Source organism: Cannabis sativa, chromosome 6, assembly GCF_029168945.1.
Source record: "Cannabis sativa cultivar Pink pepper isolate KNU-18-1 chromosome 6, ASM2916894v1, whole genome shotgun sequence".
Taxonomy (NCBI): domain Eukaryota; kingdom Viridiplantae; phylum Streptophyta; class Magnoliopsida; order Rosales; family Cannabaceae; genus Cannabis; species Cannabis sativa.
Window position 1 is genome coordinate 42,176,744 of NC_083606.1, and position 72,089 is coordinate 42,248,832.

General features: G+C 35.3%; 1 protein-coding gene and 1 long non-coding RNA gene across 7 annotated transcripts; one reads left to right on the plus strand and one right to left on the minus strand.

Moving 5' to 3' along the window:
- Positions 1–28,844: 28,844 nt before the first annotated feature.
- Positions 28,845–37,853, minus strand: LOC115724943 (OVARIAN TUMOR DOMAIN-containing deubiquitinating enzyme 2). 6 transcript variants are annotated; one of them, XM_030654321.2, is made up of 10 exons: positions 37,377–37,840; positions 37,158–37,218; positions 36,689–36,763; positions 36,533–36,578; positions 36,207–36,315; positions 30,462–30,553; positions 30,288–30,350; positions 29,846–29,964; positions 29,377–29,452; positions 28,845–29,271 (listed from the first exon to the last, which is right to left on the minus strand). In XM_030654321.2, the coding sequence occupies exons 3-10, from the start codon at positions 36,751–36,753 to the stop codon at positions 29,215–29,217; spliced, it is 627 nt and encodes a 208-aa protein (XP_030510181.1). In that variant the 5' UTR covers positions 36,754–36,763; positions 37,158–37,218; positions 37,377–37,840; the 3' UTR covers positions 28,845–29,214. The 6 variants fall into 6 exon arrangements, with proteins under 6 accessions (XP_030510181.1, XP_060973236.1, XP_030510179.1 ...); XM_061117253.1 differs by having other exon boundaries at positions 37,383–37,749; XM_030654319.2 differs by lacking the exon at positions 37,158–37,218 and having other exon boundaries at positions 37,377–37,853.
- A 15,179-nt stretch (positions 37,854–53,032) lies between these two features.
- Positions 53,033–55,456, plus strand: LOC133039473 (uncharacterized). Its single transcript, XR_009688626.1, has 3 exons — positions 53,033–53,157; positions 54,007–54,069; positions 55,227–55,456. It is a non-coding gene; the product is annotated as an uncharacterized LOC133039473 (long non-coding RNA).
- The last annotated feature ends 16,633 nt before the right edge of the window (positions 55,457–72,089 follow it).

A 72,089-nucleotide genomic window follows, 5' to 3' on the forward strand; every position in this document is an offset into this window, starting at 1 on the left:
ACTAACTTATTAATTCTTCGTTGAATCCACGCATAGAACTTAGAATTGCACTCTCAGTATATAGAATGCTCTATATGTTCCACCATATAGACGCATCATTAGTTATCCATTGTTATAATCCTAATTTGATCAATGATCCTCTATATGAATGATCTACACTGTAAAGGGATTAGATTACCGTAACACCCTACTATGTATTTTATCCTTAAAACACTTGACCCCGTATAAATGATATTTCAGCTTATGTGAAATGAGTACTCCACCATTTATGTTCGTTTGGTCAAGCTCGAAGGAGATCATCCTTTGCTTACTATTCGCCAGATAGAAGCTATAGATTCCATGTTTATGCTAGCGCTCCCACTCAATTGCACTACCGTGTTCCCAAAATATACGTATCACCCTGACCTAAAAGTAGGCTTAACAAATCAAAAAACATGAATAGCCTTTCAAGATTGAGCCTAATCATAACAGGATTAAGAACATTTAATCTAGGATCAACTTGGCGATATTGACTTGAATGGATTTTACGGTAAGTTTAATTGAATCTAAGTCAAAGTTCAATATTGGTCCCTTCCGATGCATACTCCATGCATCCAACCTGAGCTTTACTTTAACCAATGTTCTGGAAAGAACATAGCATTTCTCCAAATGCAAGTAAACTCTTGTTGTAGATTATCATATCAGTAAAACCCTGTGTCTGATAAATCTAGGAAACTTTATTCACATAGTCATGTTTACTTTCCAATGTGATGACAGCACAATAAACATGATCAAGTATGTGAAAAGGGTTTAAGATGAATTTATTAATCAAATAGACAAGCAATTGATAAAGTGAACCAAAACATACACAAATGAATGAAAAATACTTCTGTTTCTTTATTGATGTTGAATAAAATAGATTACATTGAAATGGAGTTTTATTTAGGGCATAAAACCCAACATGAAATATATATGCATGGTTGTTGTGATTCATACACTACCAATATTTATATGGTAGTGGTGCATAGTGCATTGGTAAAGTGTACGATGTTTGAAGACTACATCATAGTGTTACCAGCACTAGTACGAGAAGGTACACTGTGTATGTGGTACAACACTTAACAGTACTCGGGGTACGGTTCATACCTACCTACACTAGTATGATGGTGGTACTAAGTGCATGTGGTACAGTGGTACATGGTCGTGTCTTAGTTAGAACGTTCCTACTCATTTGTTAAGCCTTGTAAATAGGTGTATGGGCGCCTAGATACAAGTCGTTATTATGTTATATGGTATATGCTTTTCTTACTGAGTCTGTCGACTCACAGTTCAACTTTCATGTGTAGGTAAAGGAAAGGCGAAGGCTGAACAGGAGTGAGCTTGAGCTAGGATGAGGTTGTACATGTCATGGCGGTGCGACTTGGAGTGTTCAGTCTCAGGACATCTGGAATCATCATTTTGTAGTCGTTGTGCGACCAAATTAATGTATTTTGGAATATTTTGTAAAAAAGTTTAGAAACGAGATCCCGACTTTTATAAATAATTATGTAAAGTTTATAAAGTTTCATGGTTAATACTAAAGTTTTAATTTGACATGATTTTCAGGAAAATTCTTTGATTAGCAAAGATAGTACTGCAATTGAAAAATCACTGTAGCGTGCCTTAGCAATAGGGCGTTACAATTTTTGGCATCAGAGCTGCCAGGTTCGTCTACTAAAGATCGCCAAGATATGTACAACAATCATCATCAGAGAAAGCTCGGCTCACGGTTCTGTAAGCCCGTACTTGTTTAGTATTATATGTGATTATTAAAGCATGTTAGGAAGCATATTAGTTTATAGTTTATTTTAATGCGTTGCCTTAAAATCTATAAGAGCAGTATTAAGTTTGTTTGATCATTGTCTGACATGTCTGGCTTATGGGTTCGTAGGCTAAGTCTTATTAAATGGATGCCTAGCGAAATACAAGGAGTCAGGATAACAGGGTTGAGACCGGAAGCGATCAAGGAAATTAAATTTCCTAGAATCCTCGTGGTCGCGGCAGAGGCCATGGCAGGTTTCAGGTTGGTCAACATGTGAACCAACCTCAAGCTCCTCCAGATTGGGAGCAGAGATTCATAGAAATGCAAGATTGTATCCGCCAGCAAGATGAAGAAATTTGAGATTAAGGCAGTAGGGTCCTCCTGCAGTGCCTCCACCGTAAGCTCAGACCGTTGTAGTTCCTGCGGTGCCAGTAGAACAACATGTTGCTGGCAACCGTATAGAGTTGTTATATGAGAGGTTTCGTAAGCACGCACCTCCAGTGGTTTTGCAAGGTCCAGATGTGATGAAGGCTGAGCAGTGGCTCACAGTGATAGAAAGAATTTTGAATTTCATGGGTGTAGTTGGAAATGATCGGGTGTTTGGCGCTACTTTTCAGTTCTAGGAAGACACCCTCGTGTGGTGAAAATTGGTGTCCCTCACCCAAGATGTCACTGTAATGACCTGGGAAGAGTTTTGAGATTTATTCAATGCCAAATATTATAATGAGAAAGTCTGCAGTGCTAAGCGGAAAGAATTTACAGAATTGGTGGAGAGTGAGGGTATATCGGTAACTGAATACAGAAAAAGTTTGATCGTCTGGCCAAGCTAGCTTCGGGTATTGTGCCTATGGACTTCAGCAAGAAGGAAAAATACCTAGCAGGTCTGAATTTGAAAATTAGACATGACCTAGTAATTACTACAAATGAGGCGACAACTTATGCGGAGATGGTTGAAAAGGCTCTTCGAGCCGAAGGTGCAGTTAAGTTTCTTCAAGAGCCCCGAGTGACTCTGAGTGTTGGTAAGACCCCCACTCTTCGTACTCCTATTTATGGTAGGGATGGTAGTGATTTCACCACTAAACAAAAAAGAAAGGTTATCCCGGCATCTAGTGGTTGGACAGAGCAAGCTGTTCTGTGGGAGCCAAGGCAGAGGTGGACGCCAGGGTTACTCTTACCCTGAGTGCCCACATTGTAAGAAACATCATCAAGGTGAGTGCAACCGGAAGACATGCTTTCAGTGTAGCATGGTGGGGCAATTCAAGAAAGATTGCCCTCAGACAAAGAAAGAAGCACAGAAGCTAGAGGCAAACCCGTACCTGCTTGGGTGTTTGCTATCACTCAAGCTGGTGCTGCAGCCAGTCCTTTCGTGGTGACAGGTCAGCTTCTTGTTAACAACTCCATTTATACTGTGTGATTTGACTCAGGAGCTACACACTCATATGTGGCAACACGGGTAATTGATCTTTTGGGTAGGCCATGTGATTTTATCGAAAGAGGGTTTGGAACCCTATTGCCTAGCGGGGAGTTGGTTATCTCCACTAGGTGAATTAGGTCTATGCTAGTTAGGATCGAAGATAGGGAGTTGAGTGCTGACCTAATAGAGCTAGATTTAACAGAATTTGACATTATACTTGGGATAGATTTTCTATCCAAGTATCCGGCCAACATTGATTGTAAGCGGAAAATGGTAACTTTTCAACCAGAGGGTGAGGATCCATTTGTTTATGTAGGATCAATTCAGGGGTCTTGAAGCCCGATTATTTCATTTTTAAGGGCTAGACATTTACTACACAGTGGATGTGTAGGATTTTTAGCGGTTGTGATTGACTCCAGTAGACCCGAAACATTTGGGCCTAAAGTAGTCAGGGTTGTTAAAGAATTTCTCGACGTTTTTCCTGAGAAGTTATCGAGATTACCGCCACAACAAGAAATAGATTTTTTGATTGACTTTGCACCTGGAATTGAACATGTTTCAAAAGCACCATATAGAATGGCTCCAGTGGCACTGAAGGAGTTAAAAATACAACTTCAGGGGATGCTTGATTTAGGGTTTATCCAACCCAGTGTATCGCCTTGGGGAGCTCTGGTTCTGTTTGTGAAAATGAAAGATGGTTCCCTCAAAATGTGTATTGATTATCGAAAACTAAATAAGCTAACAATTAAGAACAAGTATCCATTGCCCAGAATTGATGATTTGTTTAATCAACTTCAGGGAAAGACTGTGTTATCAAAGATTGACCTGCGATCTGGTTATCAACAGCTCAGAATTCGGGAAGAAGATATACCAAAGACTGTATTTCGAACCAGATATGGGCACTATGAGTTTCTGGTAATGTCATTCAGATTGACAAATGCTCCAGCGGCCTTTATGGATCATGAATATAGTATTCAAGGATTTTCTCGATAATTGTGTTATTGTGTTTATAGATAACATCCTCGTATACTCTGAGTCAGAAGAGGAGCATGAGCATCATCTTCGAATGGTATTACAGCGACTCAGGGATGCTAAGTTGTATGCAAAGTTCAAAAAGTGTGAATTCTAGTTGTCAGAGATATCTTTTCTAGGGCATATTGTCGGAAGATGGAATTATGGTTGACCTGGGAAAGATTGAATCAGTGAAGAATTGGTCGAGGCCAGAATCTGTGACAGAAGTTCAAAGTTTTCTCTGTTTAGCAGGGTATTATCGACGCTTTGTCGAAGGATTCTCTAAGATCTCTATGCCACTAACCGAGTTAAATAAGAAGAATCAACAGTTCATATGGTCAGACAAATGTGAAGCAAGTTTTCAAGAGTTGAAACAGGGATTGATAATAGCACCAGTGTTATCTTTGCCATCGAATCAAGAAAAGTTTGTTGTTTACTGTGATGCATCCAGACAGGGTTTGGGATGTGTTTTGATACAAGCTCACAAAGTTATAGCCTATGCCTCCCGGCAACTGAAAGATTATGAGTAGCGCTACCCAACGCATGATTTAGAGCTTGATACTGTAGTATTTGCTCTAAAAAATGGCGACACTATCTTAATGGTAAAAAATGCGAGATTTACACTGATCATAAGAGTCTCAAATACTTTTTCACCCAGAAAGATTTAAATATGAGGCAGAGAAGGTGGCTGGAATTGGTTAAAGATTAGGACTACAAGATTTTGTATCACCCCGGGGAATCCAATGTTGCGGCAGATGCACTGAGTAGAAGAGGTCTCGGGCAGGTTTTCACCACTGTAATGATAGCTCCTCAACTGGCCTCAGAGATGGTTAATGCAAAGATCGAGTTTGTAGTTGGAAAGTTGCATAACTTGACACTCCAATCTAATTTGCTTGATACAATCAGAAAGGCGCAGTTAGAAGATCCAGAGCTAATCAAGATTCGAGATGAGGTGAATGCTGGTCGGCCTAAGGATTTTTCAATCTCGAATAACGAAATGTTACTGTATAAGGCTCGGGTTTGTGTTCCTAATATTGATGAGCTCTAGAAAGAAATCCTTGATGAAGCCCACACCACACCTCATTCATTTCATCTGGGAACCACCAAGATGTACCAGGATCTAAAACCCTACTTTTGGTGGTATGAGATGAAAAGGGATGTGGTAGAGTACGTGTCAAAGTGTTTAACCTACCAGCAAATCAAAGCTGAACATGAGAGGCTGGCAGGGTTATTACAACCATTAGCCCTTCCTAAGTGGAAGTGGAAGACATTGCAATGGATTTCGTGGTTAGTACAACTTTTTACCCTCAGACTGATGGGCAAATAGAGAGAACTATTCAGATACTAGAAGATCTACTACGATCCTATGTCATGGACTCTGAGGGTACATGGAGTAATTACTTGCCTTTGATTGAATTCTCCTACAACAACAGCTGCCAAAGTATGATAGGGATGGCTACTTATGACATGCTGCATGGTAGGAAATGTCGTTCCCCAATTCATTGGGACAAAACTGGAGAAAGGAAGTACCTAGGTTTGGAATTGGTTCAAAAGACCAATGAAGCTATAGACAATATCAAGGCTCGAATGCTTGCTTCCGCTAGCAGGCAGAAAAGTTATGATGATCCGAAGCGCAAAGATGTTACATTTCAGGTAGGGGAACATGTTTTCCTGCGGGTTTCTCCAGTGAAGGGTATTAGACGCTTCATGAAGAGGGGTAAGATAAGTCCTAAGTTCATTGGGCCATTTCAGATACTCAAGAAGGTCATGCAGGTACGGCTAGCCTTACCACCAACGTTATCAGCTGACCATAACATATTTCATATTTCAATGTTGAGGAAATATGTATCAGACCCGACTCATGTCTTGAGTTACGAAGCCCTTGAACTACAGTCAGACTTATCCGACGAAGAACAGCCAGTATATATCCTTGATAGAAATGAAAAGGTTCTTCGAAACAAGACCATAGCCTTGGTCAAGGTACTCAGGAAGAACAACAAGGTGGAGGAAGCCACCTTGGAATTAGAGTCTGACATAAGAACTCAATATCCAGAGCTATTCAAGTTAGATTTCGAGGACGAAATCCTTTAAACGGGAGAATAATTGTAATGACCGCATTTTATTATATGGATTAGTAAAGTCAATTAGGATTGATTATTGATATTTTTATAGTTATTTGTGAATTTATTTAATGGTGGGTCCCATTATCAAAAGTGGGCATTAGAGTTATAATTTCTCAATTCCGGAGATTTTATTAAACTCTAGGTGTAATATTTGAGTTATACTTGAATTATGTTATTTTTGTAATTTTTGTTTGGCGACAACGGAAAATGCGATGGATGACTATATTAATCACATGGGTAAGTCTAGAACCTTATTTTTTAGTGTAAATTATATTGGAGAAAATATAATACCGAGTTTAAGCGGGGTTATGGTTTTTGACCATTTTACCCCTAAGCTTAAGTTAGCCTAAGTTTAAGCTAAAAAGCATTTCGATCATTTTGTCAAGGGGCTTAGGTGTTTGCTTAGGAGAATGGCAGTTGGCTATTAAGTATGTTTTCAGCTAAAAAAAAGGGTTTAATTAATTAATGACTTATTTGAGAAATAAGAAAAAGACCAAAAATTAAAGAAACTCATCCTTTTTGTCTCTCTCTATTCGACCACCACCAAACCCAGGGGAATCAGCCATTCTTCATCTTATTTTCCGAAAATTCAGCAAGGGATTCAAGTGATCTAAAAGCTAAGGTAACCCCAGGATCCATAGACTTGTGTTTTTGAAGCTTTACTTTTGGTTAATGGAGATTTAGGGGCTGTTAAGGTTTGATTTATGTGTGGTTCGAATTATAAGCCTAATTTGAGTTGATTTGGTTGTTTTATTGTTGTTTGGAGGCTTGGTAGCATGGATGCACGAGTTTGAGTTTGAAAACTCAAGCTTGGTTCATCTATGGTATATTTTGAGTTTGTGTGTTTTTCTGGTATCTATTGATTGGAAATGGTTGTGTAAGCTCATTTTAGGTATTCTGGAAAGTTTGGTGGCATTTTGGGCATGTTTAGAGCAGGTTGTGAAATTTTTGGGGAAACCTGGTGCAAACCGGTTCCATTTCAATGCCTTGGTTGGGCGATTCCCTATTTCGTAGGATATTGTAGTTCCAATTAGTAATAGCAGAACCTTAAGTTGTAAGTTTGGGTTTCCCAGATTAAGGTTTTGACTTGTGATTTACCCGATAATGTTATGTGATTAGGGCATCCATCTAACACGAGACCTTCCATTCAGATCGGCCAACTCACTTGAATTCAGAAAAGAGGTAAGAACAGCGTATAATATGTGATATATATGCGAATGTATGTATGTGTGAAATATATATATGCATACTTGTTGTGATTCATACACTACCAACACTTGTACGGTAATGGTGCAAAGTGCATTGGTAAAGTGTATGATGTCTGAAGAGTACATCATGGTGTTACCAACACTAGTACGAGAAGGTACACAGTGTATGTGATACAACACTTAACAGTTGTCGGGGTACGGTTCATACCCTACCTACACTAGTATGATGGTGGTACTAAGTGCATGTGGTACAGTGGTACATGGTCGTATCTTAGTTAGAACGTTCCTACTCATCTATTAAGCCTTGTAAATAGGTATATGGGCGCCTAGACACAAGTCGTTATTATGTGATATGCTATATGCTTTTCTAACTGAGTCTGTCGACTCAAAGTTCTACTTTCATGTGTAGGTAAAGGAAAGGCAAAGGCTGAGCAGGAGTGAGCTTGAGCTAGGATGAGGTTGTACATGTCATGGCGGTGCGACCTGGAGTGTTCGGTCTCGGGACATCTGGGGTTATCATTTTGTAGTCGTTGTGCTACCAGATTAATGTATTTTGGAATATTTTAAAAAAAAGTTTAGAAACGGGATCCCGGCTTTTGTAAATAATTATGTAAAGTTTATAAAGTTTCATAGTTAATACTAGAGTTTTACTTTGATACGATTTTCGAGAAAATTCTTTGATTAGCAAAGATAGTACTGCAATTAAAAACTCATTGTAGTGTGTCTTAGCATTAGGGCGTTATAGGTTGTGTCAAGACAACAGAGGCAGTGAGACCATCTTATATAGAATAAGATGATAGAGCACTTATGGAATCAAGAAAAATATCTCATCTACTTTGCTACTTTCAGATTTAGTCATATCTTAGAAAAGCAGTATTTGTTGAAACAAACACTTTCTTATCTTAATGACCATAAGATAGTCCACCCCTAATCACTTTAGAATAGCTAACAAATGTGCAAACCTTAGTTAACAGTTCTAGCTTTTCTTAAGTTAACAATCAGGACATCCATGAATCTAGTAATGGTGTACACTAAGTACATAACCATTCCATCATTCTGAAATTTTCTTATCACTAGGGTATTCCCCTAGAAGGACTTGGGCAACTGCTAGTAACTACTCATAAACCTTTTACTTTCATCAATATGCAATCTGAATTTTTGGAGAGATAAGTTTGCATACAATTTGAAGTTCAACTAATGATCTTTGAACTGTATATCCCAATATTTTTCCACCCCTATCAGTTCGCAAGATCTTTAACCACTTATCTTAATGTTTTTCAATATTGCTAGAAATTCATGAAATTTCTCAAACATTTCAAATTTCTTTGCATAAGGTAAAGTCTAGAGTGATCTTCTTAAGAATATAACGATAACTTATATCCACCCCTGAATGTACATCCATATGTTCGAATATAGATGATCTTACTTTCAAGCGGATATAGGCATAATGACTCTTTGCAAAGAATGATCTTGTCAAAACCACTATGAACAAGATTCAAATGCCATAGAAATATTATGTGGTTGTGGTCTTTTGATGACTTATGTCTAGTTACAATAAAGAGTTCTTAGAATAGTCCAAGTGGATCCTGGTCACAGAATATAAAACTCATATTCCATACATACACATATAGTTTGGGTTCATTGACAGAAAATGGATATTAACAGCTTGTAAAGGTCATACTGTATTGATCAATGTATTCTAGAAACAAAAATTAAAAAATTTATATTTAGAATCTAAAATTCATAGTCAAAGACCTAAATTTATACAAAATAACTTGAGTAATGATTCTAGCTTGGACCACCACTGCTATTCTAACTCTAAGTCTAAGTTACCTAAAGTAAACATATACAAGTAGGAGATAATCTAAGATCAAGGATTTATATCATTTCAGGATAGAATGTCGAGAATATAGTCATTTGCGCCATTCAATTTTATAGAAGAAAATAATATGACATCATAAGCATATGATTTATAAACATTCATCCAATGACATACTATCTAAGAAAAATCTAAATAAAAAAGCTAAGAGGAAATAACTAAAGGATAATTTCGATTAAAATAAGAATATAACGATGTCACGTTTAGGGGAGAGTCAAAGTTATTCTTATTTTATTATTTCTTCATTGTTTCATATTGTAAACACTAGTCTAAGTTGTCATCTTTGGATGTACAACTAGATGTTGCATCTACAAATACTTATCTGTCGAGATCTAACACTATTATGTTTGTCTAACGGATGAAAATCTTTTGGGATTTATCCCATTAAAAACAAACTAAGTTAGACCAACAATGAAGATTTGAAATTGGTACTACAACATTAATAACAGAAAATAACATGATTCAATATAAATTCATACACATTCAGAAATTATCATACATTTAGCAAGTAAGAAAGACATGTGAAAATATAAAACAAACACGTCTTAAATAATTTCCACGGTTTCCAACAAACTAATACAGTGCTTCATTTTTAGTCGAGAGTCAAAGATATCATTCACTGAATAGAGCAATCAGCTCATCTAAAATGGAAACCAGAATAGCAACCTTTTATTCGATCGAAAAGAGAATCTGGCGTTGCTTCATTTTATTCGAGAGTCAAGGTCATTCTTATTTCATGAGCTTTTACCATTGTTTCATACTTTGTAAGTCCTACTCTTAGCAGCCACTATTCGGATGGACGTTAGTAAGAATAAAACACTTACAATAATACTTATCTTTCGAGATTCTACGGCGTTAAATTGCTAATGAACATCCATCTATTAGGGATGAATCTCACTAAAACAAGAACTTTGTAGAACCAACAATGGAGATCGAATGTCCTTATAACTAAACCTCATTATTTTAAGGGTTGTATTTTCATTTTATATATATTTTAATCTATTTAGTTTAATATATATTTATTTAATTAAAATTACTAATTTAGATAACTCTAAATATAAATTTTAATTTAATATTTATAAAATTATACCCTAGGAAGATTTGAAAAATAAAATTTATTTTCCATCCTTAGTATTAATTTTTCAATAAATATTATGAAAACTAATTAATTTAAGTTGGTCATAAATTAATTAAATAATTAATTTTCAACTCAAATGTTATTTTTTTATAAATATATATAATTGAATTCGAAATCCAATATATTTAAAAATAATACACTTTTTGAAATTCATCATTAAAATAAAACAAAATAAAACTAGAAAAATCATTTTAATTTATGTTGCTCTAAAATTAAATAAATTAATTTTCAACATAAATATAATTTTCCTATTTAATTAAATTTCTTAAGAAAAATATCAAACATTTAAGTTTCTTGAATAAAATCAACTTAAATATTAATTTTCTATTTAATTAAATATATCCAAAAAAATACCAAAAAGTGTACCTAGAAAATATTTATCTAGATAATTCATAAACTAATTACTAATTTTCTAGTAAAAATATAATATATTTTAGTCTATTTATTTTAATTAATCATTAATGAAAATATAACTTGACTTAAGTTGATCTAAAATAAATTAACAAATTAATTTTCAACTTAATCTAAGTTTTAAAATTGAAAGATTTAAAAATATCTACATTCAAAATACATTTCGAAATTTATGTGATAAATGATTATTAAAATAAAATAAAATATATTCTGAAAATTATTCTAATTTAAGTTGATCTGAAATTGAAAAATTTCTGACTTAAATATAATTTTCTATTTAATTGAATTCATTAAAATAGAAATAATTAAGTATCTACAATAAAATCAACTTAATTATAAATTCTAATTAAATATCTAAGAAAAATATTCTAATTTAAGTTGGTCTAAAATTAATTCATAAATTAATTTTCAACTTAAATATATTTTTCTTATTTAATTAAATTTCTTGAAATAGAAACAAATAATTAAGTATCTTGATTAAAATAAACTTACTTATTAATTCTATTTAAGTTCTAAGAAAAATATCCTAATTTATGTTGTTCTAAAATTAAACAAAAGAATTAATTTTCAACTTAAATATATTTTTCTACTTAAGTAAATATTAGAAAATATAAATTAGTTACTAAAAATCACTATCTAGAATCTTTTCTTTAAACTAAGTGTGTTTTTCTAAATTAATTTTAAAATAATCTAATGAAAAATTAATTTCATTTATTTCAAAATTAATTATGTTGCTAATTCAATTTTAATTAGGTTAAACTAGTATAATTAGCCTAATACAATTATTTAAATGAGGCATATGGGTCTTTACAGTTGGGGTTCTTCAAGTGAGGGAGGGCTGGGTCCAGTATATTGTACCCACTACTAATGGCTCCCTAACTCTCACACAAGGCCAAAAACAGAGGAATTTAACCTTAATTAAATAATTATTAGGGCTGAGATGCGAAATGACCCTAAATTTGGAAACTAAGTTAGTTTATGTCCCCTTTTTAAAAAATTAAGAAAATGGCCAAATATAATAAATTAATTAATAAGAATTATAAAAATACATTTATCACATATATTTTTTAAAAAATATATATATAATAATAAAATTAAGTTATATAATTTTTTTAGTATTGCATATTATTATATTGTAACAAAAAATAAATAAATATATTAGATCATTAATTATATACAGCAGTATTTGATATATCGTAGTACTGAAAATTAATATAGCGTAGTAATAAAATTATATACCACAAAGAAATTATAACAATACCAAATTAATACTCAATATATATATATATATCTTGCTAACAAAATTATACATACCACCATTAAAATATGAATACATACCAAAAAATTTATATATAATAAAATAGAAACTAAATATCATCTTAAATAAATGATATACTATAGACAACAAAAATTATATACCATTGAAGAAAACGTATATACCTACAAGAAAAAACTAAAATAATATAATATAATATTATTAAAAAAAATTGTATATATCATATTAACAAAATTATATATCACCTTTATGTATAATAAAATAAAAACTGAACATGCATTATCTAAAATAAAATGATATACTATACAATAAAATTTATATACCATATAACAAAAAATATATACCTTACAATAGAAATATATATAACAATAATAATAAATAAAAATAAAAATATATAGGATACTAATAAAATTTTATATCATGTCAACAAAAGTACAATAGAAAATAGAACTTAAAAATTATTTAAAAAAAATTATAAACCGTATAACAAAAAATACATATACCATTCACCAAAACATATATACAAAAAATAATAATAATAAAAATATATATTACTAATATATATATATATATGTATACTATACTAACCAAATTATATACCACAATTAAAATATATATACCATGATAACAAAATTATATACTGTCATTATTGTATATAATCAAATAAAAACTAATTAAATATTATTTAACATAAATAATCATACAATCAAAAAATATAAAAATAATAATTAAATATCATCTAATAAAAATAATATACTCTACAACAAAATAGAAATATTATACCGTACAACAAAATCTATATACCAACAACCACAACAACTCATAAAAAATTAAAAAAAAAAAATCGACATAACTTTTAGATAAAAAGATTTTAACAAAACTAATATAGATATAGCATAATTTTTAAATAATTTACTTCTAATTCTAAAAAAAAAAAAAAAAAAAAAAAATTGAAATGAGGACATTTACTAACATAGGCCTGTGATTTATGATCATTTACTATAATTTTTTAAAATGAGGACATATACTAACATAGTCCTATGATTTGGGGTCATTTACTATAATTTCTCTAATTGTTATTCATTGAATAGTATTGGGCCTAAATAAAACTATCATGAGTGTTGTTTTATTCTAGCAACCTAGTCCATTTAAATATCAAGAAATAAATAGACTTCCTATATGCATCTAAGCCCAAAAGCAAACATATATATAGGCTCACACAGGTCAAATTGATTTGGATGACCCCTATCATGTTTCTAGGTTTATACAGATGAAAGAAATACAAAATTTACGTGTTATAAATTATTTATAAGATTTATTGACAATTGGACTATGATTAAAATCAGATCATTGAATTTGTCAACAAGTTAATCATAGCAATTTAGATCAAATAAGTAATAGGTTTGTTAAAAAAAAATTGAAAAAATAATTTAAAAACAACAAACAATGTGAATGTAACAAATGTGAAGTAAGATATTTATTATATAATTAAATTATTATTTTAATCAAACCAACTATTTTGAAAATTTAGGATTGCTTAAAAAAAAACAACCTAAAATATATTATCAAAAAAAATCAAATTAATTTTAAAATATCTAGGTTTATTTGAATTATTTTATCAAATTAAATTAAGTATCTTATAAGATAAATGATTTGGAAATAACCAAATAGATATTTTCAATATCATTTTCTAATCTTGTAATTTAATAAAACTAAAATAACAAAATAAACTAATTTTAAAATAGATATGGTTAGGGAAATATTATTTTAAGAATAAAATAATAAACAAATAACAATTATCCAAATTGTATGTCAAAATATCTCAAATTAAGCATTTTTTAAATTTCTACAAAAATATGTAGGTTATTTAAATATTTAAAATATTATTTATAAATTTCTAATAAGTAAAACGATATAAAATATTATTTTTCTAATTAGAATTTATAAATAATTAAATATTTCACAAAATAAACTATTTTTGAATTTGAAATATTATGGTTAAAATGTCTATTAAAATATCTAGGTTAATTTCAAATTTATTAATTATTTAATTTATCATAAAAGATAATTTTAATATAATATTTCAAATTAAAAGATAAGGCTATCATTTAATTTAAAATATGTCTAATACCAAAATATCTAATATTATAATTAAATAATATATAAATATTAAAAAAATTAACAAATTTTTTAAAATTTGACCATATTTTAAAATAAAATAATCAATTTTTAAATTTAAACCTCAAAATATGATAAATTAATACTAATCTAAATAAATAAATATTATTAATTTGTAAATTTGATATTTAATTTAAATATATTAAAAATAATATTTTATTTTTATTTTAGAATTTGAAAATTGGAAAAACTCGAAAAAAAAAATAGAAAAAATCCAAAAATCTCGAAATTTTGGGTTAAAACACCCATGCTGTGCACAAAGAGGCTCCACGCAGCCTCATCCGTGCGCAAAATGGGTGTGCAACAGTGTGTTTGACTGAGCAATCTCAGTCACTTGCAGCATCAACGTGCGGCCCATTGTGTCTGAAGGCTGGGTGTGACACAGCTTCAGACTAAAGTTGTCTGCCTCATGCGCGTGCACGTCACCTTGTCTGAGTGACTAGTGCGTGCGATTGAGGCATGTGCACCCAAATTTTTAAACATTCACAGCTTTTTCAATTTTTATCAGAATCGAGTTCCGTAAGAACCAAAATTGCTTAATTTTTCACAAGGAAACCCAATAAAATATTTTCAAAAAGAAAATAAAATTATTTTCATGAAAAAATTTCGTAATTCACATACATTCATCAAATAACATGTAAACCAACATGAACACATCCTAATCAACACAATAAAAACTATTCATCGTTTTAAATCCATATTACATGAAAGTAAATCATTACCATTGCTCTGAGGCCAGTTGTTGGAAATATTTTACCAGGATCTAGATTTACTAACAAGTAGGGGTGCACACGGGTCGGGTTTTTGGGTTTTCGGGGTTTCAGGTTCGGGTATTCGAGTTTTGGGTATTGGAAATGTACAACCGAACGCGGTGTTCAGGTGTGCGGGTATAGTCAGGTTCGGGTCGGTTATGTTCGGGTTGATGTGATCGGGTTCGGGCCCTATTGGGCTGAGCCCGAATTTTTAATATATGGGCCGAAATACAATTTAATTTTTAAAAATACCATTTTTTTTTTAATTTTTAACATTGGTTGGACCTTACAATTTAATTTTTTAATAATGTCCCTTTTTACAAAAGCAGCATAAAAAAACAAAGAAGAGAAACTGACATTACAAAAGCTTTGTAGTTTTGATATAGTATAGTATAGTTGTGTAGCAATACAACATGATCTACTTGTCTAATATTCAAAGGAAAAGCCCGCCATATACACTCATCACGTTTTCTTCCATTACTATTAGTACACACACAGTTATTAACACACACAGTTAATACATACACTGTAATATCCCAGAAAATAAATAATATTTAAATGGACATATTTTATTAAATATGTAATTACTTGGGAAATGAAGTAGGATTATGATCTTACTTAGGTAAATTGTTGAGAAATTATTTAATGAAATATGTTATTTTTGGACCCGGCAATTGTGGAAATTTAGCTATGTGGTTAGTAATGTCACGACATTAAATGAAAGAATTATTTTGAGAATATCTCGGATTAAGTTAGAATTTTATTAGAATGTCGGATCGGGGAACTAGCAAAATTACCAAAATGCCCCTAGGGTTTTTTTTTAAAAAAAAATTATGTGAGAGGGGTAGATTAGCAAATTCAATGGAACCTTTTATTTTGACTTTTCTTTCATTTTTTTTTAAGCTGCCTATTAGAAAGAAAAAACAAAAAAAAACCCTTATTTAAGAGCTTCCTTCCAAGACAAGAAACCATCTTTTTCAAAAAAAAAAAAACCAACACCAAGCTTCTCTTCTTCTTCTCCTTCTGCCGAGCCCTAGGAGCAGCTGGGAACTAGGTGGAATTCATTTTATTTCAGCAACTCTTGAGCTAATCTAAGCCCTAGAAGTTAGCTAAGTGAAGGTATGATTTTCTACTCTTCTCTTGATTGTTTTTTTTTTAGTTTAGTTTAGGTTTTGGTGAAGGTTTTCATTTAATCCTGAGCTGGGGTATAAACTGAGGTTAGGGTAGGTTCTTAGGGTTGATTTGAAACTTGTTTGAATGAAGATTAAGTTAGATTAATGGCTGTTTAGTTTGAATGCATTTGTTTAAGCAATTTGAGCTTGATTTTCATGTGAGATGGTGATTTTGAGTTAAGTGGTGAATTGAGATTGAATGATGTGTTGAATATGTTGTATTTGGTATATTGAACTGTTCTGGAAATGCAATTTAGGTCTGAAATGGTTTTGGTTCGAGCGGGGGGAGAAAAACCGAAATTTTTACGGTACGGCGACAACCGGTCGGCCAGGTTGGTTCTGTATCGAAGCCGGTCGGACCGATTACAGCAGGGGAAAAATTCTCGGGTTTTTCTCTGAACTGTGTTTAGCTCGGGGTTGAACCTAGTACCTGCCTTTGAATAATTTTGAGTTATTTGAATTATTATATAGATGGTGAAGGCTAAGTCTAATCGGTTATAAATTAGGGTTTTAATCCGGAATATTATGTTAAGGTATTTATTGAGTTTCAATTGTCGTGACATAGGACCGGGATTGCCTAGCTTGTTTTTCCACCCAGGTCGGCCATATTCTTGACTCCTGAATTAAGGTAAGAAAAGTGGTAAGCACCGTATGTGGTTAAAAATCAATGAATGAATGGAGGTGACCTTAATTATTATCATGATGTTGATTAAAGCTTATTAAGCCTAGGTTATGACCTAGGGTTGGAAACGGTTATTACCGTTATGAGTAATTACTCTTGAAACCGCGGTTAGGTTTCTTACTTATCGTTTGCATTATCGGGCAACGATAGTGACATATTCAGCTCGTATGTAACGAGTGGTAAAAAGTGGTACTTTATTAAGTACCAGGAATGTGAGATGTTTAAGGGGATGCTTATTATTATCAAATAGTGAGTAAGCATAATGGCATGAGATTAAGTTGATAATCATTTTCTTTCAATTATTGTTTTGATCACTTTCTTGCTGAGGGTCTGTGACTCACTGGTGCTTTATGGTGCAGGTAAAGGAAAGGCTAAAGTCGAGCAACCATGAGTTTATGGTCGCGACGGCAATGTACATACCGGTAGTAGGCGACCCGGTTACAGGATGCTCTATTTTGATTGTATTTTTGAAAATATAAAGCTTATGTTGTAAAATACTTTGAAACCAGTTTGTAAATATTTTGAAAACAGGGGGACCCCATAATCATGTTACTTATCTTTTGTTAAACAATTTAAAGGTTGAGTTTTAACTATCAAAAATTTAATTACCCACACTTTTAGTATAATTACATCTTATATAATTATTGGTATTTTAAATAAAGTGCACACACGTGGCGTCCCTGTTGGACAGGGCGTTACAACATGGTATCAGAGCGCCAAGGTTTTTAGATCCTGAAGACTGGTTTGATATGTACATTGGCTGCAGGGACCTGATCGACTCATGGTTTAGTAAGCTTTAAGTTAAAAGATAGCTTGTTAATTTTCTGATTACCTGATTATTTGAATTATGTGGATATCAGAATGTTGTGGAAAGAATTATAATATATGGAAATACTTATCAGCATTGTTATTACTTGGAATGTGATCGCAGGTGTATAGTTATGCACCCAAGGCGGACTGGTAGGGGTACCCGCGAGCTAGCTGGGCTCGGGGCTGCGGTGAGGGTGAGAACCCTTTACCACCACCTAATTGGGAACGATTATATCTTTCTATGCAAGAAACTATTCGGCGACGGGGTGAGCAAATCGGAGAATTAAGAGAGCGGCGAGCTCGGCTGCTCTAAATCTTAATCTGATCCTCGGCACCTCTTGTAGTGCCACGGATGCGAGGAATCGTTTGGAACCATTGTATGAACGGTTCAGGAAGCAGAATCCGCCAGTGTTTGAGGGTGGTGCTGATCCACTCAAAGCGGAGCAATGGATGAGTATGATAACATCCATTTTCGATTTTATGCGAGTTGAAGATAATGACCGGGTCAGGTGTGCTACCTATATGCTACGAGATGATGCCCGTATTTGGTGGGAGATTGTATCTCAGGGCCATGATTTGAATAAGATGACCTGGGAAACTTTTCGGGCCTTATTTTTTGAGAAGTATTATAATGAGTCTATTAAGGCAGCAAAGGCAGAAGAGTTTATACGGTTAACTCAGGATAGTATGACTGTGACAGAGTATGCTACTAAGTTTGATCGACTGGCAAAGTTTGCCTCAGATGAGGTGGCTACTGAAGCTGCTAGAAAAGCAAAGTTTATTCGGGGGTTGGATGAACACATCGCCCGGGATGTGATTGTTGCTTCTAAACAACGGGGTTGCCCGAACTTATGCTCGGATAGTTGAGTTGGCTTTAGTTTACGAGGGTGCGAGAGGCTCGGATACGAAAGAAAAATATTGCCGAAGAGATTCATGGAAGCAAACGGCGGAGTCTTTGGTTCGGGTAGGGGTGCGATTTTGGTGACCGCGGGAAAAGACCTAGTGAATCATCGGCGGCGAGGCCCAAACAAAAGATTCCAGGGTAACCAAGGTTTCCGTCGTAGTGGGAATGAAAACTGGCGGACTTTTCCTGAATGTCCGAGGTGTAAAAAGCATCACCTGGGCGAGTGTCAGGCTAGGGCCTGTTTCCACTGTGGAATGGTGGGTCATATGAAGAGAAATTGTCCACAATTGCTACGGTTAGAGCAAAAGAAGGATGATACACCCGCTCCTGCCCGAGTGTTTGCCCTGACTCAAGCTGAGGCTGATGCTGGTCCTTCTACTGTGACAGGTCAGCTTTATTCTTTGGTACTTTATTGATTGTGTTAATTGATTACGGTGCGACGCATTCTTATATTTCAAGTAGAATAATTGAGCGGTGAATAAACCTAGTGATGTGCTTTCTAGAGGTTTTGGAACCTTGTTGCCCTCTTGGGGAGTTGGTTATCTCCGGCGGAGTGGGTTCGATCCCTTCCGGTGTTTGTGGAAGGAAGAGAGTTATCGATTGATACGATAGAATTAAATGCAAGGATTTTGATGTTATTTTGGGGATGGATTGGCTTGCTAAATACAACGCCACCATTGATTGTAAAAGAAAGATGGTAACTTTTCAGCCTGAGGGCGAGGATCCCTTTGTATTTGTGGGTAAGATGCAAGGATCTCGGATTCCCTTAATTTTAGCCCTTAAGGCAAGGGATTTGTTGTGTGAGGGGTGCATTGGTTTCTTGGCAAGTGTGGTGGATATTTCCAGGGGACCACTAGCGGGACCGGAGCATGTCCCAGTGGTTCGAGAATTTCTGGATGTGTTCCCAGAAGAGTTACCAGGGTTGCCACCAAAACGTGAAATTGATTTTGAGATTGATTTAATACCGGGGAGCCGAGCTCGTATCGAAAGCTCCCTACGGGATGGCACTGCGGAAGTGAAAGAGTTAAAAGTTCAATTACAGGGGATGATGGATTTAAAATTTACTAGACCTAGTACTTCACCTTGGGGTGCACCAGTTTTGTTTGTGAAAAAGAAAGATGAAACATTACGAATGTGTATAGATTATCGGGAGTTAAACAAATTAACAGTGAAGAACAAGTACCCTCTGCCAAGAATAGATGATTTATTTGATCAGTTGCGGGGGTAAAAGCTTGTCTTTTCTAAAATTGATCTTCGATCCGGTTATCACCAACCGAGGATTCGAGAGGAGGATATTCCCAAGACGGCTTTTCGGACCGGTATGGTCATTATGAATTCTGGTAATGTCCTTCGGATTAACAAATGCCCGGCGACATTTATGGACTTGATGAACCGAGTGTTCAAAGATTTTCTGGATGATTTTGTTATTGTCTTTATCGATGATATTCTAATTTATTCAGACTCGGAAGAGACTCACGAAAGACATCTTCGAATGGTATTACAACGTCTGAGGGAGCATAAGTTGTATGCCAAGTTTAAGAAATGTGAATTCTGGTTACCTCAGGTGAGTTTCTTGGGGCATGTGGTGAGTAAAGATGGTATTTTAGTGGATCCAGTAAAGATTGAAGCAGTGCGTGACTGGCCTCGACCTAAGTCAGCAACTGAAGTTAGAAGTTTCCTGGGGTTAGCAGGGTATTACCGAAGATTTGTTGAGGGCTTTGCAAAGATTTCTACGCCTTTAAGCGAGTTGACCCGAAAGAATTGTAAGTTTGTTTGGACGACAAGTGTGAAGGTAGTTTCCGAAATTGAAGCAAAGGTTGATTACCGCTCCGTGCTAACCTTACCAAAAGGTGATGAAAAGTTTGTAATTTATTGTGATGCATCCAAACAAGGGTTAGGTTGTGTTCTTATGCGATCGGGGAAAGTGATTGCTTATGCATCCGAGCAATTGAAGGAGTATGAACAACGATATCCTACCCATGATATTGAATTAGCAGCGGTTGTCTTTGCACTAAAAGTTTGGCGTCACTATCTATACGGTGAGAAGTGTGAAATTTATACAGATCACAAAAGCCTCAAGTACTTTTTCACTCAGAAGGATTTAAATATGAGGCAACGACGATGGTTAGAACTGGTCAAAGATTATGATTGCGAGATTCTCTACCACCCTGGTAAAGCAAATGTGGTAGCGGATGCTCTAAGTCGGAAAGGACCAGGGCACGTTTGTGAACTAAAGGAAATCTCAGCCAAGTTGGCTGAGGATATGACGAGAGCGGGAATTGAATTTGTAATTGGAAAACTTGCTAATATCACCATACAATCTAATCTATTGGAAAGAATTAGAGTAGCCCAACAAGGTGACCTTGAGCTACAGGGACATAAGGAGAAGTTAGAGGCTGGATTGGCAAGAGACTTTTCGTGCTTATCTGATGGGTTGTTGCGATACAAAAACGAATACGTACCGGTTGATAAAGAAATCGGACAAGAGATTCTTGATGAATCTCATACTACACCGTACTCCTTGCACCCGGAACAACCAAGATGTATCATGATGTGAAAGCTTTATGGGTAGGCGGGTATGAAGAGGGATATTGTTGAATATGTGTCAAAATGTTTAACTCGTCAACAAATTAAAGCGAACATCAAAGGCGGCGGGGTTTGCTTCAACCTCTAAAGATTCCTGAATGGAAATGGGAAGACATCACCATGGATTTTGTGGTAGGATTGCCCAGAACAGTAGGGTATTATGATTCTATTTGGGTGATAGTGGATCGATATACGAAGTCCGCTCACTTTCTCCCGGTGAGGACAACGTATACAGTGGATCAATATGCTGATTTGTATATCAAGGAGATAGTTCGACTTCATGGTGCCCCAAAGTCGATAGTTTCAGATAGAGATCCAAAATTTACATCCAAATTCTGGGAAAGTTTACAGCAAGCAATGGGTACTAAGTTGAAATTCAGTACAGCTTTTCATCCTCAAACCGATGGTCAATCTGAAAGGACTATCCAGATACTTGAGGATATGTTGAGGGCATGTGTAATGGACTTTGAAGGTTCTTGGAACAAGTACCTACCTCTGATTGAGTTCTCTTATAACAATAGTTATCAGAGTACCATTGGCATGGCTCCGTATGAGATGCTTTATGGAAGGAAATGTCGATCACCTATTCACTGGGATGAGGCTGGTGAACGTAGGTATCTTGGACCAGAAGCTGTCCAAAGAACGAGCGAGGCTATTGAAAAGATTCGAGCTCGTATGCTTGCTTCCCAAAGTAGACAGAAAAGCTACGCAGATCCAAAGCGTAGAGATGTTGAATTCCAAGTTGGGGATTTTGTTTTTCTTCGGGTGTCCCCAATGAAGGGAATTCGAAGGTTCGGGAAGAAGGGAAAGTTGAGTCCCAGATTTATTGGTCCATTTGAGATTCTTGAGAAAGTAGGTTAGGTAGCTTATCGGTTGGCTCTACCTCCTGCTTTATCTGGAGTTCATAACGTGTTTCATGTCTCGATGCTTCGGAAATATGTATCTGATACAACTCATATCTTAAGTTATGAAGACATTGAGCTTCAAACCGACCTGTCGTATGAAGAACAACCAGTACAGATCCTAGACAGGAAAGAAAAGGTGTTGCGAAACAAGACTATTCCACTAGTCAAAGTGTTGTGGCGGAACAGCAAAGTTGAAGAAGCGACTTGGGAATTAGAGTCGCAGATGCGGGAGCTATATCCCGAGCTTTTCAGGTAAATTTCGAGGACGAAATTCCTATAAGTGGGGGATAGTTGTAATATCCCAGAAAATAAATAATATTTAAATGGACATATTTTATTAAATATGTAATTACTTGGGAAATGAAGTAGGATTATGATCTTACTTAGGTAAATTGTTGAGAAATTATTTAATGAAATATGTTATTTTTGGACCCGGCAATTGTGGAAATTTAGCTATGTGGTTAGTAATGTCACAACATTAAATGAAAGAATTATTTTGAGAATATCCCGGATTAAGTTAGAATTTTATTAGAATGTCGGATCGGGGAACTAGCAAAATTACCAAAATGCCCCTAGGGTTTTTTTTTTAAAAAAAAAATTATGTGAGAGGGGTAGATTAGCAAATTCAATGGAACCTTTTATTTTGACTTTTCTTTCATTTTTTTTTAAGCTGCCTATTAGAAAGAAAAAAAAAAAAGAAAACCCTTATTTAAGAGCTTCCTTCCAAGACAAGAAACCATCTTTTTCAAAAAAAAAAAAACCAACACCAAGCTTCTCTTCTTCTTCTCCTTCTGCCGAGCCCTAGGAGCAGCTGGGAACTAGGTGGAATTCATTTTATTTCAGCAACTCTTGAGCTAATCTAAGCCCTAGAAGTTAGCTAAGTGAAGGTATGATTTTCTACTCTTCTCTTGATTGTTTTTTTTTTTTTGAGTTTAGTTTAGGTTTTGGTGAAGGTTTTCATTTAATCCTGAGCTGGGGTATAAACTGAGGTTAGGGTAGGTTCTTAGGGTTGATTTGAAACTTGTTTGAATGAAGATTAAGTTAGATTAATGGCTGTTTAGTTTGAATGCATTTGTTTAAGCAATTTGAGCTTGATTTTCATGTGAGATGGTGATTTTGAGTTAAGTGGTGAATTGAGATTGAATGATGTGTTGAATATGTTGTATTTGGTATATTGAACTGTTCTGGAAATGCAATTTAGGTCTGAAATGGTTTTGGTTCGAGCTGGGGGAGAAAAACCAGAAATTTTACGGTACGGCGACACGTCGGCCAGGTTGGTTCTGTTGTATCGAACGGTCGGCCGATTACGGCGGGGAAAAATTCTCGGGTTTTTCTCTGAACCGTGTTTAGCTCGGGGTTGAACCTAGTACCTGCCTTTGAATAATTTTGAGTTATTTGAATTATTATATAGATGGTGAAGGCTAAGTCTAATCGGTTATAAATTAGGGTTTTAATCCGGAATATTATGTTAAGGTATTTATTGAGTTTCAATTGTCGTGACATAGGACCGGGATTGCCTAGCTTGTTTTTCCACCCAGGTCGGCCATATTCTTGACTCCTGAATTAAGGTAAGAAAAGTGGTAAGCACCGTATGTGGTTAAAAATCAATGAATGAATGGAGGTGACCTTAATTATTATCATGATGTTGATTAAAGCTTATTAAGCCTAGGTTATGACCTAGGGTTGGAAACGGTTATTACCGTTATGAGTAATTACTCTTGAAACCGCGGTTAAGTTTCTTACTTATCGTTTGCTTTATCGGGCAACGATAGTGACATATTCAGCTCGTATGTAACGAGTGGTAAAAAGTGGTACTTTATTAAGTACCAGGAATGTGAGATGTTTAAGGGAATGCTTATTATTATCAAATAGTGAGTAAGCATAATGGCATGAGATTAAGTTGATAATCATTTTCTTTCAATTATTGTTTTGATCACTTTCTTGCTGAGTCTCTGTGACTCACTGGTGCTTTATGGTGCAGGTAAAGGAAAGGCTAAAGTCGAGCAACCATGAGTTTATGGTCGCAGCAGCAATGTACATACCGTAGGCGGCCCGGTTACGGGATGCTCTATTTTGATTGTATTTTGGAAAATATAAAGCTTATGTTGTAAAATACTTTGAAACCAGTTTGTAAATATTTTGAAAACAGGGGGACCCCATAAATCATGTTACTTATCTTTTGTTAAACAATTTAAAGGTTGAGTTTTAACTATCAAAAATTTAATTACCCACACTTTTAGTATAATTACATCTTATATAATTATTGGTATTTTAAATAAAGTGCACACACGTGGCGTCCCTGTTGGACAGGGCGTTACATACACAGTACACAATGTGCAAACACAAATAACACAACTACACACAGTACACACAGACATTTAATACCTGGTATGGATGCGACTGAGCCAGCCGACTGCCGAGGCGATGCCACTGCTTTGGGATGAGACTCCGCCGGGGAGGAGAACCAGTCACCGACTGGTGTGGGTGAGTCGGACGAGTCGAGTGGGACGGTGATATTGGTGGGTGTGTGGGAGGGTGAGTCGTGACTCGTGTGGGTGTGGTCGTGGGACGGTGGGTGACTGGGTGTGGCCGCCGTGGTGTGTGGGTGTGGCCGTGTGGGATTGTGGGTGACTGACTGTGTTACTGTTACTTATTGAATATTATTATTAATATTAACTGAAGAATGATGAAGATTGAACTAAAGAAGAAAAGAATTGTAGAAAACTAGAAATAGAATACAAATAGCCTAAGCCTATTCAATATTGAATATTCATTGATTGATTCATTGAAATTTGAATAGTATTTACATTTTAGTTGTACAGAATACGAATAGGCAAGTTGGTAAATGTAATTAGTAATTACTTTAATTATTTAATGTATTGATTTTTTAATAAAAAAATAGTTTTTAATTTTTGATATTTTCGGGTTACGGTTTCTAACTCGACCACCGAAAATAACTAATATGTGACCTGAACCCAAAACCCGTTACAGTCATTTTCGGGTTCAACCCGACCCGACTATACGGGTTTTCAGTTAGCTGGGTTTTTTGGCATCGGTTCGGGTTGGGTCTTCGGGTTTTTTGGGTTGGCGGATCTAAATGTGCAGCCCTACTAACAAGTATGTTGATTAACATCTTAAATATGAATATCTCTAAAACAATGAAATTAAACACATTAGAGTTTAGATAATCTTACATTGATTGCAGCAGAATATAATGACTCCTTCCGCTCAGATCTCTAACCCTTGTTCCTTTCCGTCGCAGAGTATTATCAAGATCCTAGCCTGGATCTCTTTCTCTCCTTCGGGTTTGGTTACCACCGTCTTACTCACTATGATTGAGTACTTGACTTGCTATGTGTGGGCATGGCACTCTATCACTATAGGCTCGAATATGGTGAAGAACAATGAAGGAGGCTTGAAATCACTATCGAAGGTGTCTCTCATCTACTAGTTGTCTGATAGAGAAAATTAGGTTTGATTTGGTTGAAGGAAATATTTGAATTGTCAATTGGATGAGATGAGAACATCATGTTCCATATATAGTGTTTCAACTAGAGCTTAGGGTTAAATTATATGGATTAAGAAAGAATAAAATATTGGGCAAAAATTACTTCTAAGGTCGGCCATATAAAGAACCACTTTCTAGTTACAATTTTGCCACTTTATTTCAACAAGTTATTCCTCTTTCAATAATACCACATTTTCCAATTCAATCCTATAAATGTCAAAACTATTTATTTAATAATTATAATTAATTATCAAATAAAATTGTCATTTATATTATTTATTAATTAGACCATACAAAGTCTCTTAATTAATAAATAGCACCCAAAACCTCTTTTCTTCACAATTAAGCCATTTCTTAATGAAAATTCATAAATAAGACATAGTCTAAAAATTGATTAATTAAAATCAGTTAACTAAGTCTGCAAGCAGTATTATCTCAACTAGTGAGGGGACCATGGGCCTATATAACTCAGTTTTCAATATGTAGATCTAGAATTCACCAAGTAAATTCTCTAAATTATTAATTCCGGCTTGTGCCACTATAGATTTGGAATTGAATAGCAATCTCAATTACATAGAATGCTCTATGTGTACCACGATATAGATACGTTATGATTATCCATTATTACAATCTTAATAGTCAAGGATCCTCTATAGATGATCTACATTAAATAGAGATAAATTTATCGTTCTACCCTTCAATGTATTTTATCTTTAAAACACTTAGTTACCTATAAATGATATTTCAGTAAACTAATATAATTACTGAAATGAGATCTCAATCATTTATTTTTATTCAGCCAAGCTCAAAGGAAATCATCGTTTCACTTTTAAATACTTATAGAAGCTATAGATTCCATATCTATGATTAGCGCTCCCACTCAATTGAACTACCATGTTCCCAAGATGTAAATATCCGCCAGAACCATTAGTTAGCATCCACGAACAACTTGAAGAACATAAATAATACAACTAAGTTGAACCTAACCATATCAGGATTAAGATCCATAAACCTATGATCAACCATTGATATTGACTTAGAAAGATATAATGGTAAGTTTATGATATCTTATCCAAGATCAATATCGGTCTCTTCCAATGTGTACTCCGTACATCCGACACTGGTAAACTATGCCAATGCCCTGGAAAGGACATAACACTTATCCAAGATGTAAGTATACCTTATCGCCGATTATCATGTCAGTATAAATCCAGTGAACTGACAAATCATGAGAATTCCACTGTGCTGACGATACTATAATCATGAACAAATATATGTATATATGTCCTGAACTTAATAGAATTTATACATTAAATATAATTATGAAATAAATCATGCGAACTACGCAACATAGAATGAATTATGATCGTTATTAATTAGTAAATTTAATTATATTGAAATGGATTTTATTTAGGGCACAAAATCCAACACCATTACCACCACCACAAATATTTTCTTTAAAAAAAAAAAAAAAAAAAAAAAAAACACCAATCTGAAAAATAGTATGCCTTTGCTCTTCAAAAACCCCCAATTTGAAAGTTGAAAAATCCAATTCAAACCCGTTAAGGTTCCACCATTATTAAATATAGAAGGAAAATCTTGCGAGAAGTTTCCAAAGGCTAAGATCTAAGAAATCAAAGGAAAATCATTGAGGTGCCCACTATTGCTATCGACCTGGTGGAGATCGAGGTCAACTCTTCTGATCGTTGATCGTTTTTTATGCCCACTAATTCTTCTTCTCTTCTCTATTTTGAGAAAGCTTATTAAAATAAGGGTTAAATAAATCCCCAAAGTTTTTATCTTTAAGCTTTTTTTTCGTTTTCTCTTCTCATTCCCAATATAAAATTCTCTTATTTATTTGTTTAGAGAAATAATGTGCTGTTGTCAAAGCAAAAAGAGAACTCCAAAATCAGGTGCTACTACTGCTACATCCGCCTCCTGTGGATTTGCACCTGGCTCAGTGGGTTGTACCATTGCTCATCAAACTTATCAACACCATCACCAACAAACCTCACTTATCGTTCAAACCCAAAAAATTTAAGCTAACCCTAAAACTCATTTACCACCAGTACCCAAACTCCAGCAAGAACCAATGCCACAACCCAAGCAGCCTCTCCCTCTTCCACATCCAAGCCCAATTTCTTCTAACCTAATTCCACCAAATGCTATCCAAGGTACTTGGGTCTTGCAAAAAGTTTCAAAATAGCATATTATAAATGAAGAAGATCGCCTGGATCTAGGTCTCGCAGAAGAAAGGAGGAAGAAGTTACAGGGTTGGGGAGGTTATGATCGTTCTAGAAGAAAAAGAAAAAGAAAAAGAAAGATAAAGAAGAAAAAATAATATCCTCTATTTTTTTAAAAAAATTAAAATTATGTAAGTCACTTACAATTTACCACGTATACACTTACTTACACGTAAGTAAGTAGTCTAACTGAGACTTTGACAAAAGTAAAAATACCAAAACAAATAAATTTATAAAGTGTTACATTCTATAAAGTTCAAGTAATTTTACCGCTAATATCTCGTAAACTAGCTTTTCTTTTACCTTATTTATGTAAATAGGGCACAACATCAAATACAACAATTGAATGAACATCTTTGTTCCTGGTTAAACATATAACCAAACAATTAATTTTTAAATAACACGGTATAAAAATTGAAAAGTCTATAAGGGTAGTCACTTAAAATTTACTACGTATACACTTATGTACACATAGGCAGTCTAACTTAGGGGTGTTCATAAAATAGCCGATCCAATTCAATCCGCAAAGTGCGGATTGAATTGAAAAATTCAAAATTCGCACTTGTGCGAATTGAATGTTGATTGACATGTAAAAATAACTGATCCAATCCAATCTACACATATTTATAACAAAATTAAAAAAAATTATATATACAAATAACATTTTAATGTAAAGAAAATAGTAATTTAAAAGTCTTAATACATATAATACAATTATACTGCAAAACTTAATAGATAAAATGTATATTCTATTCTTATATATTTTTTTTTACATACAATTTAAAATAAAATTAAATATAAAAAAATGCGGATTGAATCGGATGAACAGTCCTAGTCTAACTAAGACTTTTAGACAAAAGTATAAATACCAAAACAAAATAGAAGTTCAATAAATTTTGCCTTCAAAAAATAAATTTATAAAGTGTTACAATCCATTAATTTCAAGTAATTTTACCGCTGCTAATATCTCTTATGTAAACTAGCTTTTCTTCTACCTTATTTATGTAAGTAGGGCACAACATCAAATACAACAATTGAATGGACATCTGTAGTTTCTTTATTCCTGGTTAAACATATAACCAAAAAATTGATTTTTAAATAACACGGTATAAAAATTGAAAAGTCTGTAAGGGGTAGTGAAGAACACAACGACTGAATAATCCCCATTGAAGAGCGCATTGATCTGTCATTGTCCTACTCTCTTGATTCTGGTTCTTTTATTTTCTACAGTTTGTTATCTGTATTCTTGAAAGTTGGCATGGCCTGTAGCCCTCGCATGATCAACAGCCTCCTGAAAAATTACGTATATAAAACATCAAGAAAACTTGTGATAACAAAGGCCATTGAGAATGATGGAAGTTACATAATCAAAATTTGATGGATGGGAGATAATGACCTTTTGGCCCTTCACTCCGATTTGGCATACCCCACAGCGCAACGTGAAGTTAGAGGTGTCTGTGAAACTCCTTTTCCTGAGAAAAATTCACGTAACAATTAACATAATGAATTCTGGTTGTAAACTACTAACAAGAAACTGACTGAAAAACACTGCAAACCAACAACCTCAGCCACAAAGTACCCAACTAGTCACTCGCTGTACACCTCACATAAGCCTTAGGGAAAGGTCTATCAAACAATGATCTAAAGCTAAGAAGCCAAAAGAACGATTGCACTGAATTTAACAGAATAGTTAGACAATATGATGGAAATTTTTTGGTTGACAACATGTTCTGAAACTTGAAGACTAGTGTGGTATGTACATCTATTACCAGAAAGCAATTGTGCGGTATGTACATCTATAATAAAACCTAAATAATAGTTTACTCGCCTATTCAATGGTAAGTGAGGTGTAGACAAGTATTTACCTTTGTTGCTCCTTTATAAAGTTAAGAGCAATTCCTTCAACTGAGCCAATAGTTCTGTCCGGCTGCACGGAAAATATAGTCTGATCGAACTCCTCTGGTGCTCCTTCAAAGGGAGAACTCTGATGAATTAAGATATATAAAGTCAGAAGACAACTGACCCTTTAAGTGGTTAACTCACATGTAAAACCATTACCACAGATCATCGAAAGAAGAATGAACAAAATACTAAAATTAGAAAAACCAAATTTCTCGTGTCCTGAAAACTGCACTGGAGTAATTGAAACAACAGAGGTGGGGAGAGAGTAAGCCATAAGAAGCTTGGCAGAAGGCAAAATATAGAAGTGACCTAAGGATCATGCAAAAATCTTCTTTGTAATCCCTCTAAAATTCGGTGACAGACAGATATAAGAATATTATAAAATAAACTGAATTCTATACGTACAGCTAAAGCATCATAGTGAAGTCCATCATAGATCAGCATGACCCGCTCAGAGTACCTCATTTCCTGTCAAATAGATTATTCCACATGAACTAAGTAAGAAACGCTCCAGTAATAGCATGGCAAGCTGACAAGGTTTCGATATATGTAAAAGTAAAATCCTATTCAAATGCTCACCTGTCCGTACAAATCACATCGTGTGTTTTGGATATCATAAGCCGCGATCTCACGTCCATAGTGTTCAGCTAATATTGACAGCTCAATGGCACCTTGATGGTAGATCAAGATATAAGTAAGCCAATTAAATATTGTAATGCTTAGTTGTGACGAAAGTCACCATAAAAGGAGAGAGAATCTTCAATTTAATATTTCGATAAATATGAACTGTGACATCGATATGATAAGCCTTCCTTGAGTAGGCACTCAAGGAGAGTCAAAAAGAACGGAAATACTGCCAGGTCAGCAGCTGAGAAGAGTGAAGCAGCAGGTTAGTTATTAGAGTTAGGCTATAGTAGCTTTAGGGTGTACTGAGTTGTGATACACCAGCAACAATAGAATAAAGTTAGTGCCCGAAACTACTATCTGTCTACCATCTCGGTACATTTGCAGGGACATTCTTATCAAATTGGTATCAATGCACTGATCTTCCATGTATCCAAAGAGAAATGCTAACAATGAAGCTTGGGACAAAAGATTTGAGATGTTACGACAACACTTCAGTCGGAGCTCGAGGTTATGAAATTTGATTTACAGAGGGTGTCCGCAAAAGGGAATATTAGATCCTTTTAGAATATTAGTTGTAAAAATTAGGGCAACTTGTATTTAGTAGTTTCCTATTTGTATTTAGTAGTTTCCCATTTAGTCTTTTAGTTTTGTATATAAATATATACTATTTCACAAAATATAACACACAATTCGATTCACCATTCTCTGCATAGTACCAGAGTCATACTTAAAATTGTGATTCGAAATTCGAAATTCAAAGTTAAGGTTCATTAAAAAAAAAAAAAACAAGATTAGGGTTTGAGTTTAGGGTTCTTTTCGAAAAAACCCTATTTGGAGTGCGAGTTTATTCTCACCGCCCACTCAAGAGGGTTGCCCAGCCGTCGATCTACCAAACCCCAAAGTTCGGTCGCCGAATTCCTCACGCGTGGGGCTCACGCGCCGCCTGAAGTTTTTGTGCACATTCCCATGCGCCAGCTCGTGAAGGCACGTGTGATGACGTCTTCGACGGCGTTCTTTTACCGGTTCTTTACTCGATTCTTCTAAGCCCACCTGCATCTGTCTAAAGTTGTAATTTGGTATTTTCTGCCTTCTTCGTGTTTGGATGTTCATTCTTTGGCGTTCTTTTTCTTCCTTTTATCTTTCAATTGTTTTTGCTTTTGAGATTATGGCAGAGATAAAATCAGATTCGAAATTTGTCATTGTTTCTGATGTGGTTCCCGTGATGTCTAAAATCACAAACCATAAATTGATTAGCTCGAATTATTTTGAGTAGAGTAAGACGATTCGACTGTATCTAAGGAGTGTTGACAAAGATGACCACTTGACTGACAATCCTCCCAAGGAAAAGACGATTCAAGGAAAATATGGCTCCATGAGGATGCTCGCTAGTTCCTTCAAATTCGAAATTTTAATGCATGCCTTCTTTCCAAATCCTCAAAATGGGTCATTGATTATGGTGCCACAAATCATATGACAGGAAATTCCAATCTCTTTTTCACTTTTCAGCCTCATAGTCCAACTTCTATTGTTACCTTAGCTGATGGATCAACATTTTCTGTTCTTGGATCTAGCATTTTTGTTCCTACACCTATGCTCACTTTGTCATTAGTCTTACATTTACCTAATTTGTCCTTTAATTTGCTTTTCGTTAGTCAACTCACTCGTAATCTAAATTGTTGCATCTCATTCATCCCTTCCTTTGCTCAAAAAACTTTGTCCCCAATATAGTACGCTGTCTTCATTAAATTGTGAGTCATGTAGTTTGCCAAACATCATCGAGTTAGTTTGAGTCCTCGAGTCAATAAACGTGCTAGTGTCCCTTTTAAGTTAGTTCATTCTGGTGTTTGGGGTCCTTCTCCTTTTTTGTCTCAATCTGGATTCAGATATTTTGTTACTTTATGGATAATTATTCTCGTGTAACTTAGTTATGTTTAATGAAAAACGTCCTGACTTGTTTTCTATATTCTATGATTTTTGAGCTGAGATTCAAAATCAATGCTTCAACCACTACCCATTCCCAAGCAGGTTTGGGCGGACGTATCGATGGATTTTAGTGTGTTGTTATCAATTGGGTTTGATTCTTTTTGTGGTGTCGATCCTTTGAGCAAGTATGACCTCTTTATCCCTCTCTGTCATCCTTTCTTTTGGTTTGGGAGGACATATCGATGGATTTTATTGAGTTTCGTTAAAAAAATGGGTTTGATTCTTTTTGTGGTAGTCGATCCTTTGAGCAAGTATGACCACTTTATCCCTCTCCCCCATCCTTTCTTTTCTTTGTCACTACACTACACTAGCCACAGTGTTCGTCTGCAAGATTGCAAGACTCAATTGTTTTTCATGTTCCATTGTCTCGGATCGTGATAGAAATTTTCTTAATTTGTTTTGGAAGGAACTCTTTCGCTTAAAAGGGTGCAATATTTAAGCATAGCATAGCCCGACATATAACCCTTAGTCAGATGGTCAAACAGAGGTCGTCAATCGTTGCCTCAAGACATATTTTCGTTGTTTTGTGAGCTCTCAGCCGCATCATGGATGACATGGTTGCCTAGGGCTGAGTATTAGTATAACATATCCAACCACACTTAGCCAAAATGACCCCATTCAAGGCTTTCTACCATCACGATCCACCACCACTACTTTGTTTTGAAATAGGCAACACCATCTTAGACATAAAGATTAGTAGTGAGAGGAGAAGTGAATAAAAGGGGTACATGGGTCATTGTAATGGGGCTTGTGGATATAATATACATAGGACAATATTAAGAGGGTGAAGGCTATGGAGAATCATTTTGTACTAAGTAGTAGCTCTTGGCTCTTAGGAGAGTGATTGTCTCTCAAATACCCAGTAGTTCAATTTTTCTTACCATTTTATCATCTAATATCATTATATGACGGTTTGTTCCTTCTAAGCTACTGTTGGATTTCCTTCTACAACAATACCCTATCAATTGGTATTAGAGACTTACGATCCTAATGGCAAAGAAATTGGAAGTAGTTGTGGAAGGTTTAGAGAGTCGATTCAATGTATTCCAGCAAGTTAAAGACAGAGTTGGCATCTAATATATCTGATATAATTGTGGGTCCAACATTTACTTTAGGTCACAATTGGGTTATATGGGATTCGGATAAGAATAATAGCCCATTAACCATTACTAAATTCGTAGGTCCCGAGTTGAAAAATGGGAATATGACTTCATCCTCTTGGTGTCTTTAAGGAGGTGTGACTTGTCTATTTCAACTCAGGGTTGGCAACGAAAAAGGAGGTGAGAGTAGCTGAAGGACAACCTTCACCTTAAGATTTTGGGTATGACAAGGGAAAGACACCAACTGCTCGTTGGATTTTTGACAGAGGGAGAAAAGTTTGCTCTCAAGAGTTTCTTCCATGGCGAAACTTGCACAACACTATTTGGGTCACCATACATTTTGAATGATATAGAACCGACCTTGTTGCTGAATTCATATTTTTCATTGGGCTTGGAAAATTGGTGGGAGATATATGGGGTTGTCTATTCGTGGGCACTACTAGACAAATGGGGCAGAAAAAGCACTTAATTTTAATTAATGGTGCCTTTTGTGCTTTGACTACAATGATTCAACACAAGGAAATTACTAAAAAAATATGAGCCTTCTTGGGTAAGAGAATTTGTTTTTGGACTTAGTCACTATTACTGATATGTGCCATTCTCTAGTTCTCAAATGGTGAATCAACACATTTTACTTGCGTTAAATCGACTATATTGGACTATCTGGACCGTTGGGGGATGGCAAACCATGCTCATCCTCGCCAGATTCAGTGATGACGTGGAACCAAAAATTCAATTACGGTTTGGTCGGTTTGATGATCGGTTTCGGTTTTTATGAACACTCCTACATTAAGATTAGCAGTGTGAGGTGGAGTTTAGTGAATAAGAAGGGTATATGGGTCATTGTAATGGGGTTATGGATATATTATATATGGGACAGTTGTAAGGAGTGAAGGGTGTGGAGAATCATTTTGTAGGCTCTTAGGAAAGTGATGGGTCTCTTGAATACCAAATAGTTCCATTGTTCTTACCATTTTATCATCTAATATCACTATATACTGGTTTGTTCCTTCTATTAGGCTATTATTAGCTCTCTTTCTACAACAATACCCTATCACACATTTAGCGATGGAACCAACCCTCCAAGCACAAGATGACATCATTAAGGAACTCGAGGTAAATATTCACCGTGCACAACAAAAAATAAAAGTGCAACCGGATCGACAAGCACGACGTGCAGTTTCAAGTGGGTGATTTGGTGTACGTCAAACTTTGACCTTATCGATAACGTTCTACTGCCAAGCGTCGCAATGAGAAGCTCACTTCTTCACTCTTTTGGCCTTTCCAAGTGTTGGCTTGAATTGGCTCAGATCCATTCGATGTTTCGTGTATCACTCTTGAGGGCATATTTAGGTGCACATCAACAAGCTACTACCTCTCGAAAGGGCTGACTGCAAAATTGCAGTGGACCTTGGAACCATATCGAGTGTTAGATGTCCGCCTGGGCACCCAAAAGGTTTCACCATAAGCTTTATTTGATGGACAAACCTCACTACATTTCAAGCGACTTGGGAAAGCGTCCCTTCACCTATGTGCAATCAAGGAGAGTAAAAGAGAATGGAAATACTACAAAGTAAGAAGCTAAGGAGACTAAAGCAGCAGATTAGTTATTGGAGTTAGGCTATAGTGGTTTTCATGTTAGTTAATGAATTAACCATGAATTTGAGAACTTGGTTTTTGGGTTTATTGGGGTTAGGCTATAGTGGTTTTTGAAGAAATGGAGTGGGTTGAAAACCCAATGGGAGAGAAACAAGTTCTCGAATTCATGGTTAATTCAATACAAACCTATTTCTTTTTTTCTTTTTTTTTTTTGATAAATTTAATTACACCGAACACAACATTTACCAAAATACAAACCTTATTTCTATCACTACTATCTGTCTACCATATCTGTACTTTACCATTTTGCACGGATTTTCTTATCACGATAATCTAGAGATCACTTAAGTTGGCAATTTTAATGCTTATTAGAGCTACTTCAGAATCTTATCACTTAAAAAAATTGCTTTTATATATTTAGAAAAATATAAGAATTTTTTAAATTACATTTAAATCCAAAACAACTTTTTTTGGTCTGTTTGGCATGACTTTGAAAGTATTTTCAAACACTAAATGTTACTTTACAGATTCGTATGAATTTTCAAAAATAACTGTGTTTGGAAATTCTTTCTTAAAAAATAAATAAGGAAAGTTTCAATGAAATTTTACAAGATTTCTCATTTTATTCTTAATTTTTTATTTTTTAAAAAAAAAAACGAAAAAACATTGAAACATACTTTTGTGATTGGAAAACTCTTTTAAAGTAGAATGTAAAAGCAATAACTAAAAAAGATTAAACTTTTACATCATAGCAGGAACAAGTCCTTTAGTTATTTAAAAACCTTATTGAGAAGCTAGCAGATACCTACTTTTAAAACAAAAGTTTCCAAACACATCAAAATATTTTTAAGAGTCCACAAAACAATCTCAAAAGTATCTTTTAGACTACAAAAGTGATTTAGAAAACAATCATAAGAGTAGCAAAACAAGAAGTAGCAAGTCCCAAAGGCAAGGAGCAGTCGTGATTGTTGACACCATAATTCATGTTCAATTTAAATCATGAAATTCATCTTACCACCCCACTTATCCGAGTCGAGAATCCACGCACAATACTCTTCATTTGGCTTTCCAAGAAATGCTTCCGAATACTTTGCTGGATCACTTGCCACAGTTGCAGCTATAACCTTCAAAAAGACGAATGAAACAACAAGTATAAGAAATATAAAAGGCCATAAATAGGTCATTTCAAGTAAGAGGCTTTCTAGAATTTTAAATTATTAAGCATTAATTTTTATTTATGCAAAAATTATGTTTATTTATAGAAGGAACAAAAGACAATAGTATAAAAAATATCTAGAAATAAATGTGTCTGTCTCGGTTGGTGTATTTATAGCCAACAACCTGTCTCAGTTGTGGAGCTTTTAGTTTGTCATGGTCCATGACATACCTGAAAATGAAAATGATGATAGATTAATATTCAATTGTTTTGTGTTTTCAGCCATTCACAACGATAAAATAGTGGATGGCCAGAATCTGTAATATGGTTCTAAAGCTTACCCAACTGCATTGAAAAGACAACTATTGTCTGATGGAATCACCCTTCTAACGACAATACCTTCCATTTTTATGCACCTGAGAGGTTTAACAACTCAACAGTCAGATGCCTTATATTGATTTATATTTTATAACAGGCTGACAAACTCAATCAAAGAATAGTAAAAAGTGATGAAATAAAGGAATAAAACTCATGAAGTAACAATCCATTCAAATGGTTAAAGAAGAATGTATCACTTTATGACTAGAAAGAACAGACAGTTATTTTGAAAAACCAACTAGAATAAGGCAAAGTTTATGATAGTTTAATATATATGCGTACAAAGTTTATGTAACTGAGAATGCCAACTATTGGTGTGTACATGATATGATTAAACATGGAAACTTTGAGTTTCTATGCTCATTTGTGGCACTATAATTAGAAAAAATCTCTCACATTATTTACCTATGCTTTATTGATTTCCAAAATTACCTATTTTTTTCACTTTCCCAATATCACGTATTCTCTTGTTCTCTCTCTCTCTCAACCTCACCTAAAAAAAAATAAAAAACCCAGCATCCAAATCTCTCAATATCAAAACCCATAAAAAGATCATTCAAAATATTACATTCAATCACAAATACTGCAAAAAATTGTTTGTGCTGACATTAAAAAGCAGAAACACCTACAAATCTTAAGAAAAAATTGAACCTTAACTTTTGAAATAGAGAAAGAAGATGGAATCTTGGGATTGATAGAGATGGCTCCGGTCTCGTGGATATTGGCGGCGACGGGTGCGGTTGGACTCCGTATGCGGCGAAGGAGGCTATCGGACTCGGTAGGCGACGACAAGGCTCGGTCTTATGGGTGCGGCTTGGGGTGCAGCTCGTGGGTATGACTCAATTGGATCCGACCGTCACTTATGATGGAGGAATATCGCCGGAGCTACAAAGTTGGTGGTAAGAGAGGGTATGGAGGCTAGTTAAGAGAGAGAACATAAAAATTCGTGCGATTGGGAGAGGAAAAGAAAATGGTATGGGTGATTTTAGAAATCTGAAAAATAACGTTGACAAATGTATCAAACCACAGTCACAACAACTTCTCCAAGTTAAGCCAAATAAGAATTGTAAAATTTTTTCTTTTTTTTTTAATAATAAAAAAAAAAGAATGGTAAAATTTTATTTTGAAACTGTATTTAAAAAATGATTGATTCTCCTTTTATTTTATTGACAAAATAAATTCTGTATTTTTTATATGTTAATTAGAATTTTTGCTTCCTGAACTTTGATATATATTAAATATGCGCTTTGAACTTTTAAGGTCGTTAAAAATATCCCTCAACTATTGAGATTGTTCGACTTGAGAATTTTTGTCTAATTTCATTCAATTTTACTATTTCAGTGATTGTTTATGTACTAAATCATACTCCAGACTTTGATATCTACCAAATCATGCCTCTGACATGTACTAAATTATGCCCTTTGAATTTTCATTTAGACTTTAGACTTTTTTACTAAAATTGGAAAAAAAGTCATTAAATCTAACAATCTAAATAGTTCAGTAGGCATTTTTAATGACTTTTAAAGTTCAAGGGGCATGATTTGGTACATGTAAAAATTCAAGGGGCAAAAATCCTAATTAGCCTTTTTTTAAATGGTAAAAATAGGACATGAGTTTAATTTTTGACAATTTATTTTTGTAATATAACCAATTTGAAGATATTTTCTGGTACGAACACATGTAAAAATGAAATCAATTTTGTTGTAACATTTCTAGATCGAGTTATTATTAAGTTTTATTTTGATAAAAAATAAATTTAAGGTCTTATTTGTACCATTTTAGAAAATACAGAGTTTATTTTGTCATTTAACAAAAACAAAATATCAAATCAATAACTTTTACAAAATACATAGTTCAAAATGGTATTTACACAAAAAGATATGGCAAATTTCTTTACCAAACTATTACACATGAAAAGATAAAAATAAAAATAAAAATGAGAATGAGAATGAAAATAGGAATATGAAGGGAAGGGAATGGGATGGAATAAAATTTATTTATTTTTTAATCAAGAAAGAAAAACCTTCATTAATCATAGCAAAAATACAACCAAACAAAACTAAAATTGATCTAACTGCCAACCCTTACATAGAGCAAATCCTCATCAAAAAGCTCATTTCACTCTCCTTCATTTTTCTATGTATAAGACTATAGGCTTTATAATATATATCTATTTTTATCATATCTACCTTTACATGAGAATAAAATTCGAAAATACAAGTATTTTTATTGTGCTAAACATAGTAAGCCATTGTTGCAAACACAACCGCAACAGTCACAACCTTTATCCCTTTTTTCATTCCTTTTATCCACTTGATTCAGTCCGAAAACTTCTCAGACCAACCACAACCAATCTAGGCCTGAATTTGTTTAATGACTTGTTGAGAAAACATACTATTAACTCAGATTTTAGTTAACATAAATGAGATTTGGTAATTAATGAATTTGTAATAAAAATTTAAGGGGAATTAAATGTTGGGATTTTATGCCCTAAATAAAACTCAATTTTATTGTAATCTTATTACTTTCAATAAAGATCAGAAATTATATATTGACTTTGTCATATGCTTTGTTCACTTGTTTTATACATGATTATATGTTTAATGTATAAGTTCTATTAAATCCCAAACATATAGTTATTCATAGTTACAGTGATGTCATCACAGTGAAAAGTAATTTTGATTACATGCTTCAAATTATTTAGTCTCATGATTTATCAGTAAACTGGGTTTACACTGACATTATAATCAGCGATAAGGTTTACTTACACTTGGATAAGTGGAATCTCTTTTTTGGGGCATTAGTAAAGTAAACTAGTATCGTATGTATCAGCTATACATTGACTGGACCGATAGTGACTGTGGAAAAGATTTCATAAACTTACTGTTATATCTTTTCTAAGTCAATGTCACTTAGTTCATCATAGATTATTTGATCTCAATCTTGAGATGGTGCTCTAACTTAAATGTATTACACAAGTTCTTTGACTTGTTCGTTACAGCTTACACGTAGGCATAATACTTACATCTTGGGAACTCAGTAGTGCAATTGAGTGGAGTGTTAATCATAGATATGGACATCTATAGCTTCTAAAACTGTTTACCGAGATTTTTGGAAACTAAGTATTTAAGAGCTTAAGAAATAATTAAATGCATAAATATATGAGATGGAGATTTTTACGTGGTTCAAGTGTTAATTAACCTTAGTCTACGAGTCAGCCTATTAGCCTCTAAGGGCGTATTTGATGTTTTTACAATGTTTCTACAAGAAACCCTAACTCTGTATTCTAAGTTTCTCATGAAGAAAGGGAAAGCTTAGAATAATATTAGCAGAGCTTCGACTATTTAGTTTGTGATTCCCCCCCCCCCCCCTTTGTATAGTAATCAAAGGATATTTATAGGCTAAGGGTGGGTATGGATGTTGGGTTTTATGCCCTAAATAAAACTCTTTACAATCTGATTAGTTATCAATATAAGAAATTTGAAGTGATTGATGTTTGCATGAATTTTACATGCTAATGGTTTAATATGTTTAATATGTTTATTACATTCATACACACAAAATCAGTTAAATCCAGATCATATGTTTATTCACAATTACAGTATCGTCAACACAGTGGAATGTGATTGTGATCATATGAATCAAAAGTTTTGGTCCCTGTTTCATCAGTGTTATTGGATTTACACTAATGTGATAATCAGCGATGATGTGTACTTACACTTGGAGTAAGTGTTATGTTCTTTCCAGGACATTAGTAAAGTATACTAGTTTCGAATGTATGGAGTATACATTGGATTGGACCGATATTGCAACTAAGTTAAGATATTACAAACTTACCGTTATACATATCTTTTCAAGTCAATATCAGTAGTTGATCTTAAGATTAAAAGAATCTAAATCCTGATATGCTTAGGCTCAACTCAGGAGTGCTATTCATGTTCTTAGATTTATTAGTTAAGCCCACTTTTGGGTCAGGGTGATACGTATATTTTGGGAACATGATAGTATGATTGAGTGGGAGTGCTGAACATAAATATGGAATCTATAGCTTCTACTAGTGTATAGAAGTAAAGTGATGATTCCCTTCGAGCTTAGCAAATAGAAGTAAATGGATGAGCTCTTGTTTAACTGACTAATTATTAGATCACTAAACACCATTTACAGGTAGCTAAGTGTTTTAAGGGGCAAAATACATTGAGGGGTGAGAACGGTAAAGAAATCCCATCTCGATGTAGATCATCTATATAGAGGATCTTTAAATCACAACAAGATTATAACAATGGTTAAATGAGATATTATATTGATATCGTGGAACATACAATATGCTCTATATAAGTCTGAGAGTGCAATTCTAAGTTCTAAGAGTGGATTCAACGAAGAATTAATAAGTAGGAATTTACTTGGTAAATTTGGTTCACTTATTGGAAGCTCAGCATATAGATCCATGGTCCCCATTCTAGTTGAGAATATTCTGCTTGTAAGACTCATTAATTGATTCGTGATTGATCAATTATAATTCTAAAGTTAGACTATGTCTAATTTTATGAATTTTCACTAAGCAGGGGTGAAATTGTAAAGAAAAGAGTTTCCTAGGTTTATTTATTTATTAATGGACTTTATATGTCTAATTAATAATTAAATTAAATGACAATATTATTTAATAATCTATTTTAGTTATTAAATAATTAGTTTTGGCATTTAAAAGGTTAGAATTGGAAAATTGGCATTTTTGAGAAAATAGAGATAAAATTTGATAAAACTGCAAAATCAAGTGAGGCCCAATACTACACCATGGCCGGCCACTTAAGTTAGTTTTTCAAATTAATATTTTCATTATTTTAATGCCAAATAATTCCTAACCTAAACCTAGTAGTTGCCTATAAATAGAAAGTGATGGCTTAGTCACATAACATGCTTTAACAAGTTTTCAACAAGCCTTTCTGACAGAAATTTCTCTCTTCAGAAAACTGAGCCTTCCCCACTTTCTATACCTGGCCGAAATCCCTCTCTCTTTTCCCTTCATCTTTTTCGTGACCCTAGTGAAAGAGTAAGTGCCCACACACAGCAAGCAGTAACTCAATCATAGATTGGAAGACTGTGAAGGATCAAACTTGAAGAAGAAGGACATTCGAGCTCAGATCTTGATTATACTCTGCTACAGAAAGGAATCAAGGGTTAGAGATCTGAGTGGAAGGAGACATTAATTCCGCTGCATCAATGTAAGGTTTTCTTAACTTTATATGTGTTTATTTTATCGTTTTAGAAAGTTAATATTTAGGGTGTTTAAACAACATACTTGTGAGTAGATCTAAGATCCTGGTAAAATAATTCCCAACAATGGACATGTCCATGACCGCCTAGAGTTTTTCGCAAAAGGCCCACTAATAGGGTAAAATACATGCAAAAAAGACTGTTGGGCCCCTTGGAAGGAATTGTGCTCGTGCGTTGAAGTAGCTGGACAATAGGGGACCACTGTACGTAGTGAATGTAGTCGCCAAAAGGTTTAACCTTTAAAAGTAAATGCTTGGAATAATCGTATGGCAAAAAGGTGTATGAGGTGCATGCACTACCATGCCTGGACATAGGGCAAGATTTGATTATGTGTCAAAAAAAGCATAACCGTCGCTGGGCGATCCAGGTTTGTATCCAAGGTAGATGTTTGTACTCTTTTGGGTGGTCAACATCCGCGATAAGCACTTCGAGCACCCGCCTGGGTATCACTTGGGCAGTCTGTGAGCTTGGACCACTCTAGGCTTCAGAGTAGTAATATGTCACCCGTATCCGAGAAGTTGAAGTAAGGTGAGGTAAGCCTCTGCGTACCTTTTAGTATTGAGATGTTCCCAAATTAGTGAAGCTTCTCTGTGACTGGGTTTTATTAAGGGGTTTTAATTAGTGAGTTCAAAAAAATTATCTCTTCCCTTTTATGCCACATGTCACCTACTCAAAAACACAGATAATATTTACCCCCAAGCTTTCAGGACTTATGGAGTTACGGGAGCTTGTAGTCTTTTATTTTTGGATATCGTAGACATCCTTATGACACGTGGTGATTGCTGGGAACACGGATGTATTCCTTAAGTTTTCATCAATTAAGGGACCAAGAACTGATGGTGCCACGTCGTGGCACGCATGCTGCACATGTAATGCGTTCGTTGATAACATACCCGTGCAGGGGCATGTCTTTCAGAAAAATTTGTAATGATGGCAGGTTGATTGAAGTGACCCATCTTTAAGCGTGCGGTACCTAAAGTGGGCAATGATGAAAAATGAATGCCTTGAATAAGTTTTAAATGCCATCTTTTCAACTTCCCATCTGTCGGATCAAATCGTGCTTTTTGGAGAGAGGATCTAGACCAATCATTTCAAATTGTAAGGATTTGGCCGAAGTATATATAGGTTTATCAAACCCATTTTTACTTTTTTCACAACTTTGGACTTTTCGAATCCTTTTCCTTCATACTTCAAACCAGAGCCCTATTTTCTAAAAAAAAACTTCAACCTTGCAATCATTTATAGTGATGAATGCAAGAAGTTATTGATTGTCTGATTCAATATTTCTTAAACTTCTGTTTAACCTGATTTCCAGACGCAGAGTCGTTAAACCCTGAGCTATTGGGATTTTATGCCCTAAAAAAACTCATTTCAATATAATTAGATTTACTAATTAATAAGAGATCAGAAATCATTTTATGTTACATGATCACTTTAATGATTATATGTTTAATGTATAAATTCTATTAAATTTAGAACATATAGTTATTCACAATTACAGTGCCCCTCTCGAACAAGCAAAGAAGGGGCATCCTAATCTGAAGAATCCCCCTCTTCCAACTCTATTACAATGGCTTTTCCCTTTCCAACCACTGGGGCAGAAGATTGAGCAACCTTCTTGAGACCATCTCTAATCCTAATGGCTCGCTCAATAGGTACTTGGTCACTTGGAGGAGCCTTTTCTTCTTCTTCTTCTTGCTCGGAGCCTCTCATTCGATTACAACCCCCTACTGTCTACTCGGTCCTTTGTACATAGTCAAACAGATAAAGCTTGTAATTGATAAAATTGGCTTCAGTGGCCCGAAGAGAGATATTTCAATCATTTAAAGGAAGTTAAAGAATTTCTTGAGCCCTCTTCCTGAGTTCCAGCGTGAACGGAGGTCGACAGGTAAGAGGGAATATGTTGGAAACTGGTATAATTGGTGTCCACTCCCTTGACAAAGTAGTAGTCCTCTACAAAGCCACAGATCTTGGTCACCTCGGTGTTTGTGGTACCAGTGAGCCACGACTCCTCTATCTAAGAGAAGTAGAAATACACAAACATGTTTTGCTTAGGGCTCGACTTCAGGTCGAACAACTAGTTAGTGTCATGGACAGATAGCTGACCCTATCCTTAAGAGGCGTACAACACGAACAAGGCAGATAGGTACTTAAGGCCCTTGGGTGTGAATTGGGTCGGACTGATGTGGTAAGAGTTGGCCATCTCCTTGAAGTACGGATGTAAAGGCATCATTGCCCCTGTTTGGCATAAGGCCCCAACCAAGCACAATAACCCTCTCCAGGGTTGGTAGCCAGTTGACTGGGAAAGGGAAGGAAGCATTCGACCTTCCCCAGGAGACCATCTTTGAAAAAGATCAGTCAATCTCTTCATGGTCAAGAGGGATGGTAGAGAAATCCATCGAGCTCCCCTTGGACCCCCTCTGCCTCATCACCTTTGACCTCGGAAAAGTTTGTGGGATGAACCTCGCCCTGGTCCTCCACCTCCTGGACTTCAACATCTCCAGTAGTCTCCTCCTCCTCAATTACAGGACAGGCGATATGAGGGTCAGCAGATAAAGGTTTTTTGAAAATCTGCTTAGTTCGTGCCATCATTTTAGGACTGGACGAAGTTTTATCAGAAGAGTGCCTTGCAATAGTCACAATAAATTCAACAATAGAATTTTCTATAGTAGCTAGGATTGGGCAGCCCTTGGGCAAAGTGTCAACTATGCTCGGATGGACCCTATACGTCTAGCTGGCAGGAAGATAGCGTCTCCAACCATTCTTAAGTTCCCAGATGAAACAACTGTATCCTTCGCCACAGATTTGGTCGGGATTACGAATGATGTTGCACCTCGGGTTCTAGGGAAGATGTGTGTTCACTGGTTACTTTCCAATCATCGAAACTAGAATTTGAAAGATTGTCACTGGACGAAGATGGACTAGCACGAGGATGATCTTCATACAGAATTTGGAGCAAGTCTTGGTCAATATGATGCTTGCCTCCTTAGAAATCACTAGGGTTCATCTACAAAAGGTGGGAGACAAGAGAATAAGAGTTGGTCAGGATAACGAATGAAAACAAATTGTATGTGCCAACTAGGCCTGATTGGAACTTCTAGAAATGGAATTTCTAGAAATGGAATTTCTAGAAGTTCAAAACTTTGATTGGAACCTGATTTTTGTCAGAACCTTATGGACGAATGGGAATGAACGATTTAAGGTTAAAATCGAAGCTTAGTCAGATAATTAGGTGTTATGGTTAAACATCAGTTAAATTTCCAAACCCTAAACCTAGTTATTCTACGGTTAACCTAGAACAGTTCAAGAACAAAAAAAATCCACAGCAAAGAATTCAGAAATAATGCATGCATTTCATTGAAATTATATAAAAGAAAGGAATGAAAGACTCACTCACTGATTCAAAGCTTTCTTGCTCTGCTCGGATGGTATTGTCAGGAGTTTTCTTGTAATTTCTTCAAGGAAATTGAGAGCAAACTTGTGTAGGAATTTTTGCTTTAATTCTTTAAGAGTTGAAATGGCTAAAAGGATCACCAAAGGTTTCAATCTCTATTTATAAGCAATCAGAAAAGGAAATTAATCATTTCAAAATTTGAATATTTGGGTTTCCCTTCAAAAGCAGACGTTAAGTACTCATTGCCAAAAGTATAATCGTCAAAGTGTGCTCAAACATCGAACTGTGATTCAAGCTATAGCTTTCAATAGGCATTAAATGGTAAGATATCGAAGAGACCTCTAGTTAGGGTCACATCAGATCAGCATCCATCATCAAAGACACACGTCACTCATATTGACAAGACTATTGACCGAGTGAAGTCCACGTGCGACTAGGAAGGTCCCGCACAAACTTGAGGGGAAAATGCTATCCTATTTTTTGCACCTTGATGTGGCAATGAGAATGGATGACACGTGTTGTAATACCCGGAATTAAGAAATGGATTAGCAAAAACCCTAACTAGATAATTATGTATAATTGAGAAAATTATATTATTATATAATTTAATATATGAGAATTTATATGAGTTATGCTATGTTAAGACCCCGTTGGTGAGCCAGGGGCATTTTAGTAATTTTGACCCGAGAAGGGTAAAATAGTGAACTTATTTTATTAACGTGCTTGTGGAACTATATTATTATATAGTATGCATGTGTTGTCTTTTTCAGGTGTGTTCTGACAGGTTGGCGCGGTACAGTCACAACCGGGTATTTCGGGCCGAACGGGGTTCGGGCCCGAAATGCAATTTGGATTGAAATATTTGCCATTTTTATTTATTAAGTGATAATCTGAAAATTATGTTGGGTTTATATGTGAATGAAATGACATTGTTACCCTTGTTTCATGTATATGCTTCATTTAAGCCCTAGGGGCAATTTGGTAATTTTGACCATTTGACTCACTTTTGCAACAAAATGAATTTTTGGTAAAATAGAAAATTCATTTTCTGGATTCCTAGCCCTAACCGAACACCTCTCTCTCTCTCTTTCAAATTCTCATTTTGTTAATATTTTTCAATTGGATTTTTGGGAATTTGGCTTGGATTTTGGAGTTCATTTTTGGTGTTAGAAGCTTGGGATTGTGGTAAGCTTCTATGTTGTTCTTCCTCTGAATTTCTATTCTATTATTTGAGATTGATAAAGTATGTTTTTTTTGATTGAATATGCTCTTGAATACATGCTTGTGAAAGTTTGATGAATTATGTGTTTTATGCATGGTTGTGTTGGTAAAAGAATGGATGCTCTTGGTATATTGTGGCTGAGATTTTAGGGGATTTTTCTAGGTTGAAAATTCATGTTCTTTTGGTATTGATCAGCTGGAAAAGAAAATTACTTGAATCAAGTTGGTTTGAAGCTCAAGTTATGAGCTTGATGAGTTGTTAGTTTAAAGCATGATTTTGGGTTGAATTGTGGGTTTTGTTTTTGGTAAATTCAGAGGCATTTTTAAGGTTTTATTGAGTTTAAATCTGATTGTAAGCTCTGATTTTGGTTGTGTAAAGCAAGCTTGAGTTCATGGAACTCAAGCTTGGTGCTTTAATGGCACTTTTTGATTTTTAGTGCAATTGTTGGGTTTAAGTTGTGGAATATGTTTATTATGACATATATTGATGCTCTGGAAAGTTTGGGAATGTTTGGGGATGATTTGAGTGAGTTTTGGGGGTTTAAAGATTGAGAAATTTCGTGTTCTTGCTGCGGACAACCGGAATTCCGGTTGGTTCATCCGGAATTCCGGTTGGAGTTCATCGGGAAATGCTGAATTTTGTTTCGGCCATAACTTTTGACTCGGGACTCCGTTTGGGACGTTCTTTATACCGTTGGAAAGCTCTTTTCGAGCTCTATGTGATTATCTGTATTTGAAATGCCATGAATTTATTTTATGAATATGAAATCAGGGGTTAACCCTATTTGTGAAAATCCCGGATTGTGTGACTAGGATTACCGGCACCTGGTCAGGAGCACCCGGGGATTCGGAATCTCTGCCTTTGCGGGACAACAGGTAAGACAGTAGTTGCACGTAGAGATATGCACGGTGGTGCTTATATTGAATATTATATTGGTGATAATTAGAAACCGAGATTAGGGTTATTACCCTAAAGTGAGCGGTTTAATGGCCTGTGGTTATTACCCTAGTAATTATTAATGTGTAAATGCTATGCCATGCTAAATATATTGTAATAAAAAATTATGCGCACAAGGCATAATTAAGTTAGACTCGGTAAATTAGTACCTTGAGTTTGATAGTAATGCGGTCTAGGGTTATTACCCTAGAAGTTATGTGAAGGTAAGAAAGTCATGATGTACAATAATATTGCTAATCAAGTGAAAGCATGAATTAGAGTTATTAATCTCTATAAGTGTTATTTTGAGCATGCAATGATATGTTATATGAGAGACTATTTGGTATGTAATTTAGGGTTATTACCCTAAGATTCTATATGTTTTGTTATCTATTGAATACATACATATATTTCAAGAGTTATGTGTATAAGACATAACTTGGTTAGACCTAGTATATTATTAGGATAAACCTTTGAAAGAACGTAATGTATGGATTACGTAAATATATATGAATAGGGTTATGTGAGCAAGGCATAGCCAGGTTAGACTCGGTAATTATAATCGAGATAAACCTTACTAAGGCCTTATTGTAAATAGACGTGTGAGCGTAACACGTAGGTCTATGCTACATAGACATATATAGGCGTGTGGGAGCAACACGTAGGTCTATGCTACATAGACATATATAGGCGTGTGAGCGTAACACGCAGGTCTATAGCAAATAGACAAATAGTGCAGTGGCACCAATAATTATATGATAAATATATATATGTTGAGACTGAGGGTTATGCACTCAAGGCATAACCAGGTTGGACTCGGTAACAAGAACCGAGATGAACTGATCTAAGGCTTTATTGTAAATAGACGTGTGAGAGCAACACGTGGGTCTACGCCACGTAGACATAAATAGACGTGTGAGCGCAACACGTAGGTCTACACCACGTAGGCATAAATAGGCATGTGAGCGTAACATGCAGGTCTGTGTCACACAGACAAATTTGAATAGCATTGTTGTTTATATTGTATGATGAGCATATTATTGATATGTTTTATCTTGTCTTCTTGGGCTTGGCTCACGGGTGCTCTTGTGCGGGGAAAGGGTAAGTCAGTGGCTGATCAACCATGAGTTTGAGGAGCAAGATGAAGAATGTACATGTTCAAGCCATATCAGACCAAGCGGGTTAAGGGTCTATCAGTGATGAACTTTTGAATTCTATTTTGCCGTTTAGGTCGGCTAGAAATAAATGACTTGTAATAGCGTTTGTAAATATTTTTGGGATCCCAACTATTTTAAAAGTTTTAAATATATTACAAGTTTATTTTCTTTCTGTTTAATATAAAAGTTTAAATTCTGCGCTATTTTGATTAGTAATCCCGTTTACGAGTTAGGGTTTCATAAGTATTTTGGGTAGCGTGCCTAATTATTTAGGGCGTTACAATTTGGTATCAGAGCGCCAAGGTTTTTAAACTTCCTGTAGACCGGCCGAACATGTACATTCATCGTCAGAGATAAGCTCGACTCATGGTGCAGTAAGTATTGAGAGTAAATACTTGACTGTATGTGTGATAATCTGTTTACTGCTTTCCATTTTAGGCAGTATGCAAGCATCTAGAGTATGTATGTGTTATGTGATGCCATGCTATAAATGCTAATTGTTTATGTAAATATGTATGAGGTAAATAGATGAGTTAGGGTTTAAGGCATTAAGTGCGTAAGTGTGGTATTGGTGCTTAATTCGCTGGGGTTGTTGATTACACGGGTACTAGTAGTGGACCCTCTTTAATCATCTAGACCACAGGGCGAGTTAGTAGAGCTTGGTGTAGACCAAACCAATTCCCCGCACTGCCCCCACCTCCGCGGAATCTGGGGAAATAATGCGGAGGTTAGCAATGCTAATCCTCCTGCTGAATGGCAGCAGATGTTTCAAGAAATGCAAAGTGTCATACTTCGTCAAGAAGAAGAGTTGCGACGATTAAGGTAACCGGCTGCCCCTGTTGATCAAGTGTTACCTCCAGCACCTGTGCCAGTGGTGGGTAACCAGGGGTTTGTTATGCCGCATTGAGACTCGGTGTTTGAGCGGTTCGTGAAGCTGCAACCTCCGACTTTTCTAGGAGGTATTGACATAATTAAGGCCAAGCAGTGGATGAAGAGAAGACTGAATGCCACAATCAGTCGGGACTTGAAGGTTACCACTTCATATGACACTTTGTACAAGAAAGTGATAGAGCTAGCCTTAATTGTTGAGGAGGCTGAATAATCTGTAATAAATGAGCAGACCGCAAAGGATGTCGTCATGACATCGAATCCGCCTGCTAGTGGTAACGTCAGTAAGGGGACCGACAGTGGCAACCCTGATTACAAACGGAAGGCTGAGGCTTTCGAAGTATCAGGGAGTAATAGAAAGTATCGGGGAAATTGAGGTGACCGTCAAGGTCACGAATCCTCTTTCAAGTCATATCTTGAATGTCCGAAATTTAAGAATCACCATCAGGGTGAAAGATGGGCCAAAGCTACGCAGTATACTTGATATAGATTATATGAATCGGACGTTCCAAGATTACCTGATTAGATGTGTGATCGTGTTTATCGATGACATCTTGGTGTAATCTGAAACAGATAAAGAACATGAGTTGCATCTCAGATCAGTTTCACAATGATTATGGGACAATAAGCTGTATGCTAAATTCAAGAAGTGTGAGTTTTGGTTATCTCGTGTCTCATTTCTGGGGCACATAGTGGATAAAGATGGGATCATAGTGGATCCGACAATAATTGAAGCTGTTCGGGATTGGCCAGTACCGAAGTCAGCTACAGAGGTCAGAAGTTTTCTGGGTTTGGCTGGTTATTATCGTCGGTTCGTTGAGGGATTTTCAAAGATTGCTGTACCCTTAACGGAGCTGACCCGAAAGAACCAGAAGTTTGTTTGGACTGATCGGTGTGAGAAAAGTTTTCTGTAGTTAAAGCAACGCTTGATTACCGCTCCTGTACTAACTCTTCCTTCAGATAAGGAAAAGTTTGTGGTATATTGTGATGCCTCGAGACAGGGTCTCGGCTGTGTGCTTATGCAGGCTGGGAGGGTAATAGCTTATGCTTCTCGGCAGTGAAAGGAGTACGAGCAGAGGTACCCTACTCACGATCTAGAACTCGCAGCAGTGGTATTTGCGCTAAAGATTTGGCGGCATTACCTTTATGGCGAGAAATGTGAGATATACACTGATCATAAAAGTCTGAAATACTTCTTTACCCAGAAAGACTTGAATATGAGACAGAGGCGTTGGCTAGAGTTGGTGAAGGATTATGATTGTGAGATCCTTTATCACCCTGGTAAGGCCAACGTGGTTTCTGATGTCTTAAGTAGAAAGGGTCAGAGTCAGTTAAATAAGGTGAAGCAAATCTCCCAGCAGCTAGCAAATGAGATGACTCGAGCTAAGATTGAGTTGGTTGTAGGGTAATTAGCTAATATTACCCTGCAATCTACTCTTTTGGAGCGAATCAAAGAAGCACAAGTGCAAGATTCAGAATTAGTAAAAACTCGAGCTAGGGTTTCGGCTGGGAAGGCTAGTGACTTCTCAATAGATGAAACGGGAATGTTGAGATTTGGGAATTGAGTTTGTGTGCCCATGGATGAGAACATCAAGATAGAGATCATGGATGAGTCTCACACGACTCCTTATTCAATTCATCCAGGGTCAACAAAGATGTATCAAGACCTGAAAGCCATGTTCTGGTGGCCAGGCATGAAAAACGACATCGCTGAGTATGTTGCAAAGTGCCTTACGTGTCAGCAAGTGAAAGCTGAGCACCAGCGACCTGTAGGGTTGCTGCAACCACTGAAAATACCAGAGTGGAGATGGGAAGACATTGCTATGGACTTGGTGGTAGGTATGCCCAGAACAACGGGACAATTTGACTCTGTGTGGGTCATAGTGGACAGGTTTACAAAGTCTGCTCACTTTTTACCTGTTTGGACGAATTTCTCCATTGACCAGTATGCTGAGTGGTATGTTAGAGAAATTGTTCGTCTGCATGGTGTCCCAAAGTCCATTGTGTCGGATAGAGATCCGAAGTTTACATCAAGATTCTGGAAAAGTCTGCATCGAGCTATGGGAACTCAGTTAAAGTTTAGCACAACTTTTCATCCTCAGACGGATGGGCAATCCGAGAGGACCATTCAGATTTTAGAGGACATGCTACGGTCATGTGTGCTTGACTTTGAGGGATCATGGGTAAAGTACCTTCCCCTGATCGAGTTTTCTTATAATAACAGCTATCAGGCAACAATCAGGATGGCTCCTTATGAACTTTTATATGGAAGAAAGTGTAGATCGCCCATTTACTGGGATGAAGTGGGGTGAAAGAAAGTTCTTGGGTCCCGAAGCTGTTAAAAAAAACAAGTGAGGCAGTTGATAAGATTAGAGCACGAATGTTCGCGGCTCAGAGTAGGCAGAAGAGTTATGCCGATCCAAAGCGCAGAGATGTTGATTTTCAGGTCGGGGACATGGTATTTTTCCGAATATCTCCGATGAAAGGCATAAAACGCTTTGGGAAGAAAGGAAAGCTTAGCCCGAGGTTCATTGGACCTTTTGAAATCCTTGAGAGGATAGGGCAAGTAGCGTACAGGTTGGCTATGCCCCCAGCGCTGGCAGCTGTACATAATGTGTTTCATGTTTCAATGCTTCGGAAATATGTCTCAGACTCGTCCCATGTTTTGAGTTATGAAGCATTGGAACCTCAGCCGGACTTGTCATACGAGGAACAACCAGTGCAGATACTTGATAGAAGAGAAAAAGTCTTGAGAAGCAAGACAGTGGCACTGGTGAAAGTACTGTGGAAGAACAGTAAAGTAGAAGAAGCAACCTGGGAACTCGAGACGGATATGCAACAGAAATATCCGGAGTTGTTCAGGTAAATTTCGGGACGAAATTTCTATAAGGAGGGGGTAATTGTAATACCCGGAATTAAGAAATGGATTAGCAAAAACCCTAACTAGATAATTATGTATAATTGAGAAAATTATATTATTATATAATTTAATATATGAGAATTTATATGAGTTATGCTATGTTAAGACCCCGTTGGTGAGCCAGGGGCATTTTAGTAATTTTGACCCGAGAAGGGTAAAATAGTGAACTTATTTTATTAACGTGCTTGTGGAACTATATTATTATATAGTATGCATGTGTTGTCTTTTTCAGGTGTGTTACGACGGAGTTGGCGCGGTACGATATTAATCGTATTTGGCCGAACGGGGTTCGGGCCCGAAATGCAATTTGGATTGAAATATTTGCCATTTTTATTTATTAAGTGATAATCTGAAAATTATGTTGGGTTTATATGTGAATGAAATGACATTGTTACCCTTGTTTCATGTATATGCTTCATTTAAGCCCTAGGGGCAATTTGGTAATTTTGACCATTTGACTCACTTTTGCAACAAAATGAATTTTTGGTAAAATAGAAAATTCATTTTCTGGATTCCTAGCCCTAACCGAACACCTCTCTCTCTCTCTTTCAAATTCTCATTTTGTTAATATTTTTCAATTGGATTTTTGGGAATTTGGCTTGGATTTTGGAGTTCATTTTTGGTGTTAGAAGCTTGGGATTGTGGTAAGCTTCTATGTTGTTCTTCCTCTGAATTTCTATTCTATTATTTGAGATTGATAAAGTATGTTTTTTTTGATTGAATATGCTCTTGAATACATGCTTGTGAAAGTTTGATGAATTATGTGTTTTATGCATGGTTGTGTTGGTAAAAGAATGGATGCTCTTGGTATATTGTGGCTGAGATTTTAGGGGATTTTTCTAGGTTGAAAATTCATGTTCTTTTGGTATTGATCAGCTGGAAAAGAAAATTACTTGAATCAAGTTGGTTTGAAGCTCAAGTTATGAGCTTGATGAGTTGTTAGTTTAAAGCATGATTTTGGGTTGAATTGTGGGTTTTGTTTTTGGTAAATTCAGAGGCATTTTTAAGGTTTTATTGAGTTTAAATCTGATTGTAAGCTCTGATTTTGGTTGTGTAAAGCAAGCTTGAGTTCATGGAACTCAAGCTTGGTGCTTTAATGGCACTTTTTGATTTTTAGTGCAATTGTTGGGTTTAAGTTGTGGAATATGTTTATTATGACATATATTGATGCTCTGGAAAGTTTGGGAATGTTTGGGGATGATTTGAGTGAGTTTTGGGGGTTTAAAGATTGAGAAATTTCGTGTTCTCTGCCCAGACAACCGGAATTCCGGTTGGTTCATCCGGAATTCCGGTTGGAGTTCATCGGGAAATGCTGAATTTTGTTTCGGCCATAACTTTTGACTCGGGACTCCGTTTGGGACGTTCTTTATACCGTTGGAAAGCTCTTTTCGAGCTCTATGTGATTATCTGTATTTGAAATGCCATGAATTTATTTTATGAATATGAAATCAGGGGTTAACCCTATTTGTGAAAATCCCGGATTGTGTGACTAGGATTACCGGCACCTGGTCAGGAGCACCCGGGGATTCGGAATCTCTGCCTTTGCGGGACAACAGGTAAGACAGTAGTTGCACGTAGAGATATGCACGGTGGTGCTTATATTGAATATTATATTGGTGATAATTAGAAACCGAGATTAGGGTTATTACCCTAAAGTGAGCGGTTTAATGGCCTAGGGTTATTACCCTAGTAATTATTAATGTGTAAATGCTATGCCATGCTAAATATATTGTAATAAAGAATTATGCGCACAAGGCATAATTAAGTTAGACTCGGTAAATTAGTACCTTGAGTTTGATAGTAATGCGGTCTAGGGTTATTACCCTAGAAGTTATGTGAAGGTAAGAAAGTCATGATGTACAATAATATTGCTAATCAAGTGAAAGCATGAATTAGAGTTATTAATCTCTATAAGTGTTATTTTGAGCATGCAATGATATGTTATATGAGAGACTATTTGGTATGTAATTTAGGGTTATTACCCTAAGATTCTATATGTTTTGTTATCTATTGAATACATACATATATTTCAAGAGTTATGTGTATAAGACATAACTTGGTTAGACCTAGTATATTATTAGGATAAACCACTGAAAGAACGTAATGTATGGATTACGTAAATATATATGAATAGGGTTATGTGAGCAAGGCATAGCCAGGTTAGACTCGGTAATTATAATCGAGATAAACCTTACTAAGGCCTTATTGTAAATAGACGTGTGAGCGTAACACGTAGGTCTATGCTACATAGACATATATAGGCGTGTGGGAGCAACACGTAGGTCTATGCTACATAGACATATATAGGCGTGTGAGCGTAACACGCAGGTCTATAGCAAATAGACAAATAGTGCAGTGGCACCAATAATTATATGATAAATATATATATGTTGAGACTGAGGGTTATGCACTCAAGGCATAACCAGGTTGGACTCGGTAACAAGAACCGAGATGAACTGATCTAAGGCTTTATTGTAAATAGACGTGTGAGAGCAACACGTGGGTCTACGCCACGTAGACATAAATAGACGTGTGAGCGCAACACGTAGGTCTACACCACGTAGGCATAAATAGGCATGTGAGCGTAACATGCAGGTCTGTGTCACACAGACAAATTTGAATAGCATTGTTGTTTATATTGTATGATGAGCATATTATTGATATGTTTTATACTGTCTTGCTGGGCTTGGCTCACGGGTGCTCTACTGTGCAGGAAAGGGTAAGTCAGTGGCTGATCAACCATGAGTTTGAGGAGCAAGATGAAGAATGTACATGTTCAAGCCATATCAGACCAAGCGGGTTAAGGGTCTATCAGTGATGAACTTTTGAATTCTATTTTGCCGTTTAGGTCGGCTAGAAATAAATGACTTGTAATAGCGTTTGTAAATATTTTTGGGATCCCAACTATTTTAAAAGTTTTAAATATATTACAAGTTTATTTTCTTTCTGTTTAATATAAAAGTTTAAATTCTACGCTATTTTGATTAGTAATCCCGTTTACGAGTTAGGGTTTCATAAGTATTTTGGGTAGCGTGCCTAATTATTTAGGGCGTTACACGTGTCCCATATTTTTGCTACTTGGTCAGAGGGAAGTTATAATGCCCTAAATAATTAGGCACGTTACCCAATACACTTAAGAAACCCTAATCCCCTAAACGGGATTACTAGTACAATTAGCGCAAAAAATAAACTTTAATAATAAACAAAATGAAAATAAACTTGTAATAATTTAAACTTTATAAACTAAAAGTTACAAAAGTCGGGATCCCAAAAATATTTACAAAACACTATTACAAGTCCTTTTCCATTGGCCGACCTAAGTGGCAAAATAGAGTCACAAAATACATCTCTGGTAGACCCCAACCCGCTTGGTCTAGTGTGGCCCGAACATGTACATTTTTTGTCCAGCTCCTATACCCATGGCTGGTCAGAAATAGCTTTACCCTTTCCTGCACAGTAGAGCACCCGTGAGCCAAACCCAGCAAGATAATATAAAATATCAATAACATGATTATCACACTATATAAATAGTAATGACATTCTCATATGCCTGTATGACACAGACCTGCATGTTACACTCACATGCCTATTTATGTCTACATAACGTAGACCTATGTGTTGCGCTCACACGTCTAAATACAATAAAGCCTTAGAACGATTCATCTCAGTTCTAGTTACCGAGTCCAACCCAGTTATGCCTTGCACGCATAACCCTAAATCTTAACATACTCAAATATATATCATGGCATAGCATTCATTCAACATATATCACTAGGGTAATAACCCTAGGCAATTAAATCGCTCATGTTAGGGTAATAACCCTAATCTCGGTTACTAATTACTCACACATATCATTTCCAATACAACTGCCACCGCGCATAACTCTACGTGCTAAATATTTTCTTACCTGATGTCCCACAATAGTAGAGATTCCAAATCCCCAGGTGCTCCTGACCAGGTGCCGGTAATCCTAGTCACAAATACCGGATTTCACAAATAGGGTTAGCCCCCGATTACACATTCATAATATATAAACATGGCATTAAAAATTCAGATAATCACATCGAGCTCGAAACGAGCTTTCCAACAGTATATGGAACTCCCAAAACGGAGCTCGGATCACGAAGTTATGCAATTTCAAAGTTGGAACTCAAAACTGCCCAGAAATTCGAGGGCAGGCCGTGGCATGAAAAAGCCATGCCACGGCACCTGGGACCAGCTCCCAGGTTCCAATCAGAGGGGCGGGCTGGGGCATGCTAATACCATGCCGCGTCACCTAGGTTCCAAACCCAGAAAACCAGCAACAAACATACGAATTTCAGCAACAAAATTCATCTAATTCATCCCCAAATTATAACCAAACTCTCAAATCACAGAGTAGAGTTGCTAGCAAGTATTAGAGAGTTAAAATTCATATTTCACGCATCAATTTCTAGCAATAACCTCATAATTTCAGATTGCACAATAAACACAAAATCATGCCTTAAACTAACAAAATTCCAAATTTAAGAGCTTGAGCTTAAACCTTCTCATCTTTATTCATTTTCCAGCAGCATAACACTAATTGAAATATAATTTCCAACCTAGGAAACTGTTAGGTTTTATGCCCTAAATAAAACTCCATTTCAATGTAATCTATTTTATTCAACATCAATAAAGAAACAGAAGTATTTCTCATTCATTTGTGTATGTTTTGGTTCACTTTATCAATTGCTTGTCTATTTGATTTATAAATTCATCTTAAACCCTTTTCACATACTTGATCATGTTTATTGTGCTGTCATCACATTGGAAAGTGAACATGACTATGTGAATAAAGTTTCCTAGATTTATCAGACACTGGGTTTTACTGATATGATAATCTACAACAAGAGTTTACTTGTGTTTGGAGAAATACTATGTTCTTTCCAGAACATTGGTTAAAGTAAAGCTCAGGTTGGATGCATGGAGTATGCATCGGAAGGGACCGATATTGAACTTTGACTTAGATTTAATTAAACTTACCGTAAAATCTATTCAAGTCAATATCGCCAAGTTGATCGTAGATCAAATGATCTTAATCCTGTTATGATTAGGCTCAATCTTGAAAGGCTATTCGTGTTCTTTGATTTGTTAGTTAAGCCTACTTTTAGGTCAGGGTGATACGTACATTTTGGGAACACGGTAGTGCAATTGAGTGGGAGCGCTAGCATAAACATGGAATCTATAGCTTCTATCTGGCGAATAGTAAGCAAAGGATGATCTCCTTCGAGCTTGACCAAACGAAAATAAATGGTGGAGATCTCATTTCACATAAGTTGAAATATCATTTATACGGGGTCAAGTGTTTTAAGGATAAAATACATAGTAGGGTGTTACGGTAATCTAATCCCTTTACAGTGTAGATCATTCATATAGATGATCATTGATCAAATTAGGATTATAACAATGGATAACTAATGATGTGTCTATATGGTGGAACATATAGAGCATTCTATATACTGAGAGTGCAATTCTAAGTTCTATGCGTGGATTCAACGAAGAATTAATAAGTTAGTGAATTTTAGTGCTAAATTCTTGATCTACTTATTGGAAGCTCGGTTATATAGACCCATGGTCCCCCCACTAGTTGAGATAATATTGTTTGTAAGACTCATGTAATTGGTTTTGATTAATCAATTATAATTCACAAATTAGACTATGTCTATTTGTGAAATTTTCACTAAGTAAGGGCGAAATTGTAAAGAAAGAGTTAATAGGGGCATATTTGTTAATTATGATACTTTGTATGGTTCAATTAATAAATATGATAAATGACAATATTATTTAATAATTATTTATAGTTATTAAATAGTTAGAATTGACATTTAAATGGTTGAATTAGGAAATTGACATTTTTGAGAAAATCAGATACAAAAGGTGTTAAAATTGCAAAATTGCAAAAAGCAAGCCCAATCCACTAAGCCATGGCCGGCAACCTTTGTAGGCTTTTTAAGTTGATATTTTCATTATTTTAATGCCAAATAATTCAAACCTAACCCTAGTGGAATGCTATAAATAGATAGTGAAGGCTTCAGGAAAATTACACTTCACACTTTCTGAATCAGAAAAACCTCAGCCTCCTATCTCTCTTCTCTAGCCGCCACTCTCTCTCTCTCTTCTTCCTTCATATTTCGAACCTACCTTAGTGATTAGAGTAGTGCCCACACACAGCAAGCAATACCTCAATCATAGTGAGGAAGATCGTGAAGAAAGATCATCAGCAAAGGAGATTCAGCATCAAGGATTCAGAGAAAGAGATCCAGGTTCAGATCTTGATAATACTCTGCTACAGAAAGGATACAAGGGTTAGAGATCTGAGTGGAAGGAGTCATTTAATTCCGCTGCACCCAATGTAAGGTTTCTTAAACTTTATATGTGTTTAATTTATCGTTTTAGAAAGTTCTTATTTAGGATGTTAACAAACATACTTGTGAGTAGATCTAAGATCCTGGTAAAATAATTTCCAACAACTGGCCTCAAAGCCATGGTAATTGATTTACTTGCAAGAAATTTGGACTTTAAAACGATTGTTTGTTTGTTTTTGGATGGTATCATGTTGTATTGAGTGTTATTTGATGATTGATTGATGTTTGTGAATTTTCGTGAAAAATAATTGCGATTCTGTTTCTGGAATTATTTTTATTGGATAGTATGGAAAAAATTAAGCAAGTTACTTTTTTACAGAACTCAATTTCGATTTAATTTGAATTAGTTATGATTTTTTGAAGATTCGAAAAAATCGGGGCTGTGCTGAAATTTTCTTGCGATCGCGAAAACTGTCCGTACATCTCACAATTTTTTCGTTTTTCTTCGTTTTTTCATGCTTTTTCATGGAATTAACTTCCGATTTTTTGTGTAGTTCTGTATTTATACTATTACTATTCCTAATTCAATTCTAATTATTATTTTGAATTAATTTAATATTTTTTTAAATTTAATTCAAGATATTAGTGTAATTTGAATTTGAATATAATTAGTATCTATCTTTTTGCTTAAAAATCTATCTTATTTTAAAATTTGATTATATCTTATCTTATTTTAAATTTAAAATAAGATAACTATAATCATGTAATTTTTAAATGATATAAGATATTTTGCTAATTTTTAAATTTTGTTATTTTATTTATTTAAATTACATTTAAAATTTGAAAAAGATATTCATTTATCTTTTCTAATTTTTTATTTAATTTTTATTTATAAAATAACATTTAAAATTTAAAAAGTGGTTAGCAAATTTTTTTTTGAAAAGATATTTAGGTTGGTTGAAACCTAATTTTTCAAAATTGTAGGTTTAATTTTAAATTTAAATATTTAATTAAATTTTGAAATTTTTTTTATTTTTCAATTTTTTTTTAAATTTTCGAAAAATTTATTTTATTTAATTAATAATTTTCGAAATTAATTATTTAATTTAAAATTAAATAAATCCTACATCCAACTATCCAACTAACCTTGTTGCAGGAGTATGTGTTTTAGCTTGTGTGTAAGTTTTCAAAACCTATTATTACCTGATTGCAAATAGCCATGGTTACTTTTTGCCAGATCTAATGATTTGATGGCTCCCTTGGTCAAGATAATAATTTGTAACAGGTATATTTACAATCTTCTTTCATCTGTGTATGACCTAGCAACATGATAGGACCCATCCAAAGTGTGCCTGTGTGAGCCTATGTGTTTAATTTTATTATAGATGCATATAGGTTGTTATTGCTAAAATAAATTATCATAGTTCTTGATAGAATTTATTTAGGTCCATTTAGTTTTTGGGCCTATTCAATTAATAACAGTTGTTCTTATTAAGGTTAAATTCCTCTCTTTTGGGCCTTGTGTGAGAGTTGGGAGCCATAGAAGTGGGTACGACATACTGAACCCAGCAACCCCTCACATGAACCACCCCAATTGTGAAGGCCCATTTGCCTGATTTGAATGACTGTTCTAGGTTAATTACACTAGTTTAACCTAATTAAAAATTGATTAGCAACATAATTAATTTCATTTATTTTGAAATTAATTTAGAAAATCATAGTTTAAAGAATTTTATATTCTAAGCTAAACTATATGTATTTTCTTGTATTTAATTAAATATAGAATTATAACCATCTAGATTCTTTCTGAAGCTTAATTTAAATTTTTCATTAAATATTCCTATTTAAGTTGATATTTAGTTATCTTAACCAACTTAAATCTGAATATCTTTTGAATTTAAAATTTCAAAATTAAGTTGAGGAATTTTAGGCATTGGTTATTAAGATTCTTTAGATATTTTTTAAGTTAATATCTTTTCGAATATTAACTTAAAATGGAATATTCTAGATATTTTTTAGGTTAATATCTTTTCGAATATTAACTTAAAATGGAATATCTTCAAATTAAGTGGTTACAACTTAATTTTAAATTTAATTAAATCTGATTTGAAAGATATTTAAGTTGATTTTTTAGATTCTTCTAAAACAACTTAAGTGAGATATTTTCAAATTTGTTCCATTTAAATATTCGAATTTATTTTTCGAATTTAAATCATAATTGAAAATTAATTAAAGTTGTTTTTTTTTTATTTAAACCAACTTTGATTTGTAATTTTTCATTATTATTTTATGGAACTTGTTCCATTATTATTCGATTTTTAATTAATAATTGAAAATTAATTAAAGTTGATTTTTTATTTAAATCAACTTTGATTTGTAATTTTTCATTATTATATTATGGAACTTGTTCGATATTTATTTGAATTTATTTTTCAAATTAAATAATAATTGAAAATTAATTAAAGTTGATTTTTTATTTAAACCAACTTTAATTTGTAATTTTTCATTATTATAATATCGAATATTATGATTATACAAAATACATATATATATAATTTTTTTTTTAAATAATGAGCTTTTAATCAAAAGATATTCGATCTCCATTGTTGGTCTTACAATAGTTAAACTTTTTCAATATAACCTCGAGACGCTAGACTTCGTCCCCCTATGGATGGTTATTCGTTGAACACTTTTAACACTGTAAGATTTCATTTGATAAGTGTTTTGTGAGTTTTCGTCTCTATTTAGACTCTCCCCTACGGTGACTACTTAGAGATAAACTCATAAAACATGAAACAATGGTGGAAGCTCATAAAATGAGAATAACCTTGACTCTCGCCTACCGGGACAACGTTGGATTCTCATTTTGATCGAATAAAAGGTTGCTAAAATGTTTAATTTTAGATGAGCTGACAACTCTATTCAACTAATGTTATCTTTGACTCTCGCCTACCGGGACACTGTATTTCATTATGTTGGAAACCTTGGAGAATAAACTACGTTAGATTTAGTATTTCTATAACATATGTCATGACTTGTTATTTTCTGAACTTGTGTATGAATTTTGAACCAAAACCTTACTTCTGTTTTATTGATGTGTTGTAGTGTCTATAATCCCCTTCTCATTCCACTCCTAGTTAATATCTTAGCAATTGAACTTGAAGTTATAAACTCCTTGTCAGAGTAATACTTCACATATGCTCATGATGGACTTTAAATTCCAGAAAGCGGAGTAAGGCTGAATTGTTCACTCTGAAGAGCAAATAGTTCATAACTCCATAAATCCTACTACTTCAAGCTTAGTTGAGAAGATAAGAGAAAGTGATTCCACTTCCTCAAGTTATACTTCACAACAAAATGAACTAGCAAGAACAACAATTAATAAACGAATAAGCAGTAATGCTTTAGTTTTCGAATCATGTGTGTTAGAGAATGATAAATCCATTTGGATTCTTGATTCTGGGTCTACAAACCATGTAAGTTGTTCATTGCAATTGCTTGAGAATTGGAATTATTTGAAATCCGGAGAGTTGAAACTTAAAGTTGGTAATGGCGAAATGGTTTCGGTTAGAGCTAGAGGAAAAGCCAAACTCAAGTTTCAAAACAGAATTTTGGAATTAGACAATGTCTTATACATTCCAAATTTCAGTAGAAACTTGGTTTCTGTTTCATGCTTACAATTTCAACAATACAAATTAGATTTTTCGGATTCTGGTTCTACCATTTCTCGAAATGACATTCAGATTTGTGTTGCATCCATGGAACAGGGGCTTTATGTTCTTAGACCAGAAACACCATTTGCCCTACATAACGAACTTTTTAAAGTAGCTAAACCTAGAAACCACAAAAAGCAAAAGATCGTTGATGATAATGAAACATGTCTATGGCATTGACGTTTAGGTCATATAGGCTTTGATAGACTCAATAGGCTAACCAAAGACGGTCCATTGAAAAATGTCGTCTTAGGTGAATTGCCAGTATGCGAGTCCTGTCTGGAAGGAAAAATGACTAAACGTTCTTTCTCTGCAAAGGGAGAGCGTGCCAAACAACCCCTAGGGTTAGTGCATTCCGATGTCTGCGGACCTTTGAATGTCAAAGCCCGAGGTGGTTATGAGTACTTTGTCACTTTCATTGACAATTACTCTAGATATGGACATATTTACCTTATGCATAAGAAATCTGAAACATTTGCAAAGTTTCAAGAATTTCATGCTTTGGCCCAAAACAAATTAGGTAAATCATTAAAGATCTTGCAAACTGATAGGGGTGGAGAATATATGGATATGCAGTTCAAAGATCATTTAATTGAACTTGGAATTGAATCCCAATTAACCGCCCCTAGCACTCCACAACAAAATGGAGTTGCAGAAAGACGGGATCGCACGCTTTTGGAAATGGTTAGGTCTATGCTTAGTTTTTCAACTCTACCTACGTCCTTTTGGGGATATGCAATTCAGATGGCAACCGACATTTTAAATGTTGTTCCATCTAAATCAATCCCTAAGACACCTTTAGAACTTTGGAATGGTCGTACACCTAGTTTACGCCATTACAGAATCTGGGGATGCCCTGCTCATGTCTTAAGAAAGAAAGACGGCAAACTTGAGTCACGAACTGAAGTTTGCATGTTTGTCGGTAATTCTAAAGAGACTAGGGGTGGACTATTTTATAGTCGCAAGGATGATAAAGTGTTTGTTTCTACAAATGCCACTTTCCTTGAAGATGACTATATTAAGAATTTCAAATCACAAAGTAAAGTAGTATTGGAGGAAATGCTTTCAGATATAAGTCCTTCCAATGTTCCGTTCTCTTCCACACGTGAAGAGGACAATCCCGCTCCCTCAGTTGAACAAACTGAGAAATCTACTACTAAAGTTTTTGTTCAGAAGACAACCGTACCTCGTCGTAGTGGGAGGGTTTCAACAAAACCTGCTCGTTATGGCTTGGATGGTGAAATCAATATGGTCGTAGGTGACGGTATTGATGACGATCCATTAACCTATAAACAGGCAATATGTAGACGCACCTGACGACTATCATCCGATAGGATGCAAGTGGGTTTACAAGAAGAAAAGAGGAGCTGGAGGCGAAGTCAAAACTTTTAAAGCTAGACTTGTAGCCAAGGGTTATACCCAAAGAGAAGGCGTGGACTATGAGGAAACTTTTAGTCCTGTTGCCATGCTCAAATCCATCCGAATTCTTCTCTCCATAGCTGTTGCTTTCGATTATGAAATCTGGCAAATGGATGTCAAGACTGCCTTCCTTAATGGGGTACTTGAAGAAACCATCTATATGGAGCAACCGGAAGGTTATGTTCTTCCTGGGCAGGGAAAGAAAGTTTGCAAGTTAAACAGGTCTATCTATAGACTTAAGCAAGCTTCTCGCTCATGGAACAAGAGGTTTGATGAAATCATCAAGACCTACGGCTTTCTTCAGAATGAAGATGAACCTTGTGTTTACCAACTCAAGGAAGACCAAATAGTAGTATTCCTGGTCCTTTATGTTGATGACATTTTGATCATTGGAAACAATGTCAAGAAAATGACTCACATCAAGGAATGGCTCAACACTCAATTCGATATGAAAGATTTGGGTGAAGCAGCCTATGTTCTTGGTATTCAGATTATCAGAAACTGGAAGAACAGATCTCTTGCTCTCTCTCAAACAACCTACATAGACAAAGTCTTAGAGAGATTCTCCATGAACAACACCAATGGGGCAAACATGCCTTCTAGATATGGTATTCGTCTATCTAAGGAACAAGCCACCGATCGATCCTCGAGATAAAGGACATGGCGAATATTCCCTATGCCTCTGCAGTTGGAAGTCTAATGTATGCAATGTTATGCACTAGACCTGACATCTGTTATGCTGTTGGAATCGTGAGCAGGTATCAGTCTAATCCAGGACAAGAGCATTGGAATGTAGTTAAGTATATTCTGAAATACTTAAAGAGTACAAGGAATCTTGTGTTAGTCTACAAGGGTGGTGCTTTAAATCCCATAGGCTACACTGATTCAGATTTCCAGGCAAGTCTTGAAGACAGGAAATCTACATCTGGGATGGTGTTTACTCTTGGGGGTGGAGCAGTGGTTTGTAGAAGTGCTAAACAAACCGCGATATCGGACTCAACTATGGAAGCTGAATACATAGCAGCAGCCGAAGCTGCTAAACAACTTGTCTGGCTAAGAAAGTTCTTCACCAACATAGGAGTTGTTCCTGGAATGGAAAAGCCTTTGGTACTACTCTGTGATAACAATGGAGCAATAGCAAACAGTAAAGAACCTCGAAGCCACAAGAGAAGAAAACACATTGAAAGGAAGTATCACATTATCAGAGAATACGTGGCAAGAGGGGATGTGCTAGTTGAGAAAGTTGACACAGAGGACAACCTAGCTGATCCATTCACCAAAGTCCTGGTCGTGACAGCCTTTGAAAAGCACCGTCAGAATTTAGGATTAATTGATATGTACTAATTAGTTTTATATTAGTGCAAGTGGGAGTTTGTTAGGTTTTATACCCTAAATAAAACTCCATTTCAATGTAATCTATTTTATTCAACATCAATAAAGAAACAGAAGTATTTTTCATTCATTTGTGTATGTTTTGGTTCACTTTATCAATTGCTTGTCTATTTGATTTATAAATTCATCTTAAACCCTTTTCACATACTTGATCATGTTTATTGTACTGTCATCACATTGGAAAGTGAACATGACTATGTGAATAAAGTTTCCTAGATTTATCAAACACAGGGTTTTACTGATATGATAATCTACAACAAGAGTTTACTTGTGTTTGGAGAAATACTATGTTCTTTCCAGAACATTGGTTAAAGTAAAGCTCAGGTTGGATGCATGGAGTATGCATCGGAAGGGACCGATATTGAACTTTGACTTAGATTTAATTAAACTTACCGTAAAATCTATTCAAGTCAATATCGCCAAGTTGATCGTAGATCAAATGATCTTAATCCTGTTATGATTAGGCTCAATCTTGAAAGGCTATTCGTGTTCTTTGATTTGTTAGTTAAGCCTACTTTTAGGTCAGGGTGATACGTACATTTTGGGAACACGGTAGTGCAATTGAGTGGGAGCGCTAGCATAAACATGGAATCTATAGCTTCTATCTGGCGAATAGTAAGCAAAGGATGATCTCCTTCGAGCTTGACCAAACGAAAATAAATGGTGGAGATCTCATTTCACATAAGTTGAAATATCATTTATACGGGGTCAAGTGTTTTAAGGATAAAATACATAGTAGGGTGTTACGGTAATCTAATCCCTTTACAGTGTAGATCATTCATATAGATGATCATTGATCAAATTAGGATTATAACAATGGATAACTAATGATGTGTCTATATGGTGGAACATATAGAGCATTCTATATACTGAGAGTGCAATTCTAAGTTCTATGCGTGGATTCAACGAAGAATTAATAAGTTAGTGAATTTTAGTGCTAAATTCTTGATCTACTTATTGGAAGCTCGGTTATATAGACCCATGGTCCCCCCACTAGTTGAGATAATATTGTTTGTAAGACTCATGTAATTGGTTTTGATTAATCAATTATAATTCACAAATTAGACTATGTCTATTTGTGAAATTTTCACTAAGTAAGGGCGAAATTGTAAAGAAAGAGTTAATAGGGGCATATTTGTTAATTATGATACTTTGTATGGTTCAATTAATAAATATGATAAATGACAATATTATTTAATAATTATTTATAGTTATTAAATAGTTAGAATTGGCATTTAAATGGTTGAATTAGGAAATTGGCATTTTTGAGAAAATCAGATACAAAAGGTGTTAAAATTGCAAAATTGCAAAAAGCAAGGCCCAATCCACTAAGCCATGGCCGGCCACCTTTGTAGGCTTTTAAAGTTGATATTTTCATTATTATAATGCCAAATAATTCAAACCTAACCCTAGTGGAATGCTATAAATAGATAGTGAAGGCTTCAGGAAAATTACACTTCACACTAGGGGTGAAAATCGGTCGGTTATGGTCGGTTTTTAAAATTTTATAACCGACCGGTCGGTTACGGTTTTTATTTTACGAAAACCGTAACCGACCGTTTAGAAATTATAACCGTATAAAACCGACCGTACGGTTTTTGGCGGTTTTCGGTTTGGCGGTTTTAGGCGGTTTTTGGCGGTTTTTGGCGGTTTTTGGCGGTTTTAGGCGGTTTTTGGCGGTTTTGACGGTTTTTTGGTTAAACTATTTTTTTATTTCAAGAACCGAAACCGACCGCCGTGTCAAAAAAACCGAAACCGAAACCGACCGCCGAATTCGGTGATGACGTGGAACCGAAAATTCGGTTACGGTCTGGTCGGTTTGATGGTCGGTTTCGGTTTTTCGGTTTTTATGAACACCCCTACTTCACACTTTCTGAATCAGAAAAACCTGAGCCTCCTATCTCTCTTCTCTAGCCGCCACTCTCTCTCTCTCTTCTTCCTTCATATTTCAAACCTACCTTAGTGATTAGAGTAGTGCCCACACACAGCAAGCAATACCTCAATCATAGTGAGGAAGATCGTGAAGAAAGATCATCAGCAAAGGAGATTCAGCATCAAGGATTCAGAGAAAGAGATCCAAGTTCAGATCTTGATAATACTCTGCTACAGAAAGGATACAAGGGTTTGAGATCTGAGTGGAAGGAGTCATTTAATTCCGCTGCACCCAATGTAAGGTTTCTTAAACTTTATATGTGTTTAATTTATCGTTTTAGAAAGTTCTTATTTAGGATGTTAACAAACATACTTGTGAGTAGATCTAAGATCCTGGTAAAATAATTTCCAACAACTGGCCTCAGAGCCATGGTAATTGATTTACTTGCAAGAAATTTGGACTTTAAAACGATTGTATGCTGAACTTAATAATTTCTCAAATTTTCCATCCGTTTGAGGATGAAATGCTATGCTGAACTTAAACTGAGTACCCATAGCTCGATGTAGACTCTCCAAAAATCTTGATGTAAATTTTGAATCCCTATCCAAAATAATGGACTTTGGGACACCATGAAGACGAACAATTTCTCTAGCATATAATTCAGCATACTGATCAATGGAGAAGTTCGTCCGAACAGGTAGGAAATGCGCTGATTTTGTAAACTTGTCCACTATGACCCACACAGAGTCAAACTGTCTCGTGGTTCTAGGCAAACCTACCACGAAGTCCATAGAAATATCTTCCCATTTCCACTCAGGAATGTTCAATGGCTGCAACAGCCTTGCAGACCTCTGATGTTCAGCCTTTACTTGCTGACAGGTAAGACACTTAGCAACATACTCAGCAATGTCATTCTTCATGCCTGGCCACCAGAACATGACTTTTAGATCTTGATACATCTTCGTTGACCTTGGATGAACTGAGTAAGGAGTCATATGAGACTCATCCATAATCTCTCTTTTACTACCATCATCCATAGGCACACAAACACAATTTCTGAATTGCAACATTCCCGTTTCATCCACTAAAAAATCACTAGCCTTCCCAGCCGAAACCCTATCTAGGGTTTTCACCAACTCTGGATCTTGCATTACTTCTTTGATTTGCTCTAAAAGAGTAGATTGCAGGGTAATATTAGCCAACTTCCCCACAACCAATTCAATCTTAGCTCGGGTCATCTCATTTGCTAGCTGCTGGGAGATTTATTTCATAGTATTTATCTGACTCTGACCCTTTCTGCTCAAGGCATCAGCAATCACGTTGGCGTTACCAGGGTGATAAGGATTTCAAAATCGTAATCCTTCACCAACTCTAACCAGCGCCTCTGTCTCATATTCAAGTCTTTCCGGGTAAAGAAGTATTTCAGACTTTTATGATCAGTGTATATCTCACACTTCTTGCCATATAGGTAATGCCGCCAAATCTTTAGCGCAAATACCACTGCTACGAGTTTTAGATCGTGAGTAGAGTACCTCTACTCGTACTCTTTTAACTGCCGAGAAGCATAAGTTGTTACCTTTCCAGCTTGCATAAGCACACAGTCGAGACCCTGTCTCGAGGCATCACAATAAACCACAAACTTTTCGTTATCTGAAGGAAGAGTTAGTACTGGAGCGGTAATCAAGCGCTGCTTTAACTTCAGAAAACTTTTCTCACACTGATCAGTCCAAATAAACTTCAAGTTCTTTCAGGTCAGCTCCGTCAAGGGTACATCAATCTTTGAAAAACCCTCAACGAACTGACGATAATACCCAGCTAATCCCAAAAAGCTTCTAACTTCAGTAGCTGACCAACACCCCGAACAGCTTCAATTTTGGCCGGATCCACCATGATCCCATCTTTATCTACTATGTGCCTCAAGAAAGAGACACGAGATAACCAAAATTCACACTTTTTGAATATAGCATATAGCTTATGATCTTGTAATCGTCGCAAAACCGCTTTAAGATGCAACTCGTGCTCTTCTTCTGATTCCGAATAAACCAAGATGTCATCGATAAACACAATCACACATCTATCATGGTAATCCTTGAACACCCAATTCATGAGATCCATGTATGTCGCCCGGGCATTGGTGAGTTCAAAAGATATCACAAGGAATTCATAATGTGCATACCGAGTACGGAACACAGTCCTTCTCTCGAATTCTCAGCTGATGATAGCCTGAGCGAAGATCAATCTTGGAAAAGACCGTCTTCCCCTTCAGTTGAGCAAACAGATCATCAATTCAAGGTAAATGATATTTGTTCTTGATGGTAAGTTGTTCAACTCCCGATAATCAATACACATTAGCAAGGATCCATCTTTCTGTTGGGTTTTGTGCCCTAAATAAAACCCGTTTCCATATAATCAGATTTACTAGTTAATAAAGATCAGAAAGAACATTTTATATTGCATGGTTCACATGATTTGAAATAGTTAGTAGATATGCAGTTCAAAGATCATTAAATTGATTTTTGAATTATATCCAAACTTACCTCCCCAGAAATTTCGAGTTGCATGTTGATGATTAGTTACTAGTCGTTGCCTAATTCCTTCTATGGTAATACAATTTCAGAATGATGTAATGGTTGTATACTTAATGTAAATCATTACTAGATTCATGGATGACCTAATCAAAATCTTAAGAAAGGCTAGAACTGTTAACCATGGTTTGTTAGCTATTCTAAGTGATTAGGGGTGGACTATCCCATAGTCAATAGATAAGAAAGTGTTTGTTCAAACAAATACTACTTTTCTAAGATAATGACTAAGTCTGAAAACAAGTGGCAAATAAAGGAGATATTTTTCTTGATTCCAAAAGTGTTCTATCATCTTATATAACATATGATGATCCCACTGCCTCTGTTGTCTTGTCACAACCAAAGAGGTTAATACCATTTAGTTTTCTTCGACATAATTCACGGTACCTTGTCGTAGTGGGAGAGTTTCTAGGAACTCACCTTCTTATGACTTGGGAGACACTACTGATTAAAATCCATTGTGAGTTTAAACAAGTAATGGATTGTCAAGATAAGAAACTAAGAAGAAAGCCAATAGAACTATGGTTTAATCCATTCACATGGAATAACCTAAAGTTTTCTATTACAAGGACATAAAAGGAAATTTACGTTTATAAGTCTATTCAATGGACTTAACAAAACTTCCTGTTCCTAGTATTATAGGTTTGAGTTTATCTAAACCTATGGCTTGTGGTATACCTGGTAATTACTTACTCTAATGCAAGCAACTTACTTTAGTAAGATGCTGAAGCATTTTCTTTCTAATGGCAATCTATAGAAGCTTCACAACTTCTTAGGTATAGATTTTATTTATCTAAGGAAAAGACTTAACTATTCCAGAAAAGATAAGGCCATGAAAGAATTTCTTAAATCAACAGTGAGAGGTCTTAGATATGCTTTTGTACGCCTTAGACCAGACACCTGCTGTTGAGTGGGAGTTATGAGTAGGTATCAGATTAATCCAGGAGAAGAACATTGGAAGACAATCAAGTAAATCTTAAGATTAAGAAGAGGAACTATATGTTAGTCTATAAGGGTGTGTTTAAAACTCTTAGACTACACCATATCAGAATTCGAAATTTGCCTTTGTGCTAGAAAATATTTCTGATAAGATGGTGGTTACTCTGGGGGTGGAATAGTGATTTTGGAGAAGTGTAAAAACCTATCTGAAGTCTCTAGGTCTACCGGAGAGAGACTGAATGTTAAAGTTGCAGGAAAGGTACTTATTCAGTCTAAGGAAAGTTCTATACATCTTTGGCACCATTCCAAATTACCTTAAACTACTAGTGTTAATTTCCTGATTAACCAAAAGTAGTTGCCAAAGGTATAGAATCCAGTATCCCAAGAGAGTAGACATATAGAGAGGAATTTCACATTATCAATGATTTTGTGATTAAAGGAAGAGTAATGGTGGAGAAAAGGTTGTGTTTAATTCAACCTTTCTGATCCTATTACGAGGAGTTTACTACTACTACACTTGATTTGTATATCAAGGTGTTGAGATTATTTGAAACGCACTTTTTGTTTTATATTAGTGCAAGTGGGAGTTTGTTGGGTTTTATGCCCTAAATAAAACTCATTTCAATATAATCAGATTTACTTATTAATATAGATCAGAAATAACATTTAATGTTGCATGGTTCACATTATTTATTTCATGATTATATGTACATAATGTATAGATTCATCTGAAACCCTTTTCACATACTTGATCCTGTTTATTGTGCCGTCAACACATTGGAAAGTAAACATGACTATGTGAATAAAGTTTCCTAGATTTATCAGACATAGGGTTTTACTGATATGATAATCTACAACAAGAGTTTACTTGCATTTGGAGAAGTGCTATGTTCTTTCCAGAGCATTGGTTAAAGTAAAGCTCAGGTTGGATGCATGGAGTATGCATCGGAAGGGACCGATATTGAACTTTGACTTAGATTTAATTAAACTTACCGTAAAATCTATTCAAGTCAATATCGCCTAGTTGATCCTAGATCAAATGATCTTAATCCTGTTATGATTAGGCTCAATCTTGAGAGGCTATTCGTGTTCTTTGATTTGTTAGTTAAGCCTACTTTTAGGTCAGGGTGATACGTACATTTTGGGAACACGGTAGTGCAATTGAGAGGGAGCGCTAGCATAAACATGGAATCTATAGCTTCTATCTGGCAAATAGTAAGCAAAGGATGATCTCCTTCGAGCTTGACCAAACGAACATAAATGGTGGAGTACTCATTTCACATAAGCTGAAATATCATTTATACGGGGTCAAGTGTTTTAAGGAATAAATAC

What these genes read in the sequence shown, in the direction of transcription:
- LOC115724943 (XM_030654319.2), bottom strand. Translation starts at nt 36,753, where the DNA reads ATGGAAGGTATTGTCGTTAGAAGGGTGATTCCATCAGACAATAGTTGT. An exon ending in TTCACTATGATGCTTTAGCT is followed by an intron (nt 29,965 to 30,287) that starts GTACGTATAGAA and finishes TTAATTCATCAG; the next exon opens with AGTTCTCCCTTTGAAGGAGC. An exon ending in TTTATAAAGGAGCAACAAAG is followed by an intron (nt 29,453 to 29,845) that starts GTAAATACTTGT and finishes AATTTTTCTCAG; the next exon opens with GAAAAGGAGTTTCACAGACA.